This window comes from Malania oleifera, chromosome 13, assembly GCF_029873635.1.
Source record: "Malania oleifera isolate guangnan ecotype guangnan chromosome 13, ASM2987363v1, whole genome shotgun sequence".
NCBI lineage: Eukaryota > Viridiplantae > Streptophyta > Magnoliopsida > Santalales > Ximeniaceae > Malania > Malania oleifera.
Window position 1 is genome coordinate 28,613,922 of NC_080429.1, and position 72,089 is coordinate 28,686,010.

General features: G+C 36.8%; 1 protein-coding gene and 1 long non-coding RNA gene across 3 annotated transcripts; both read right to left on the reverse strand.

The window, feature by feature from the left end:
* Nucleotides 1-7,990: 7,990 nt before the first annotated feature.
* Nucleotides 7,991-23,843, reverse strand: LOC131146318 (uncharacterized). Of its 2 annotated transcripts, XR_009134304.1 has the most exons (4): nt 23,038-23,702; nt 21,178-21,274; nt 19,867-20,214; nt 7,991-8,236 (listed from the first exon to the last, which is right to left on the reverse strand). It is a non-coding gene; the product is annotated as an uncharacterized LOC131146318 (long non-coding RNA). The 2 variants fall into 2 exon arrangements; XR_009134303.1 differs by lacking the exon at nt 21,178-21,274 and having other exon boundaries at nt 23,038-23,843.
* Nucleotides 23,844-24,335: 492 nt separating this feature from the next.
* Nucleotides 24,336-32,579, reverse strand: LOC131146957 (cell division cycle protein 48 homolog). Its single transcript, XM_058096830.1, has 9 exons — nt 32,300-32,579; nt 30,252-30,417; nt 29,950-30,178; nt 29,062-29,828; nt 28,753-28,974; nt 27,141-27,212; nt 26,335-26,616; nt 25,397-25,756; nt 24,336-24,874 (listed from the first exon to the last, which is right to left on the reverse strand). The coding sequence occupies exons 1-9, from the start codon at nt 32,356-32,358 to the stop codon at nt 24,578-24,580; spliced, it is 2,454 nt and encodes an 817-aa protein (XP_057952813.1). The 5' UTR covers nt 32,359-32,579; the 3' UTR covers nt 24,336-24,577.
* Between the last annotated feature and the right edge of the window lie 39,510 nt (nt 32,580-72,089).

Here is a 72,089-nt window from a genome sequence, read left to right on the forward strand (position 1 = left end):
ATAAAATGAATAATTTAATTAAAAAAACTATTTTTGAATATTAAAATTTCTAGAAACAAATTGTCAAAACAACAGTAAACCATAACATATGGATTTTAATTTTTTTGGCAAACAACTGAAAACCAGTAACAAAAACAGAAAACTGATAACAGAAATAAATGCGTTTTTATAATCTGTCTTTTCACTATGGAGAAATAGAAACAAAAAATAGAAAACAACAATGATACCAAATAGACTCTTATGTTATCAGCTTTCTATTTTTGTTGCTAGTTTTCAAATGTTTGCCAAAAAACTGAAAATCAAATTTTATTGTTTTCAGTTGTTTTGATAACCTGTTGTCAGAAATTTTAATAATCAGAAATAATTTTTTAAATTAAGTTATTCATTTTATATACTTTTAAATTACAATCAAAATTAAATAATCATATGAATTTATATATAATAAAAGAAAAAAATATACATAAGTTTCAAAAAATAATAATAAAATCAATTATAAAAATACTTTTACTATTTTTCAATTGTCATGTCCAACAAATTTTTATTGTAAAGTAAATTTTGAAAGCTTAACAATTAAGTAAATAACCATAGTAAGTTTTATAAAAGGTAAGGTTATGTACTATAAATCCATTGTGGTCCACCCCTTCCTTAGACCCTGCATACGTAGGAGCTTTATGCACCAGACTGCCTCTTTTAACTATAGTAAATTTTATTTTTATTATAGTACTTTTTTAATGTGTATTATTTGTAATTTATTATTTTAATTATATTTTTATAGTATTATTTTATTTAAAGACGAAAATGAGTATTTTTAATTAATTTTTTAATTTATACTAGTTTTGTAAATGTTAACTAAATAAATTGTTAATTTCTAATTTTTAGTTTCTGTTCCTAATTTTTGTCTTCCATTTTTCTAATTTTTTACAATGATATCATACCACCACTTAGCAATTTTTCAATTGCTACTATAATAAAACTTGGATGAATTTGGTTAACTAACTTAACTGATATATACACACGCGCATGTATGTATGTGTATATATATATATATTTTATAGAATAGAATTATGTGTGGATTATGATGGTGACTATGACCCTTTTCAGGATTGAAATATTTTGACTAATCCATAATTTACATCAATAAAAAAGGGTTACCGGAGAACAATTTGTTTAAATTTACAAACCAAAATAATCAGATCATAACTCAAGTAACTTTTAATTCAGTATAATAACTTATTCGATCTAACTCGATTAATTAAGATAGCTTAAACTAAACTAAGTCCAAGCTCCTACTCAGGCACTCTGATTTCGTTACGGGTCATTTTCTGTTGCTCCCCTGTTTTGCATGTTGTATCCTGCCTTTCTTTAGTAAAAAATAAATAGAAAAAATCTAAAGATGGTCCTAATCAGATAGAAAGGAGGTTCACTCAGAAGGGCAAAGGCAAACGGCAAATCACATCCAATTAATAGGTCCCCTACCCACTCCAAGTTGGGGAATCACATCCTACTCTCAATTCCCAATCCCACGCCATGACATTCTCAAGTACATCACCAAATCAAAACAGAGCAAAAACAGAGTGTCGGCAAAACCAAATGGTCTCTCTCCGTCCCTCCCTCTCTCTCTTGGAATCACCACACATGGTGACATGCATTTGGTCCCTCAGCCATATGGTAACCATATCTTTTCAATAAAATGGCGGGCCTAGTTTCTTTCACTCCCATCAATGCTGCTTTATCATGCAAGGACATCACACCTTACTCTCAATCCCATTGTTCTCATAACCATAGTCTTCTGATTTACCAAACCATTAGGGCCAGAGAGAGAGAGAGAGAGAGAGAGAGAGAGCCTATGTCATTTCATTTTCATATGTCCTTGCATTTTATGTGTATGGCTCTATCTTGTTGTAATAGGCAGGGCATGCTATTAGGAAAATACGGTATTAGAATAAAATGAAATAAAATAAAATAAATATTATTTCTTTTTTAATAAACAATAACAACAACAACAAAATCAAATCTTCTTAAGTTCCACTAAATGGGATCAATTATATGAATCTTTTTCTATCAATTTATGCAATTATGAACCATTTCTTTTGACAAATTTATAACTATTAAATTCTTATTCAATATCTCATTCTAAGTTATTTTAGGTCTACCTCTACCCCTTCTACTACCTCCGTAACTAACTCGCTCTTCCCCATTGGCACACTATGTGACCTAAGTTGCAAGTACTCAAATTATCTAAATCGTCCCTCCCTTATCTTATCTTCTATAGGAGTTACATCTAACTTATCGCAAATATGTTCATTTCTTAAATTTATCTTTCAATATTATACCACTCATTCATCTAGACATCTCATCTCAGTAACTTTTACATTTTGAATTTTTTGTTTCTTCGTTAATATTTTAATTCATATAGCATAACTAGTTTATAATTGTCCTATAAAACTTTCCTTTTAATTTTAAGGATATTCTACAATCACAAAACACACTTTAAGCACTTTTTCATTTTATCCAACCTACTTTAACTCTATACATCACATCATCTTCAATTTTTCCTTTAACTTGCCTAATAGATCCAAAGTATCGAAATCTACAAGTGTTATTTATTTCTTCATCATCAAATTTAACTTTGTCTCCAATATTCCTCTAACCATTACTGAAATTACATTTTATATGTTCTATCTTATTTTTACATATCCTAAAATCTCCAGATTCCGAAGTTTTTCTCCATAATTCTAACTTAGTCTCTACTCCGCCCCTAGTTTCATCAATTAAACAATATTATCTGCAAATAACATACACCATGAAACCTCATTTTGAATGTTCTTAGTCACTTGATCCATCATTAAAGTAAAAAGATAAGAACTCAAAATAAATCCTTAATGTACACCTATAGTGACTAGAAATTTTCTAATTTCTCCATCTATAGTCCTTACACTAGTCATTACTTCATCGTACAAATCCTTAATAACATCGATGTTCCTACTACATACGTAAAAAAAATAAAAAAATAAAAAACAAACAAACAAACTATCATAGAACTTCCCTAGGTACCCTATCATATGCTTTCTCTAAGTCAATAAATATCATACGCAAGTCCCTCTTCTTTTCCCTAAACATTTCCTTTAATCTTCTTAAAAGATATATAACTTTTATGGTAAATCTCTCAAGCATAAAACCAAATTGATTTTCTGGGACCTTCGTTTCTTACCTTAATCTTTATTCAACTACCTTTTCTCACAATTTTATCGTATGACTCATAAGTTTAATTCCACGATAATTATTATAATTTTGAATATTTCCTTTATTTTTGTATGTTGGTATTAAAGTGTTTTTCCTCCATTCATCTGACATTTTTTTAGTTTTTATAATTGTGTCAAATAAATTAGTTAACCATATAATTTTGTTATCACCTAAGCATTTCCAAACTTCAATTGGGATGTTATCCGGTGCTATACCTTTTCTATTTTTCATTTTTTTAGTACAAACTTAACTTCATTAATTTTAATTTTACAAATAAATCTCATATTTTTAGTCTTTTCCTTATTTGTCAATTTTAAGTTTAAGTTTTCTATTTGGTTTTCATTAAACAACTTACTAAAGTAATTTCATCATCTATCTTTTATGTCTTCATCCTTAACCAAGACAATATCATCCTCACTTTTTATACATTTTACATTTCTTAAGCCCTTACTCTTCCTTTCTCTAACTTTAGCAAGTTTAAATATAACTTTTTCCCCTTCATTTGTATCTAATCTACCGTACAAACTATTAAATGATCCATGTTTAACTTCACTAACAGCATTTTTTGCACTTTTTCTCATCTCTTTATACTTTTCAAAATTCTCTACGTTTCTACATTTTTGCCGCGTTTATACCATTTTTTTTTTTTTTGTCTTTACGACTTTTTGGACATTTTTATCTCACCACCAACTTTCTTTACTATTTAAGAATCTTCTTTTTGATTCACCTAAAACCTCTTTTGTTATCTTTTAAATAGAGCTAACTAATATATTCCAAAAAGTATTCGTATCTACTCATACCCTATAGTCCAATCCTCATCTTTGATCATTTTATTTTTAAATTTTATTATATTTTCTCCCTATAAGTTCCATCACCTAATTCTCTTACACTAGTGTATCTATTATGTGAACCATTATGTAAATACAATTGAAAAAATAATTAAATTTTGTTTATATCATATTGAGCACATGCTCCAGAGTGAGCCATGTACAAAAGACTCCCAAGTCAACTATCCATAATTGGATGCTTGGACACTCCATTCTTGTAAGTACTAGTGTTGTACACATGCGGCTGCACGTGATGACACGTTTTATATGTGACATTCCAATACAAGCAGATGGAAAAAAAAAAAAATTATAATTTTGTTTTACACAGTTTAACTTAATAAAAATCAATTCATACACCAGTTCACTTTGTTGCGTCCCATACATGAAGCCCAAATCTAAATATAGTATGTGTCCCATTTGCACGAATGGCAAATTTTAGCTTTCTGTAAAAGTTTATCAGGTTATAAGACTGCTTTAAGGTCCCCTTTGACTTCAGTTCCAAGCAGGTAGAGGCTCCTATGATTACCACAGAAATTGGTCATCCATATAAAGAGACTGTAAAATCCTTTTCTTTATGGCAGAAAATTACTGAAAAAAAAATTGTTCAAAAATGATTTGTGGACAAAACAAGGTTTTAAAGATGGATGAGGGATCCGAGAGACACCAAGTGGTCCCAATTGATGGATGAGGTATCCAATAGAAACATAAGTTGCTCTATGACATTACAGGGCATTTCTGCCTAGAGTCATTACAATAGTAATTGGTGATAGCAGAGCTGGGAAAACAACTCTTATGGATGTTCTTTGTGAAAGGAAAACTGGATGTGTAATAGAAGATAACAGGGATTGGAGGGAACATGACAGTCCAAAAGACATTTGCTATATAGCAGCTACTACGACCAGACTGGTACATATTCTCCATGAGTTACTGTTAAAGAATCAGTGATATTCTCAGCTTGGTTGCGATTGTCCCTACAGACTGATCAAGGGAAAAAATCTGTATGGCCTCTTCTTCATAAATTTTAATAGTTCTGTTTTTCTCATACGGTTAGCGGGGAGACATTCTAGAAATGATATGGCATAGGGGCAATTTTAATATTTTAACTTCATTTAAGGATGTCCAATACTTCGTAGACATTTAAACAAGCATTTTATATTTTACTTTCTACATGGAATGTTATTGCAGAATGGAAGCATTTTAAAATTTTGTTGGTAGGTACAAAAAGAATTTGGAGTCATTTTGGATGTTCCTGCAGCAGTTGCCTGTATCTTGTGTGTACCTTCCTGTACTAGTGCTTGTTTATTAATAGGTTGAAGCAAGCTTGGATCTCATTGTCACTCAACTATTCTATGACACCAAATTTTCCTCGAATTTTTGAATAACCATAGTCAAATTGGAGTAACTTGTCCAATTGTTCCAAAGGATTATGCCAATTAACAACAGCAGCTTCAAGTTTTCACATTTGCTACTTTATTTTATTTAATTTAGGAAAAAAAATTGAGCTTGACATATGCTACTATTAGTAATCTCTATCCAACTTTTATTGAAAGAAACTGAGATAGGAATGGGTGGCATCCCAGTACTTTAATTGTGCTCTTTAGTGTAAAATATATTTACACTTACGTATGAATGGAGGGTAGGGACCATTGGGTGAAGGGGAGATCTATTTTTGGTTGTTTTACCTTTTCTGTTTTTCCTCCGAAGGCACAAATTTTACTCTTTTTCTTTTGTTGTGCTATGTAGATATAATATGCTAGATACCATGGATGGTTTGTTATGATGCCACTGATATTAAAATGTGGGTTTGCATGACTTATTGTAGATTAACATTTGAGATTACAGCTGCCTTGGAGCCTATGAAGGATAGTGAAGAAGCTATCAAACCGTTCGGACTGAGAAGTGCAAGAAGATTTTGGCTTATGGGATCAAGACATTACATCTGTTCACGCTAAACATGGAGAGATAAACAATGGTTGCTAGTATGGTTGTTTCTTATATCTTATTAACTAGCTATGGATCAAGAATCAAACCTGAAAATTGACCTTTTAAATGTTGATGCTTGTCGGTGGGTGGGTGTGTGTGTGTGTATGAGAGAGAGAGAGAGAGAGAGAGAGAGATAGAGAGAAAGAGAGAGAGTAAGTAGATGGGTGGAATGAGATAAAGCAGAGAACTAGAGACCTATGGGCGGTTAGTCCAGAACAGGGTTGTGAAAAGCAGAAGTATAAACTTTCCAGTTACAAAATGCCCAGCAAACAGAGGAAGAAGAGGAATCCAATAGCTGGTTAGTACCTAAATCAGAATTTTAGCAGCTAATTATTCAACAATCAAGCATTAATTTATTCTCAATAAATGAGAAAAATGCTGAGAAAATGGAATAATACTTGAATTTAAAATATTGGTAACAAAATATAGATCTCTCTAATTGAGACAAAAATCAATTTTTTATTATAAAAGCAAATAAATAGAAAAGAGATAAAAGGTCTTAGACTAATCTAAAATCATATTATTAAGAAAAATCATCTTCTATTTGAAAAAGAGAGTAAACAAATTGAATGAGAAAATATGGAGCAAAAGAAAAGCAATCATCCCATCCCATCTTCATAAATTCAACAAAATATGAGAAGCATGCTCATGAAAAGGGACAATACCTGGAAAGCTCTTTATGCAGTACCTACAAAATATCAATGAATAAAAAGAATGTCTTTTTAAAATTCTTATCTTTTAATTTTTTTTTTTTATTTTATGTCTTTTCTCCAGCTAGGATGTGTACTCTACTGCTAGCAATTAGTTTTATTTGAAAAAATTATACACTTTTTGTTCCACCAACCCTGACCCAACTCTAGAAAAACAAAACAATTTGTTTTGTCTTTGGAGTTACTCAGGTTTTAGAAGCACTCTTTCTTAACTAGCCAGCTGAAAATTTACCACAGTTTACCAACAGAACACTTTCATTGTCATTGAAAGAAATGTAAGCGCAAGCGTTAAGCAATTCAAGAAAGCAAGGGCAAGCAAGCGATAAACATCGAAGCAACAAAATTATACCACCCAACCTATATTAAAAGCATAAAAATAAGCACTAAATAAGCCAAACTTGCAAGTTGCCAAAGCAAGAGACAATTTTACATAAAATGAAACAGCAATTAACCAAATCCAAAGTAAAACAGATTTATATGATCCAATAAAAAAATAAAAAATTAGCAAAAAACCAATCTGATGACACATATTTGAATTTATGGTCAATTTGTTCTATCAAAAGTCAATATAACTATATATTAATCAATTCAGCAAATACCAACAGTGAAAGTTTATAAAAAAAACTAATCTTGAGTCTAGATGCATGGGTATCAGACATTGGAATTGAATTTATACGATTTTGGACAAAACATAACATAAAAATTATATTGAATTTCTTTCAAATTAACAAAAATCCAAATCCAAATCTTGACATCCATTCTCTGCAACACTACCTACGTGAAATGAAGCAAAAAAGTAACCATATCATTCAATTTCAGTATGAGCCTGTCAATTTCGAAACCTTTGAAGCATTTATGATTTTTTCTTACAGAGATTACCAAGCCAATGAATGCATCAAAATTCCTTCAGAAGATCATTAAATAAATTATGTCTAGTTATCAAAAAAAACCAACAGTGGACATTTTTTTACATCAACATTCCTTTTATTTATGTGCTTAATTTACTGTTTTAGATTATTATTTTAATTTTAAAATGGTAGTTGGATTAGCATATATACAATATATAAAGAAACTTAATGAGATAAAACTTTTAACATTAATTGGCATTAAACCACTGCAATTAATAAACAAGTATGAAACCCTATATATCTTATTTTATTTATTAATTAAATAATTATTTGAAAGGGACAATGTTGAAACCTTAGCAAAAGATCACTGCCCAACATATCACTGTTGCAAGTTGATCATATGAGAAATAAATAAATATGTATGAATTTGATGTGGTCACCTAGAGCAGCAAAAGCTCAAAGTAAATATGAGAAAAACACAAATTTAAGTTTTTTTCCAAAAAAAATATAAAAAAAGAAGGTAAAAAATAGGAATAGTACTTTATCCCATAACAGCATCACCATTGAGTGAAAATGCTTGCCGCCTAACATGTCACCACCATTACCACCATTCCATGCCACATCACTGCGAGTTGCACATGTATGAATTACTAAATAATAAGATAAAAAGCGAAAAAACAGAAACTTGAAAGTCGTAATTACAGGATATTTTAATTATTCAACTCAAGCCTAATAATATTTTGAAACCCATCTTCCTTTTTTCTTTTTTCTTTTTTCTTTTTTCTTTTTATTTGGAAGACCTTTTGCATACAATGAATGACAATTTCTCTACATAATTACAGGAATGTCAACAAATAATTTTAACAGGTAGAACCTAACTCACATTCATGCCTAATCATAAGAACAAATATTCCGTTAAAAAAGAAAATAACTCAAATGCATACACCAATCCAATAAGTCAATGGTTGAGTAAGAATACTTGACCCAAATGTAATAGAACTCGTACATGAATGACATTATCTCAAGGAAGAAGCATGTCGGAGATGTGGCTCATATTTGAGTGGAACACATGCACTAAGAAAGCATCGTGAAACAAAGAACAAGAGAGAAGGTTGCAAAAGGATAACCGTCAACGGTTTCAGGATTCAGTCTGCAAGGGAAAAGCTCTCGGCTTCAAACCGTCGATGGTTTCATTCGGCGCAAGCCACAGAATTTGAATCGAAGATCAGTAAATTGGGATATTTTGGAGGATTTTCCTCTAAGGGATAGCTACAGAAGGTTTTTAGATGTAGTCTAAGTCTTTTGTACGCATAGGGTTTGTTTATATACTAATATTTATAACCTTTGATGTAAGTTTCACATGTGATAGTGAAAAACAGCCGCTTGCTCCTATGGACGTAGGCAAATTGCTGAACCACGTAAATTCTTATGTCTTTGAGTTTGTTTGCTTTCCTTATTCTCATTATGAGTGGTTGTTTGTTCTGTATATTCATCCTTGAGTGCTTGCATTACTTGTTCCGGTTTGATTCGAATTTGCGAGATCTTCCGCTGTGCACTCGCATCAACAATTGGTATCAAAGCGTCAATTTCAACAATTGGTATCAGAGCTATTGGTTGCAATGGCTGGGATCTCTTCGGTAAAGTTCGATGTTAGTAAGTTCGATGGAATGGGAAATTTCGGACTTTGGCAGAGGAGGGTTAAGGATTTATTGGTGCAACAAGGTATGGTGAAGGCACTGTACGGAAAGAAGTCAGAAGGCATGGACGACATGAGTTGGAAGGAGTTGGAAGCGAAAGCTATGTCTACTATCAGACATTGTCTAGTTGATGACGTGATATATCACATCATGAATGAGGAATCGCCGGCAGTGGTTTGACTAAAACTAGAGAGCCGGTACATGTCCAAGTCATTGACGAACAAGTTGTTGTTAGTAGGATAGACAACAAACTTACCATAAATTGTTCTACATTTATTTAGGAAACAAATCTATCAAATCAACCATAAATTGTTGTATAGTTATTTAGGAAATGCATCTGTAAATATCTTTCCTGAATTAGGGGTCAATGTTTAATGTTAGGAGATGCTATAATTAGGATGCTTAATGTTAGGAGATGCTGTAACTAGGAGATATTGTAATTAAGGGATACATTGTAATTAGGGAAAATGACTTCTATATAAGAAAAGGATCACTCGATTGAGGGTGATTCATTGAGCAAATCTGACATGGTATCAAAGCCACTCTCTGAATCAACCTTGTCTTTGGCCCAATTTTCGTGGTTCTAGGCTCTGGTTTTCTGGTTTCTTGGGTGCTGGTTCTGGTTTGCAGTTTTTTGGTGAATTTCGAGAGATTCTAGTTATGGCTAACAACTCCAACTTAGAAGTCTTTCAAACTCGGTTTACAGGGAAGAATTATGCTGCCTGGGAGTTTCAGTTTCAACTTTTTGTCATGGGAAAGGAGTTGTGGGGTCATGTTGATGGGAGTGATCTAGCACCTACTGATCCTACGAAGTTGGTTCAATTGAAGGTGAAAGATGCTCGCGTGATGACTTGGATTCTTGGGTGTGTTGATCCACTGCTTATACTCAATTTAAGGCCTCACAAGACAGCTAAATCGATGTGGGAGTACTTGAAAAAGGTCTATCATCAAAGATCATTCCGCCCAGCAATTTCAGTTGGAAACTGATCTTGCTGCCTATTCCTAAGGTACACTCTTTGTTCAGGAATATTTCTGTGGTTTTCAGAATCTCTGGGCTAAGTTTTCTGACATTGTGTAAGCCAACATATCGGCCGAGTCTCTCTCTACTGTTCAAGCAGTCCATGAAGCCAGCAAAAGAGACCAGTTTTTAATGAAACTAAGACCAGTTTTTAATGAAACTATGGCCAGAATTTGAGTCTATTCACTCCAACCTGATGCACAGGGATCCTTCACCCTCTCTTGACTGGTGTTTTGGAGCACTTCAACGAGAGGAATGAAGTCTTCTTACTCAATCTTCGCTTCCGCAAGAGAATGCTGTCGCATATGCTGCTCAAGGCAAGGGGAGGGGTCGAGACATGCGTATGGTTCAGTGCTACAGTTGCAAAGATTATGAGCATATTGCTGCCCATTGTGCTAAAAAATTTTGCAGCTACTGTAAATAGAAGGGGCACATAATCAAAGAATGCCCAACACGTCCTCAAAACCAACCCTTGAATGCTTATCATGCTACTGGTAATGGCCACACTTCGGATGGGGTAACCAGCACTCAAAATCTCGCTCCAGTGTCACCTTCCACTGCTGCTACACCTACCCTTACACCAGAAATGGTGCAGCAAATAATTGTATCGGCATTTTCCGCTTTAGGGCTGCAAGGTAAGGGTACCATACCTTCTCAATCTTGGCTTGTTGATTCCACTGCATCCACTCACATGACCAGTTCTCCTGATATACTTAGCAATGTTCGTAAGTACACTAATTCTTCTAATATTCAAGTTGCTAATGGCCATTTTTACCGATTATTGGGGTTGGTGATATCACACCATCACTTACTAATATTTTTATATCACCTGGGGTTTCTACGAGTCTTATCCCGATTGGACAATTAGTGGATGATAATTATAATGTTCAGTTTTCTAATGATGGTTGTCATGATGATAATTATAATGTTCAGTTTTCTCATGATGGTTGTCATGTGCAAGATCCGGTGTCGGGGAGGACAATAGCAAAGGGGCCTAAAGTTGGGAGACTGCTTCCATTATACTTTTCCATTCCTAGTATCATTTCTTTGGCTTGTACTACTGTTTCCAATAATTGTGAAGTATGGCACAAACGTTTAGGCCATCCAAACAATGTTGTTTTATCTCATTTGTTGAATTCTGGTATGTTGGGAAAAAAAGATTCTTCTTTGCCTTATGCTTTGTCTTTTGATTGTTCTACGTGTAAAATCGGAAAAAGTTAGATTCTTCCCTTCCCTTCTTCCGGGAGTAGGGCAAAGAATTGCTTTGACCTTGTTCATAGTGATGTATGAGGCATTACTCCTGTCATTTCTCATGCTCATTATAAATATTTTATGACATTCATAGATGACTATACTTGGGTATATTTTCTGCGCTATTAATCTGAAGTCTTTGTTGTTCTAAAATCATTTCTAGCATATGTTGAGAATCAATTTACCACTAACATTAAGACTTTACCATCTAATTCGGGTGGAGAATATATGTCTCATGAATTTCTTGAGTTTCTTCATCACAAAGGAATTGTTTCTCACCGCTCGTGTCCTTATAGGCTTATACGCCTCAAAAGAATGGCATGGCTGAGGGCAAAAATTGACATTTGTTAGATGTCGCTAGGACCTTGTTACTTGCATCTTCTGTTCCTCCTAAATTTTGGGTTGAAGCTTTAGCTACAGCAGAATATTTGATTAATAGGTTGCCTTCTAAAGTTCTAAATTTCGACTCTCAAAACTATCGTCTGCATAAACAGCACCCTAGCTTTCTTGACTTACACACTTTTGGTTGTCTGTTTTGTGCATCTACCTCTGCATCAACATCACAAACTCTCTGCGCAATCTGTGAAATGTGCCTTTATGAGATATAACTTATCTCAAAAAGGATTTGTGTTATGATGCTTCTTCTAATAAATTTCATATATATCGTAATGTCGTTTTCTTTGAGCTTCAATGCTTCTTTCCTAGTTCTCTTACATCATCTCCAGCAGTTTCTATTCTTCCTCACTTTGATGATTTGATATGCCCTCCCGAACGCTTCAAGCCTAGTTTTGTGTATAAACGCCGTCGACCAACACTACCCCTTCCTGAGTCTAATCTGCCACCTGATCCTGATCCCATCATCCTCGACGATCTGGCCGTGCTTCTCATCCACCAAATAGGTATGGTTTCCCTCATACCTCCTTCACGGCTACCTTATCAACTGTGTCGATTCCTAATTCCTACTCACAAGCTGATAAACATGAGTGTTGGAGAAAGGCTAAGCAGGAAGAACTTCAAGCTCTTCAAGAAAATCAGACTTGGGAAATGGCCCTTTGTCCTTCTCATATCAAGCTAATGGGGTGTAAGTGGGTTTTTTCTATGAAACTTCAGCCTAATGGGTCTATGGACCGTTATAAGGCTCGTTTGGTTGCCCTTGGTAACCGCCAAGACTATGGGATTGACTATGAGGAGACCTTTGCTCCTATCGCTAAAATGGCCATTGTGTGTACTATTATTTCCATTGCAGCCTCTCAGGGATTGTCTTTGCCAGATGGATGTGAAGAACACATTTCTTCACGGTGATTTACAAAAGATGTTTACATGACACCTCCTCCTGGCCACTGCTCGTCATCGACATCGAATGTGTGTAAGCTGAAGCGCACTCTGTATGGTTTGAACAAGCTCCCCCGGGCCTAGTTTGATAAGTTCCGGGCTACCTTACTTCAGTTTTCTTTCATCCAAAGCTAGTATGATTCCTCATTGTTTCTCTGTATGACTTCTGTTGGTATCATTCTTCTTCTGGTTTATGTCGACGACATTGTCATCACTGGGACTGATTCTGCTCTCATTGATCAACTCAAGCAACATCTTCATGATCCCTTCCATATGAAGGATCTTGGTCCTCTCCGATATTTCCTATGTTTGGAAGTTCAGCCTGATTCATTTGGGGTTTTCTTGCATCAACATAAATACACAGAGGACTTGATTTCCTCGTTTGGTTTGCAAGACTCCTCTTCAGTGGATACCCCTTTGGAAGCGAATGTCAAATATTGACGTGAGGAAGGGGATCTCCTTCCTGATCCAGCGGTGTTTCGACAGTTAGTTGGTAGTCTCAATTATCTCACTATTACACAGCTTGACATCTCTTTCTCTATCCAGACTATTAGTCAATTTATGTAGTCTCCTCACCACCTTCATCTTGCAGCGGTCCGCCAAATTATTCAATATCTCCGAGGTTCCTCTCACCATGGCTTGTTCTTCTCTATTGGTACTCCTCTTCGCCTTGTGGCTTTTAGTGATGCAGACTGGGCAGGATGTCTTGATACTTGCCAATCTGTCACCAAGTGGTGTATGTTTCTTGGTGATTCCCTTATCTCTTGGAAGAGTAAGAAACAGGATTGGTTTCCAAATCTTCGACCAAGTCAGAGTACCATGCCATGTCGGCAGCCAGCTTGGAGATTGTGTGGCTTCATGGTTTACTTGCTGAAATAGGTTTTCCTCGGTCTACTCCCACTCCTCTTCATGCTAATAATACGAGTGATATTCAGATAGCTACAAAACCCGTCTATCACGAGCATACCAAACATATCGAGGTGGACTACTGACTCGTTCTAAGTTGTGCTTCCAAGTGCAGAAGTGTCAAGTTGTATCAAGGATGAGTCCAAGATCATATTCCACAAGGACCACTGAGTATCAAAGTATTTATGCAAGTTCAGTGAAATCCTGTTGCTAAAAAATGGGGTTTGAAAATCTTTTTGGTCTTTTACGATTTTGAAAACAGTAAACAAAGTGAGAGAAGCTTGAGTAAACTATCAAAATGAAACTGAAATTTTATCAATTTTCCGAAAATGTAAATCTAATAACGCAACCAAAACTAAATAGATTAACTGAAACAATTTTACCAAACACTCGGGTTACGGGTTCAACGTCTGTTTGCTTCCACCGTTTACTAATTTCCTAGGCCTTACTCCTCTTCTTGTTAATCCAATCAAGGCATTAATAAGATGAAATTTTATTACTAAAGATCGAGTAAATTGGCCACATCCAAACGGAAGAAAATAAAAACTCTCATTAAGCATCAACCGAATTTTATGTAAAAATTAGTTGATTAAAATCCTAAATTAAATCAAGGTTTTGATGTGCCTATCGTCAACAAGAAATAAGAGCCAGCGATTTATCAACGATGCCTTCAATATTCGGTTTTAACCAAATAAAAGTTTAACAATAATTTCTTAGGAGAACTAATAAACCATGGAAAACAAACGACATTGACCCACAACCCGAGTAACCAAACTTAGCCACTCATGCTCACAATACACAATTTCCGGGTCAAATTAATTCCACGGTGGCTCACTGCATCAATAAAACGAAAAACCATAAGAAAAATACAAACTTTGATAAAACCGAACCTAATCTAAATTGAGTTTCAACAAAAAAATAAAAATAAATCTTGAACAAAAAAACACAACTAATTTAATTTTCCAAAAGCAAGAACAACTTAACAATTATTTAAAATCCAAAATAAACCTTAATACTAATTTAACCATATCCAACTTTCAATACAAAAAAGTAAATAAATAAAAGAAAGAGATAGAAACAAGAGAGAGAGATAGAGAGAGCCATGGGAGTTGCAGTTGGAGTGGTGCTCGGCTAGCCTGGCTGTGCTATGGAGGAGCTTCTGGGGTCTTCAAAGCTCTGCTGCTACTGCTGGTATTGCTGCTGCTGGTGTTTTGCAAAGGATGAGGCAGTGTTGTGGCTGGAGCAGAGAATAGAGAAAAGAGAAAAAAAGAGAGCAAGAACAGAAGGGCAGGAAGAAAACCAAGAAGAAGGAAAAGATAAAGAGAAAGGGAATTGGAAGGGGAGAAGAGGAGGAAAGCCCTCGGGCTGCCTAGGAAAGAAGGGGGAGAAGAAGAAGAATTTCAAAAAGATTGGGGGAAGCCCTAGACCCGGTTTAGCCAACCCGACCCGACAACTTGACCCGACCCGGCCTGCATGGCCAAGTCACATTTTTGCTCTCTGTTCATCGCAATATTTGACCCTTCTGAAGCCAGTTTCTCACAAAACTCAAAACACGAAAGTTGTAGATAATCCTTTCCTCTTTCTCCAGAAATTTGAATTTCCTCAATCGGAGTTCGGACGGAAAAGTTATGCATGAAATACGAACAGGTGTCAGTTTTGGTTCTCGGGGCTTTTCCTGCGATAAAAATTTATCAAAAAACTCGTAAATTGCACAATAAAACTCAAGAATGATAATTTCGGCACTTTATTAAAATATTAGACAAATTTGGACATTTAATTAAAAATATACACCGTAAAGACCGGGTTAAAGTGGCCAATTACGCAGTTTGCACACGTAATCAACTACCATTCTATTCGGGAAGCCGTCGATACTCGGGTTATCTCTCTTCCACATGTCTCAAGCGACCTTCAGATGGCAGACGTCTCCACCAAAGCTATGACACGACTATGTCATCAATTTCTTGTTGGGGGGATGTTAGTAGGATAGACAACAAACTTACCATAAATTGTTCTACATTTATTGAGGAAAAAAATCTGTCAAATCTACCATAAACTGTTGTATAGTTATTTAGGAAACAGATCTGTAAATATCTTTCCTGAATTAGGGGCCAATGCTTAATGTTAGGAGATGCTGTAATTAGGATGCTTAATGTTAGGAGATGTTGTAATTAGGAGATTTTGTAATTAAAGGATATATTGTAATTAGGGAAAATGACTTCTATATAAGAAAAGGACCAGTCAATTGAGGGTGATTCATTGAGCAAATCTGACAGTTGCATCTTAAGAAAAAACTGTATTGGCTTAAGATGGCAAAGGGTTCGGACGTAACTCAGCACATCAACGTATTCAATCAGATCATTAGTGATCTAAAGCGAGTTGATATGAAGTTCGAGGAAGAAGACAAGGTGATGATACTGCTTAATTCCCTACCTACGTCTCCTACATACGAGAATCTGGTTAGGACTCTGACATGAGGGAAAGAAACCCTTGAGTTGGAGGATATCACGAATGCATTGTTGGGGTTCAAGCAAAGGAGTAAGGCCAGCGATGGGAGTTCACAAGGTGAAGGGGTCGTGGCAAAGGGTAATCAGGATTGTGGGAAAGGCAAGTTCTAGAGCGAATCGAGTAATAGTAAAACTCAATTGTAGTCCAGGAGGAGGAAGGAAGTTCGTTATTTTAAGTGCGGGAAAATTGGGCACATAAAATCGAAGTGTCCGGAGTGGAAGAAGGGGAATGCACAAACTCAAGAGGGTTTGTCAAAATCTGCGAATGTAGTGAAACAAAGAGACTCAAGGAGCAGTGATGGTGATATGCTATCTGTTTCATCGGGTTTTCACATGACGTCCAACAAAGCCTAATTCACCACTTACAGATTGGTGAGTTTTGGTTCCGTTCTAATAAGAAACGATGTTGTCTGCAAAGTTGTCGAAATTGGGAATATCATGATCAAGATGTATGATGGTGTGGTAAGGACGTTATGTGGTGTAAGGCATGTACCTAATTTACGAAAAAATGTAATATCATTGGGCACTTTGGATTGTAACAGGTATAGTTACAAGTCTAAAAATGGGACAATGAAGGTGTATAAAGGCGTCTTGATGGTGATGAAGGGACAGAGGTTAACAGGGAATCTCTATGCCTAGCACAGTTGTAGGTGGAGCTGTAGCTGAAAGTTCTGAGTCAGATAATACCGTTTTGTGTAAAACAACCACACACAAAACGGAAGGTATTCTTAACTACATTGTTTTGGATGTTTGGGGACCGGTGAGGGTAGCATCACGGATTGGACATGAGTACTTCATGAGTTTATCACGAAAGGTCTGGGGGTTTTTCATGCGGCACAAGTTGGAGATGTTTGCCACGTTTAACTTGTGGCTGAGGTGGAATACCAGATCGGGAGAAAGTTCCTCAGGTCAGACATTGGAGCTGAGTACGCTGGTGTTCAAGAAGTTTTGTGAGCATGGAAGGTTGTATGCAGGGCTTGCAAAGGACTTCTTGGTAAAGTCAGCAAGTATGGCGTGTTTCTCGATTAACCGATCGCCAAGGATATCATTAGATGAGAGAGTTGCAGGAAAGGTTTGGACGGGTTATGCGGTAGACTTCTCTGGTTTGAGAGAGTTTGAAGGTCTAGCCATGCACATTTCTAATGTGGTGAGATCTAAGCTTGATGTAATGTCCGGCCATTACATCTTTCTAGGGTATAAGAAAGATGGGTTCAAGTTGTATGATCCAATGGAAAATGGGGTGGTGATCGGTGGAGATATCGTCTTTGAGATTAAATCCATGGTGCAGCGTACACAGGTAGATGAAGAGAAACAAGTGCCAGAATGCTGCAGCAGCAACAACCATGTTGTGCTGGTGGAATTGGAGACTCAGGGCAGAAGTGCAGGAAGCTCTGGCTCAAGAAACCAACAATATCAAAGTATAACTGGAGCAGAAAAGAGATAGTGATGTAGGTGGACTTACAGACTCAAGGCAGAGATGACATCGTTCATATTACAGAGAGTTCTAACTCGGGAGACCAGCAGAATCACAATGGGCCAAGGTGCACTATCAAGCCAGCGCCTAGGCATAAGTTTGATGACTTGATGTCTTATGCATTCATCACTACCAGCAAGGTTCCTACTATTTTTCAAGATGCGGTGCAAAACAAAGGGAAAAATAGATGGACAAGTGATATGGTAGAGGAGATGGAGTTACTTCATAAGAATCAGGTGTGGGAGTTGGTGGAGCTTCTAGAGGGGAAGAAAGTGATAGGATGCAAGTAGGTAATAATTATGTTGTTTTATGTGAATGACATGCCAAATGCTGAGAAGATTTCAACTAAGGTTAATCAATCGGAAACTCTGTTGAAAAAGGAATTTGACATAAAGGTTTTGGGTACAGCCAAGAATATTCTTGGGTTGGGGATTCGCAAGGATAAAGCTACAAAGAGATTAGGATTATCTCAGGGTGGCTGTGTGGACAAAATTGTAAGGAGATTGTGGTTATCTCAGGGTGGTTTTTTGGAGCAGGTGTTTGAGAGGTTTAGCATAGTTAATGTTAAACCGGTCACCGATACACCGTTGGCGAATCAATGTAAACTGTCTACCGCTCAGTATTGAAGGATGGACGGTAATGTTAGGGACATGTCAAAGGTTTCTTACGCCAGTGCAATGGGGTGCTTCAGCAGGCAACAGAGCAATCCATCAGTTGTGAGATTCGTGAATGCAGACCACACAAGGGACTTGGATGACAGGAGGTCTACAACAAGGTATGTTGTAGGAAGACCTAATTGTTGGAAGTCCAAGGTACAGTCTCAGGTTACACTTTCAACAACTGAGTCGGAGTACTTGGCAGTAGCTGAGGCTGCCAAGGTAGTATTGTGGTTTAAAGGATCGTTCAAGGAGCTGGGTGTTCAGCTAGGTGAAGTTCCTATTATCAAAAACAAGCTCAAGCATCGCTTGGACTTGGTTTACGTCTCCAGGTGCTTGACGGGAGGCAATCCCAATCTACTGGCCCAGGTGGAGTAGCGGGTTATGCTTTCATATTTCTTCTAAGTGGTGAATATTCGCCAAGGTGGAGATTATTGGAGATGTGGCTTATATTTGAGTGGAACACATGCACCGGGAAAGCATCATAAAGCAAAGAACAAGAGAGAAGGTTGCAGGAGGATAACCATCGACAGTTTCAGGATTCAATCTGCAAGGGAAATAACTTTCGGCTTCAAACCGTTGACGATTTTCCTGAAACCGTCAACGGTTTCGTTAGGAGCAAGTCACAAAATTTGAATCGAAAATCAGTAGATTGGGAGATTTTGGAGGATTTTCCTTCAGGGAATTTTTACAAAAGTGTTTTAGATGTAGTTTAAGTCTTAAGTAGGCATAGGGTTTGTTTATATACTAATATTAGTAACCCTTGATGTAAGCTTCACATGTGATAGTGAAAAACAGTCGCTTGCATGTAAATTCATGTGTCTTTGAGTTTGTTTGCTTTCCTTTTTCTCATTGTGAGTGATTGCTTGCTCCGTATATTCATCGTTGAGTGCTTGCATTACTTGTTCCAATTTTATTCGAGTTTGCAAGGTCTTCCACTGCGCACTCACATCAACAATTGGAATCAGAGCGTCAATTTCAACAAAGCATTTTTTTTTTCTAAAAGAAGAGGACGTTTTGAGCAGGAAGTTTTAAGCATAGATCATATAAAAACATAGGTGTGGACAAACACTTATCTCAGCTACCAAAAAAAAAAAAAAACAGCAAAGAAAAAAAATAGAAGAACTTTGGAATTAAAATAGCAAATGCACAAATTTAGAAATCATAATACTGTACAAAAAGTTTGTGATTTATTTTTGTTTTCTTAATTCAGTTTGAAATTGAAATGCATACAGCAGAATAGGATATTGAATAACATAAGAAAACAAAATCTAAAGCCATTTAAGGAAGAAAAACAAATACTAAAGTAATATATTAGCTTTCGCAGCATGTGTATATATGCATCATAGACATTTCAGCTCCATTTGGAAATTGGAAAATATGAAAGGAAAGAAAATGAAAATACAAGGGAATCTACCTAGTCATGTGAGCTGAAAGACCTTTTTGCTATCCATAAGAAATTCATCAGCAAAACTATTTGGTGTAGTTGATCATTTGGTCTCCCCCTAAAACATACATAACCTGTGTTACAATTCAAGAGGATCAGATCATGACCAGAAAAGAATGTAAATCTCTAAAAAAATCAGGAGAGATAAGAAGAAAAAATGGAGAGAAGAAGAAATAGAGGAGAGGACTTAGATGAAGATCAGGCGGAACAAGGGTATTTGGTATGACTTGGAGATGCCTGCACCAGCCGTACTTGGAGACGAATCACAATAAGCCGCAAGGCTGATACTCGGGAGAATCATTCTTGGGCAAGAAACTCCTAATAAAAGATGAAAAATACAAATATAGCACATTGTTTCATGAAAAAAGTAAGATTCTTCGCACTATGAACTGAGAATAAATGAACCAAGCGTTTCCACATCATCTATTTCTTCAACATAATATTAAACAAGTTTATCATTTCATTCAACATATATTAAACAACTTTACACTTCGTTTAAATTCAAATTCATTTTAGTATTTTTGTTCATAAAGACAAGTGTTTCTACATCATTAATTTCCTTAACATTGCTAAATACAATTTGGATGAGAAACTAATTGATACACATTGGAGAATGCAATATGCAAATTCATATAGTTAAGTATAATATTATTTGATACTTAATAAAAATTATGAAGGCTAAAGAGCATTTAGCTCAAAGAACAGATATACCATTTTTCTCAAAAATCTTATAATTTTTTTAGTGGTTCATTAATACGCATGTTGGATTTAGGCTATAAATGGGGTAATGTTTTTTATTTTCTATAGAAATGTTTAAAAATTGAAAAACAAGGGCATGAAAATTAGGAGTGAAAAATGAAGATTGTTGTGCACGAACAAACATGCTCTTAGATGATCCTCAGCTAAAAAAAAAAAAAGATTTGAAATGATACGGTCCCTTAAGGTGGTACCTTTATTTTCCCTTCAAATCCATTTTGTTTTTTGTGAGTTGAGCTTGCATTGATTAGCACATTCTACTGAAATAAGTTTCAGCTAAGTGGAGATAATTGACCCAATTAAAAATAAAAAATTTCTATTCACGAAAGAATATCTTTTGGTAAGTTATTTTCATTATACAAAACCGAGGACCAGAAGTCCATGAAGAAAAAAAAAATGGCCAATGATTATATCAAACAAAATAAATGAATTGGTGAATTCTAAATCTTAAAAAAAGAAAGCATTTAACCAAACCCATCAAAGGGGCATTTCAAGCATACCTACTTCAGCACTTTAAGATCATACCTATCATTTTTTTGTTTTCCTGGCTCGGCAGTCATCATTCATAGCCCATGCTATCAACTTAGCATCAAAAGAACATAGTAGCATGCAAGGATCTCTCCTATAAAAATAGTAATAATAACAGGATGGAGACAAAATGAAGTAGGCTGTGGAAAAAAAATTGACAAAACAAACAACCAGTTCAAGTTCATAAAAAATGCAAGGGTACTGTTAGTGCTGTAGATAAATAGCAAAACTCCCATGAATCCCAAATTGAAACCCCACATCCAGCAAGCATGGTTTCATATTCATTGAGCCTCTTTTACGAACCCTACATCAAACCAGTTGAAGAGAGAGAGAAGAGCTTCTCTATAGTTGTGTCAAAGAAGCTTAAAGCTTGCTAGATAACTACTAACCTAATTTGTTTTCAAATTCATACATTGAAGGGTAATTTCAAATCCATGAATTCTTTTTTTTTAATGTAACAATAATAATAATATTATTATCTAGAAAATAATAATATTATCATTCTAGATCAATTCCTCAAGCAACAATTTACAACATCTTGACACAGATAATTTTCATTGAAGGAGCAGAAAAAAAATAATGAATTGAATTAAAAAAAAAAGAGTAGCAATTTCGGTTGACTGCTCCAGTTTCAGGCCATGTCTTCACAAGCACTCCTTTGCCTTCTCCTCTGCTCACTCAGAATCATCAGTAGGTAGTTCATAGCGACAGAGTGGGCACGAGTTCCAAATGCTCAACCATTGCAAAAAGCAATCCCCATGGAAATAATGACAAGAAGGAAGTTTCCTTACTTTTTCCTACAGTGAAATCTCGTCAGTACAAACAGCATAAACATTCTCATCACTGTTGCTCCCCAAATCTTCATGTGCCAACACAATCATCTGAAGATTATCCACAACAGATTTGGCAGCTAGTGGGCAATCCCTCCAAGAAATATTATTATCATCTGCCAATAATCTAATAATAGCATCGCATATGTCTACAGCAATATGATCATCCCAAGTTGATGGAAACATCACCGTCATTATGATCAAGAACCTGAATCCTCTCCAAATCATCCTCTTCCATACTTGCATCCAATTCATCACTGCCATCTCACCTGAGTTTTGCCCAGAGGAGGACATTTCAGATGAAGCCAATAACAATTCGTCCACCCCATCAAACACCATCCTCAAATCTTCTCTCCGAGAGTCAGTATCGGCATCGGCATCAACATCAGCTTAAGCTTCAGCCCTGTCATTGACTTCCTCCTACTCAAAATCCTCATTAAAAGGCCCCGAATCCTCCAATGGAAGACAATCCCAACGAAGCCCAAAATCCAAATCATCAAGGGACCCACTATTATTATTATTATTATTATCACCACCACCCAAACCATCAAATCCTCCGACTTCAAATCTGATCCAAACCCAACCATCCCAAGCCCATCAACAAGCATTTCTTACGTGATCCTCTCATCTGATGATTAAAACCCAATCCCAAAAACCATCACCCAACCATAATTATCCTTCCTTCATCAAACTCTCCAAATTTTGATTGATCATATCTAAAAGATGGATTAGGGTTTCAAAACAAGATTTCTATCTCTCCAACTTAGAGAATAGATCCGTTGCAGCAAATCTGAGTATGACTATTGGGGTTTTGAATGACAACCTCTCAGAGGATTCGTCAATTGTGATAAGTAATCCATGTAATTGATATATTCAAAAACACAATGAATTTGATTCAAATCTAAATTCAGCCTTCAAAAATTAAAAAATAGTGTATTTGAATTTAGAACCCCCAAATTCAAATTCAAATTCAAATTCAAATAGTTTATGAATTAAAGAAATGTACCAGAGAATCAAACATCAGTACCTGTTGGGCAAATTATTCATGTGTGTGAGGAGCATTTTGAGCTTTGAAACACCTTAGGAGGGCAAGTCTAGGAACAGCTCTAACGCCATTGCGTCCATCTTCAGCCTATATCAGTGACATGACCACTTTCTTAAATTCCATCAAATCCTTAAGAACCATCAACCACTCCCACCTGCTCTGAGCCCTCTTCACAACAAATATTGTTGCAATCACACTCAATGTTGCTCCACATTCGCAAACCAACCAAAGGTTAATCTACCAATATCTCTAAACACCCGGGTCTATAAGCTATTTCCTCGTTGGTTGCGGCGACATCTAATGGGTTGATGGAGTGGGACTAAAGATTGATGGGCAAAGAATCAATGGAAGAGCAGCAAGGATACAGACGGCCATGGCTAAAATCAAACAGTTCCCTAATATAGTTTCGAAAAATCACCTCCGCAACTTGAGCTTCAAGAAGTGGAAATATAATGACTACGCTTCAAGATTATTTTAACAATTGAGCTTGCAAAAATGTAAACAGCTACGAAGAAGAAAGAATAAGAAGAAGGAACATAGCCAGGTTCCACTGCCGACTAGCCGTCGTTTCGACAAGCCATCTATCGCTGCCCAACCTCAACCTCTCACCCCCTGTGTGTCCCTCCCTCCCTCCCTCCCTCCCTCCCTCCTGCGAAAGCACCCTCTCTCGCCGCCTGCAATCACCTCTCGTCTCACTCTCCATATGCCATTCTGAGCATAATCGCCATTTACAAATGGGAAGATAAAACGGAGAAGCCGTATCGTAATGGGCTCTTCGGTTATGACATGAGTTTTCGAGACATGAGAGCTATTTTTGTTTTATATGAATTAAACATGTAGGGTAAGTATGAAATTGTAATGATTGTAATTCGGAATATCAAATTTTCATTCCTTCATGTTTTTAGGAGGAGTTTAATTTTGAAATTCTAAAAGGGTAAAAAAAAAAGAGAAATTGTAGATACAAAAAATTCGAAGACTAAAACACAATTGAAGCAAATATTGAAACACCCAAATCATACAAGAGGTATTGACATGAATTTTGAGTCTTCAAATTAATTTGTATAAATTTACAAAATTAAGTAATATAATTTGTATTTGTTTAGTTGAAAGTCGTACAAATTCAAATTAAAGTCCGATCTCAAATTTTTAACATCAAGAAATTTCGAGTCGTTCCATGAGAACGGGCAATGGCCATAAATCGATATTTCATCTTCCAACAGATCTAACCTGACCAATGAATAGTCCCAGTAAGAAAAAAATAATAATTAGCCAAATGGACAGATCAGAAAAAGGATTGCTGAAGCCTTTCTGGTTTACAAATTAGAGATAAGATTTTCAACCATTACTGAGCTGAGCTATAGGTACAACTAAACTCTTGCACAGCCAAAAAGGGCAGTGTCAAAAATCAGTAAAAAGGGAAGTGCAGCACATAAGGTATATTATAACATATCATCATGGCATTGGCAGTGGAGGTTGCGCATCAACTAGACTACCAGTATTTCAACCTAGCACCTGCTTTGTTTTAGTTGTACAGGTCATCATCGTCTCCACCAGCAGTGGCAGAAGAAAATGGGTCTGAAGCTTCTGTAGTAACATTCTCCGCACGATCTGAAAACCTAAACTCGGACCCAAAGCCACGAGACTGCTGCAAAGTTTGAGCAAAGAGCTGGTATTTCCGGATGTCCGCATCGCTAACACTTCTGCGGGCATACTTCATCGACTCCTCGAAATGTGCTGCTTTAATCTCGGGGACATCATCAACATCATCCTCTTCCATGGCTTCAGGGTTCTCCCTCTGCTTTCTCTCCCGCTCAATATCCTGTCACCCCAATGCCAAATTAAACAAAGAGCACATCCATGCATAGAAATTAATTCTTTTTTCCTGAAAAGGTTATAGAAGTGCACATGTGCATACATACGAACAAAATCATTAAGCCTAACTTGTCCAAAATATGCGTACACGAATAGTTAAGAAATTTATTTTTTTCAATAATACTTGTGTTTATAAAACTATAAAAATTTCAATGATATACCATGGCACACAACCTGTTTTGTTGCATACTTGCAGCTTAATATCTCTTTATCACAAAAATATAATTTTAATACAGTTTTGTATGGAGTATAAAAGCGAAACTGCTTGATATATAAAATAAGCATCCCTACAGTCTCTGCACAGCTGTGCTCATTACCCAGTGAATAGTGTTATACTCCACTACGCCTCACCTAGTAGCCTATTTGGTTCTAGAACCCCACCCCCAAAGAGAAGAAATATACATATATATATATATGATGTAGCTATGCTGCAAAGACTAGCTGTTTCAAGTTGAGGAAAATCTCTTACCTTCTCAATATTTTCTCTAATGGCATATTTGCAGGCACGCTGACAAATTTCAGTAACATCTGCACCACTAAAACCATTAGTGTAACGTGCAAGAGCTAATAAGTCAACATCTCTAGAGACCGGTGACTTTCGTAGACATGCTTTAAAAATCTGGTGACGGGAAGCCTCATCAGGTAGCGGGATATAGATCAACTGGTCTAGACGTCCAGGCCTGAGCAATGCAGGATCAATAATGTCTGGCCTGTTTGTTGCCCCAATAATAAAAACTGTTTTTTTAGCTGACATCCCATCCATTTCTGTCAGAAGCTGATTCAAGACTCTATCTGCAGCACCACCAGCATCGCCTGCTGAACTTCCACGCTGGATTGATAAAGGGGAGAGACGCATGATAAAATACTAATGTAATGCCATAATAAGTTGATACAGAGCATATTAAAAAGAAAGCATTGAGGATTCATTCAGTATATCCGATGTACCAGAAATACTATGATACATCAAGGTTATATTGATTACTAATAGTTGCGAGTCCACTGTGTATAGCTGGTAAATTTTACTTGGGCACAGTTATTGTAATGCACTGTAGCAACACAATTTCATGATATTGCATTGAGTTTATTCACATTACTGCAGCATGTCACTCTTCATGTAACAGTAACTGTGAACTTGGTGTCTTCTGGGTTCTTCTAAAGTGACTTCTTTGAAGAATAAAAGTTTAATCATGAGCTCTTCTTGAAAATCCTATGAATTACCTAGATACTCTTTTTCTATTCTTCTCCCCTTTTCAACCCTACTTTCCAAGTGGTTTATTTGCACAACCACCTCATCACAACCCTAACCTCAAGGTCTTAAGGGTCATAATGCATCAGGTTGTTACTGAAAATCCAGTTTGTAACACGAACAGGCACATATTTTATATCAAAATTATTAGCAATTGGTACCTGTGTCGCAATGGAATCAAGTTCATCAAAGAAAAGAACACATGGAGCTGATTGGCGTGCCTTGTCAAATATCTCCCGCACATTTGCCTCACTTTCTCCAAACCACATTGTAAGCAATTCAGGTCCTTTAACACTAATGAAATTGGCCTGGCATTCATTAGCTATCGCCTTGGCAAGCAGGGTTTTACCACAGCCAGGAGGCCCATAAAAGAGAACACCTTTAGAAGGTGACATTCCAAATTTTTCAAACTTTTCAGGGTGCTCCACTGGATATTGTACAGTCTGCCAGAAGTCATAAACTTTCCATGTATCATATCCATGTTGAGCAGTAATAAAAACCAAAATAGAAAAAAATCAAGCCATAAAGGCACGAAGGGAAAAAAGAGAGAAAAGTCCAACTAAATGAAGAGCAATCAGACAAACATAAGTTGTTTTGTGTATCTCGCATATGCATATCAACAGTTGCACAAGGTTAACAAGAGTTGATGATCAAACCATGCCTTTGAGCTTCGGTTCATCACCTGGCCTCTCTCGTATGAGGTCCAGGGTTCTATCCCCATGGGTTTTAGTTGGGAGTTGGTGGAGGATGGATGGAGAGGGAATAAGCTTATTATTTGGCTGCCCCTGTGGGGCATCATTGCATACAGCCACCAGTACAACCAGATTCCATGACAATCAGCAGATCAGGTGAACAAATAATCTTATCTATGACCTTACAGATAATAGGTTGTGAACAATCTGCAGAAATATATATATGCATACTCATTATAAAAAAATAAAAAAATTGAATGGGACATAACGCAAACCTCCTGAAGCTCTCTTTTAACATTGTCCAGCCCACCAATATCCTCCCAAGAAACATTAGGAACCTCCACAACCTGCCGACCAAAATGATGTTAGTACTGAAAAAAAAACTATAGGCTTGATGGTGGTTGTACTTCTCCTCACTATAGAAATAGTTGAGAGACAAGCTCATAATAGTTTTACAAGAACATTCAGCTAACTTTATGAAAATTTGCAAATACATATTGAAAAAAACCATTACTTAAATGCCTTTTCAGTAAAATAATTAAATGTATTATAAATTTATAACAATTAAAACCTTAAGAACTGAAAATTTTGTTAGAAAATAATCTCGTTAAGGGTGCGCAGATTCATGATTAAAATCAAAACAAAAATCAATTCAAAATACACTAGAGTCGGTAAAAGAATCACAAATTCCTGCTTCGTGTGTGGTTTGACATGAAATTGGGATTAGAATCAAATTATTATGTGGTATAATTTAACACAGGAATTAGAATCAGTTAGATTTTCTAAGTTTACCCATATGAATAGATTATTTTTTACTAATCTCCAAACATGCAATAAGCATGCTTTGGAAATTTGGTCCAAAAAGAATGTTTATTCCAATTAGAAATATCAATGATCCCACAACCAACCACCAAAATATTACAAAAAGTATAAATATTAAAAAAATCTAACTATGATTCCACAAAAATAAAATAAAATGAAATAATAATCTGTCAGAATAGAGGGCCATCAAAGCTTGAGGGCCAATGGAAGCATAAAAGAAAGATTTTGAAAAATACAGAGGAGCAGGAGTGCAGGAATCTGCATTTTCCTATTGACATCCCCAAGTTGATCCTCAGAGAAAAGCATAACCATCTTTTGTTTGTTGAGTACTCTGATGGCAAAGAAAGCAAGCCAAAGCAAGAGAAAAACCAAAGAAGCATCAGTAAGTTCAGAAAGTTGAAAATGAAACAATGAAGAAAAGATATTCCCAGGAAGTTGAAAGCCCAGAAAGTTGAAAAATACTTGAGTCACGAACAATAGTGGAACAATTAACAGTTATTCGAAGAGTAAGATCAATGAGAGAAGAAAGAAGAAGGGTTTTTGCCATTGATCAATGACTGCTGCAGGCATATGCAACGATTGCATGCAAGCTTCACATCATTGATGATGGTGTTTCTTGTTGATATGGGCTTCAACTGCATCTCATTGAAAAAGATTTGTGAGAGGCAAGGATCTAAGGAAATGAGAAAGATGATTTGATTGATGCTTTCAATAAGGGACATTTTGGAATAAATGAAATGATGAAAAGATGTAGAGATGAAATTAGCTTATGGTCATAGTGGCCTTTCAGTCCACAATGATCTTTACATTCAGGCCTTTCAGTCCAGAATCAAAATACCATTCAGAATGGGAATCTCATCCCCATACAAAACGAAAATTGAAATAAGATTCCTGCAATTCAAAGCATGGAGTAAGAAAATTCCATTTCGATTCTTATTCTCAGGATTGATTCCAGGTATCCAAATGTTGCCTCTAAATGAATGGAGCCCAAGCTGTTTAAACTTCAAAGGAAAAAATAAACATGGTATGCAGAGCACTAATTGGGTATCTAGATTCTAGACTTACTGTTTCACGCAGAGCAGAAGGATTTGAAGACCCCAATGCAGTTTGGAAGTGTTCATTAGTTACAGCCATGGAATTCAACACTTCAGCATCAATTGAATCATCCTCCAAGTCGATTACATCCATTTTCTCCCTTATACACTGAAGAGCAGCCTCTGTACAAAGAGCAGCAAGATCTGCACCAACATAACCATGGGTATCCTTTGCAACCCTTTCAAGATCAACCTGGAAACAATGTCAATTAAAATAAAGTTTTGAATCAATAGCACTGAATGAAAGTAATACATGAGAAGGCAGTAGATAGAATCTCACATCTTCTGCCAGTTTCATATTTTTGGTATGGATCCGAAGAACTTCTAACCTTCCAACTTCATCTGGTACACCAATGTCAATCTCCCGATCAAATCTTCCAAATCTCCTTAGAGCAGAGTCAATGCTGTTGGGCCTGTTTGTAGCTCCAATGACCATTACATGAGCTCGGGACTTAAGACCATCCATTAGAGTTAGAAGTTGGGATACTATACGCCTCTCCACTTCACCATGTGTCTTTTCCCTCTTTGGAGCAATAGAATCTAATTCGTCAATAAAAATGATAGACGGGGCATTCTTTTCAGCTTCCTCAAATGCCTTCCTCAAGTTGCTTTCACTCTCACCAGCCAACTTTGACATTATCTCAGGCCCATTTATCAAGAAAAAGAATGCTCCTGTCTCATTAGCTACAGCCTTTGCAATCAGGGTTTTCCCAGAACCAGGTGGTCCATAAAGCAATATACCTTTTGGGGGCTTCACCCCAATTGATTTGAAGAGCTGTGGATGTCTAAGGGGAAGTTCCACTAGCTCACGGATCTGAGCCATTTGCTTTCTCACACCACCAACATCATCATAGCCAACTTCATTTAGCCTCTCCTCATCCTCGCGCCTTATGGGTTCTCCCTCACAGAAGATATTTGTATCAGGTGCAACAACACAATATTCGCCAGGGTCTGTCTCAATTACTTTGAATTCAACACTTCGCATTCCTCCCCTGACAAGAAAAAGATCACCCTTCCTCACAGGTCGATAAGATTCCAAGAAATATGCTGTTGGAAGAATGAGAAAGTATAATAGATATCAGCAATGCAATTAAGAAAAAACTCACAAACATCCAAGATATACATAATAATATTGAAGACAAATAATTAAAAGATAGCATAAACTTACGCTTCAAATATGCATCAAATAGGTTGCCAGTCACACCCTCAATAGAATCATCAATTGGAAGAATGTGAACCCGCTTTCCATACCTCACATCAGGACACTGATGGACAGATACAACATCTCCGAGGCGTACCCTCAGATTGGCTCGCACAACTTTGTTCATTCTGATTTTAGGCTCCTCGCATTGTTCATCAGCAAGAACAATGCAAATTGTATCTCTTCGTTTTTTACCCTGTATCACGAGCAAGTTACCTTTTTAAAATTCTGTAAATCCAAATCATGCAGTCAATAGAAGGAGATATTACCTTAATAAGCACCGTATCCCCTCTGAAAAACTGAAGCTTTTCCATGGTAACTGGATGCATGGAAACCACAGAATTGTCATCATTTATTGCTTCGTCAACGACAAGACGGTTGGGAGACTTCTTGCGTTCCAAAATTGCAGTGGAATAATCCTTCTTATTACTTTTCCTAGTTGAAACACACACACACACACACACATTTATTAATCAGTAAAAGATTTAACCAGAAGGAGCCTCAAGATCAATCTGGTATGAAACATTTACAACTGCAAATTTAGACATATCCTCAGCATACACAGAAATAATACAATAACAACCAAGTCTCTCTATCAGTTTTTTTTCCAGTATTGGGTCTTTAATCTTATCAGATTTCCATTATTCCCATAATACAACTAATATTCTTTAAAGGTTACAACTCTATGCTTAAATGGAGATCCAGACCAGAAAATGTGATTCAATTAGAAGAAAAAAAAAGGATTGGTGCGGCTATTTCAGATGGATAACTCTGTCGAGTTGGATGTCACCACAATTGCATGAACTTAGGCATGCCTAGCCGCTAATGAGATGGCAAAAGGTAATATTACTTGGTGTGAGCAAGTTTGGACTTAAAGCAGTAAACCGCCTATCAAATTAAGATAGAGCAAGTTTGGGCTTAAGAGGTAAAACTGACTAGGATAATAGGGCTACTGACTGCTCTGCCCTGATCTTCTGTATAATAACAATAAAATATGACAACAAAGGTGACTGACCACTCTGTCTTGATTGTGTGTATGATACGAATTAATCATTCTCCATGCCCTTAAACACACATGCATGCATACTAGGCTTTTGACAAAAAGTTCCTTTTAATTAACATAATACTTGCAATTTAAAGCCTTAATTCTAAACGTCAGCAGTGTCTCCTCTTATTCCTTAGCACCACACCAATGTGCCATATACTCAAAACATGACCACAATGGCTTACTTGCAAATATTTTGAAAAGAAAACTTTTCCCAAATTACAAATCAATACCAAGAAAAAAAAACTTGATGTCCTACCCCTTTAACAAAGAATATTCGATCTACATCAACAAAAGCTAAACAAGTTGAGTTCAGTAAAGATTATTGATTTGTCTTCCACAGACCACCCACGCTATTGAGTTTTTGTGACCTTTTCTTTAGTTGTGTTATTCAACTGTAATGCTTAATTAGTGGTTTGACATCTTGTTTAAGGGAAAGGATGCTCTGTTGGGGTTAATAAGGAAGGTCTCAAATGATTTCTATACTTGTACTATTTTTAAGGTATGGTAAATCCGGCCTTTTATTCATTTCCTTACTGCTCCCTTACCAGAAATACTATGCTCAGCTGTCGAGGAAGAGAAAAGATTGGTCCTTTGGCCCAGTGGTTCACCTCCCCATTCTCGGACATTGGGTTCAAGTACCCTTGTGGGCATATTTAGTTGCCTGGAACATTTGTTGGTATGACTGTGTTGGGTTGATTGCCTTTGGGCATTTTCTGTTGTTCCGGGTGGTTGGTTAAGGTTTATGAACCTGCTCCTATGGGGCCTTGTACAGGCAATCTTTAAAAATAAATAAATAAATAAAATAATGAGATTTTAAAGATTAAAATTGAAATTAGGATTTCTCAAGTGTAGGACTCATATGATGCTACGTCCGGTTGCCAATGATAAATTAGGTCAATAATTAAATAAAATTAAAATTCCAGTTTCTTTCTCCTACAGCTTCTATCTAGTTTCAGCTCAAACTGTCATCCATCCAACTAGCTTGCCCAACTATGAAGGCTTTTTCATTCTGAAAATCAAAAATTGAACAATATTAAAAAAATTTCATCATCTTCCCAGCGAAAACATAGAATTTTCCCTCCAACCAACATGGACACAGCGTTAAGTCCCGCGCACCCTCAAACCGAGGTCAAAAAAAAAAATACTCCTAAACCAGCCCAGAATCATACACACATGCTCCAAAAATAAAAACAATTGTATACAAATGAAATCGAGAGAGAGAGAGAGAGAGAGAGAGAGAGAGAGAGAGGGAGAGAGGGATAGGCTTACGAATCAGTAGAAGAAGAGGGATGGCCTCGATCGGGAGCGGATGAACTAGAATCCGCCATTGAAGCAGCTTAGGGTTTCTGAATGAAGTCGAATTGTACAGAGTGATCTTCTGAATACTGAGCAGCCAAGAATATCATCGCCTGACGTTCGAAAAGAGTCAACGAATTCTGACTTCTGGTCTTTCCAGGGTGCTGTGGTCTCGCCAGGTGGCCTTCTTTGCGTGAGCGAGGACTTGACCACCAATTAAATCTCGCCATGTCATCACAGCTGGGTCGTTACTTTGCCGCCATCTTCCTTTTATTATTATTTTTATTTTTTATTTTGGCTTGCCTGCCAAAGCACCTCATTGGATTTTTATTTTATTTTTTCGGTCAGTTTATTTTGTCTAAGTTTCATAAGGGCAACTAATTTGATAAGCAACAAAAGTAGTAATTTGGGTTTACCATTTATGGTTTAGAGCTCTATTTAATTTTGGATTTGTTGATTAGGAATTTGGGGTGTTTTATTTCATTTTATTTTTATTTTCTTATTTTTCATGAATCAAGATGTAAAAAATATTTTGATTTTGTTAGCAACGACTATCTAATTTTTAGGATGATGATAACTTGTTTGACAGATATGTGAATGATAAGGTTGAGAATGAGCTCTCTTCTATAAGTTATAGACCATAAGTTGTACACAAGTGATGTTGATGGTGTTGAGTATAACTAACTGGCAGTGTGATTCCAAGATAATATATACAATAACAAAACTAAGCTTTAAATCCCATTAGATGGAGTCGATTATATGAATCATTTTCCATCAATGTATGCGATCATGAACCATTTCTTTTGACAGATTCAGGAATATTAAATTATTACTTACTATCTCCTCTCAAGTTATTTTAAGTCTACCCCTATCCATTATATTACGCCCCACAGTAACTAACTCAATCTTCCTCACTAGTGCACTATGTGGCCTGCGTTACAAGTGTCCATACCATCTGAGACGTCCCTCCCTTATCTTATTTTCTATAGGAGTTACACCTAACTTAACGCGAATATATTCATTCCTTAATTTATCTTTCAATTTTATATCACTCATCCATCTAAGCATTCTTATCTCGACAACTTTTACTTTTTGGATATTATATTTCTTCGTCGCCCTATATTTCGATCCATATAATATAACTAGTCTTATACCAAGATAATATATCTAACACAAAATTTGAAATAAGAATGTTGTGTTAAATCATTTAATGAGTTCAACAAGATTGCAAGACAACAAGTTGTCACATATGCGGTTAAGTGAAAAACCAATTAATGACAAAAGAAAAGTGGGGTTTATTGCAGAAAGGATGCTCACAGACAATTTAAGCATCTCACATGCAAAATTAGCATATTATACATGTCAAATAGTATAAATCTACACACTTGTAGGAATGATTTTGACAAAAATCACATTAATTACATATGGTTATCTAAAAAAAATCAATACTAATGTAGAATAGACTCTAATTGGTTCTTAGCGGATTACAAGTAACTATTAGATTTGACTACAACTATAATGAAAATGGTTTTAGGCACAAAACTTTTCTTCCTGAATATTTCAAACTTCCCCAAAACTACTTTAAGGGCAGCTATTGGAGAAACATAGAAAGGAAGTAGGGAAAGGATGGGAAAAAAAACAAAACAAACAAATGGGAGAGGTAATATTGAAAAGCCATTAGAAATTGTAAAAACAAATTAAAATCATGGATGTCTAGGGAAAAAATATAAGTCGTCCCTAATTATACTAGATTAATCAAAGACTAAAAACTTGGTCCCTAAACACATGGGAAATTCATGGGATGCTATTTTCCATCCATAAAACAAATCGAATATAGCTAAGCTCATGAAACCAAAAAAAAAAAAAAATTGTCCTCTATATTTTACTCAAAATTTTGGTGGCAAAATTTTTTATGCCAAATTTTTTGTGATAAAAGTTTTAAATATTTAGGGGGGAAATTTAAATTGTTCCTAAAGCACAACTTTAAGGATGGTTTATAAATTTCATCTCCAATAACTAACCTCCCCTTTATAGCTAGGAACTTGAATTTGTTGTGGTATAATATTTATAAAACAAAAGCATGGAAACACATAAGTAAGGTTTCCCAAAAGTTAAATGGGGATGTAGATAAAATTATGAAGTTAACATTGGTAGCACATTGATTCTAAGTTGGTCCACTTAGTACTTTAAAGTTTCTACATTTGCACTGATGCATCGTAAAAATGTGTCTTAGCTAGTTCCTCGTGTGAATTAGCTTAAATTAATGTTGTTTTCCTAAAAAGGTAAATACAAGGGACAATTTCTATTAGTTGCGTGGAATAGATGCAAAATATGTGGTTGCATCTTTCCAATTGCTTTCAGTGTTGTTGAGGTGGGGTGCAAAAACTCTTAGGTTTAGTTTTCATCTCTATTGTCGGGGGGATTTCGGCATTGAAAATAGACATTCATGGACTTTCATGGGTGATAGGTAGAAGGTATTGTGGATTTTGTTTATATGACTGGTCTGATTTTTTGTATTACTGTTAAACTTGGTTCTTAGTTTTAACTGTTCAATCCTTAGTTTTTATTTTTTTTACAATATTTGGTGCTTAATTTGGAAGAGCTTTTGCTTACCTAATTTGGAAGCACTTTTGTTGGTAAGCATGGATATCGAATGCAACTCAATTGGGTAGTGTCCCTCCTTTACATATGCAATATATCTTTTGCATACAATCATAAGAATTTTTGCTATTGAGAAACTAGTATCATACTCTTTGACTTTCGGCAAACAAGAGAATAATTGCTCAAAAAATAGTTCAAATGATTCAAACAAAATTGACTATTCATTTAGGTGTCAAATGAGGGAAAAAAAATAAACATTGTCAAACATGACTAGTACAAGGACCTCAAAAAGAAAGTCTTTTTTTCATATTATAAAAATTTAAGGTATATGAAGTTTCATTTTGAATTTTTCAACAAAACCAATAAAGACTCAAGCAAGTATCTACACACTTTAGTAATGATCACTTAGGTAATACACTAAAATATTATTATGAAATGCTACAAGAGCTAATGTGTTGTGGAGTTCGAGAAATGGGTTAAAGAGATTAAGGTGTTGTAAATCATTTGTAGTATTGACTCCACTTATCTGCATTCTTAAAGTATGTTATGTTGCTTAATAATTTGCATGAATGTTTTTAGTAAGTACATTCTAGATGTGAGAGAGAAATTTATACAGTTCATCCTAGAAATGAAAATGAATAGATTGACGTGTAAATTACATAAGGATTTAAGAAGAGATATATTACTTGAGTATATGTCCTAAGATCCCAAAAAAAAAGCATAAAAACAAGTGGTAGACTATATATCGTATACTTTTGTAGTTTGGTGGATCAACATTTCAAGTTGTAAGTTCATTTGGGAAATTTATGGTAGACATGCGCATGTAAAGACCTTGATAGGCATACCATGTGTTCATACCATCACTTGTATCTATCACAACAATGAGGAGGATAGGGCTTGTATGTGTGAGTTATACAAAGTTGAAACATACTCAAGAAAACATTGTAATGTTATAAATATTACTATTGGTGACAAGGCTCCTACTTCCAATACCCATTCCCTATAATGACACCAAAAAATAGTCTCATTTAAAACTCAACACAGTGGAATGGTAGACAACAGTAACAATAGTGTAAGGAACTTAAGTAGTACATTTATCGCTCCAATTTCTTATTATCTAGAACATTGATGATTCATGACATGCAACTCTAAAGTAGGTCATATATAATGAGGTATCCACATGCATTGTGTCACTACAAACAAACAAAAATTATCAGCATTTTTGTATGAAAAAAAAACCTTTACATGTAATGAAAAAGGATGACATTGACAATAAAGATTTATAATTCAATCAATTTGCATTATTGATCACTAAACATGAAAAAATATGTTCTGAAATTTAAAGTTGATGACGCAATTTGTAGAAGTAGTCAATTTCATCATCTCGATGCTTTAAAATAACTTTAGAATGTGGTTCAATCATGATTTGCATAGGAAAGTACTAGATACACCAAGTGTATACACTAAAATTAACATGATTTCGTAATAATAGATCCAATATATACACTTGATATATCTAATAATTTATAGATTTGCGCTATTTATCACTAACCATAAAAAGGTTTGTTGCAACGTTCTCGACGCGAACTGGACAAGGTGATAAAAGGTGGTTTTAAAAATATTTTTGTGGAAAGCATAGTGTAATGGAGTCGCCACTAACCTTTTAGTGTGGTTAGAACACTTGATTATTACCCAATTAAGGGTAAAATTGGTCTGCATTACCAGAGTAGGGCTCAGGAGTTCGATTACGCGAGGGGTAGGTATTAGCACCCCCTACGCGCTCATTCTTACAAACGGTACCTAATTAATCAAAAATTATCCCACAAATTAAATTTAATAAGCTTTCGAAATTACTCCCTTTCAAAAAGTGTAAAGAAATGCACAAAATAAATACTCTATAAGTATTCCCTCATAACCGAGGCATACCATACTCCGAAGAGCTCATCCCTCCCTTTTAAATCATCAGAATAGAAAATCGAGAAAATACTTTACAAAATAAGCTCTCAGGGTTGTTGAAATTTGTAGGATTTTTATAAGTATGAAAATAATATTCCATAAGGTTTTCGGACTCATTCGAGGATGAAAAGAGTGCCAAAAAATGATTTTCAAGTCTCAAAATATTTTCCTGATTTTTCTCTATTTTTCTGAGTTTTTTTATAATTTCTTCAAGTTTTCTTGAATTTTAAAATAACAAAAAGACAATTAAAGCAAAATAATGTAAATCAAGTCTCAAAAATATTTTTAAAATTTTCTCCTAAGTTTTCTGAATTTTTTATGATTTTAAGAATTTTCGTGAATTTTTATTCTTTTTCCAAGTACAAAAAGCAATTTCCTAACCTAGAAATATTTTTTAGGATTTTTGTAGCTTTGTTTTCTAATTCTTATGATTTTTTCAAGTCCCAAAAATAATTTTCTAACCTTTAAATATTTTTTAAAATTTTTCTATAATTTTTCTAAATTTTTTATGTATTTTTTCTGATTTTTTGCGAATCTTTGAATTATTAAAAAAATAAAATAAACAAAATAAGAAGGACCGATGGAAACCAGTTCAGGGAGAAAAACTAGTCAAACTTTGACCGGTCTGGGGGGAACTAGTTTAGGGTTTGGTCAAGACCAATGCCACACGTCAATTGCTAAACGGATCACGCTTCGGTAACCTGGATTGTTGACATGATTTTATCATGATTTCCACTGAAGACCACGAATCGAACAACGCTCGGAGTTGCACGTGGCTCGGGTGCATGTAGAGATAGGGACACAACGTGTCGCTGATTAGATGGTGATGATGCTGCCACACGTCAGCGATCAGGCGAGGGTGCACAGGTGGGTGCAAATGGAAGTCGTGGTCCGATCTCAAGCGTCCACTGAGATGATGATCAGACGGCTACGGGGGGGAACACACATCTTTCGGCGTGCGTGGGGGGAAAACGCTCTACGTGTCAACCAGCAAACGAAGAAGCAAAGATTGAAAGGATGTCTATCGCAGTAAGCATTGATGGTGGCTTCTAATTCGAGGAGATCGCATCCATTGGTGGGAGCAGAGATCCAATGGAGCTGGTGAGACACGTCAAAATTGCTGATTTGGCCAAATCTCAACCGTGCAGATAGGCCATGATCGTGTGGTGGGCAACGAGCGACATGTGGATCACTGACATGTCCCGATCTTGGACATCTACATGAAACACAAATTGAACGGCACTGAGAGGGATGCGTGACTTTTTGATCAAACGGACAAGACTGGGCCACGTGTTTGAATCCTACGGTTCCTAAACGGTCATACAAAAGTAAAAGAATTTCCATTTTTCTCTCATTTGGTTCCTTTCTCTCTCCCGAATCACTCTCTCTGTCTTTCGTCTTCCTCTCTCGTCCCTTCTCTACAAAAGTAGCGAACATAAACCCTAGGGTTTTCTGTTCCTCTTTCCTTACCAATTCTCTTTTCTTCTTTCTGCTTTGTTTTGTTATCTCCCACCTCACTTCTTCTTCCATTCAAATCCTTGTTGTCCATGAAACAGAAACCTTAGATCCCCATGTCCTTCCTTTCGAAGCCTCCTTTCTGAAACCCTCAAAACCCTAAGTTGCCTTCAAGTCCCACTATTACCTCAAAGCTCCTGAAATCTCCTTGCCCTCTCAAACCTTACGTCTATCAAAACCTCATCAACTCACTGAATCCCTAGATTTTGAACCCTCTCAGTTCTCCCTGTTCGTAATAGGACAAGACCAAAAGCCTTAATTAGCTCGGACTCTGATCTTGGAAGATCTGAAGTTCGAGCTGAGGGAGCTGTCTAAGCATCCAAAAAGGCTCAGAGGGGGGAATCACCGGGTGCAAAACCCAAATGCAGGTTCAATCCAAGGGTTGTTCGTGTTGTTGTGGACGAAGAAGAAAGCTAAGTCTCCTTTTCAAATCCCATTTTTTACTTTTGAACGCTCAGTGTGTGATTTCTTAGGATTTGGATGTGATGGTTGTTGCCCCCAATTTTGTGATGATTTCAATTATTGATGTTCTAGTTGTGTGGTTTGGGAATTAGGGCTAAGACAGAAGTTGAAGACGAGTGGACTCGTCTTCAAACCTAGTGAGTGAGCACTAGGGTTGACTCACACAAGTCAACCCAATGAGTTATGGGGCCTCGAGCAAGCTTGAGTGGGTTTATTTTGGTACGGGCTTGATGGTTTTTTTTTTTTTAAACGGGCCAAGGGTTAAAAAATCTTTTATGGGCTTTGATGGTTTTTGAAAATGAGCCAGGGGTGTTTTTTAAAAAACAATTGGGCTTGGGTCTTGATTTTGAAAATGGGCCCAAGGGTGAATTTTCAAATGGGCCTGGCCCAAGTTAATTTTTAAAAAAAGTGGTCTAGTTTTTTTTAAAAAAAATCGGTTAGGTTATGGGTTCAGTTGGAATGTAGGGATCCGAATGTGGAAAAGAAAATAAAATAAAATAAGAAAAGAGAAATAGGGGAAAAGAAAAATAGGAAATTGGTTTGGCAGGATCCCAAACCGCCGACAGTTTCACTGAGCTCAGGAAAAATCGTCAACGGCTACAAACAACCGAGAGCATTGAACTGTCAAACCGTCGATGGTTTCAGGAACCCCAAGAAAATCATCGACGATTTTCCTCTAGGCTGGCTTACTTAAGTGCTAAGCAAGCCTTTTGTTTCATAATTCTAATATTTCCTTCTCTCTCTAAAGTGACTTTAGAGACTCTCTCTACTCTCACTCTCTCGTGACTCTCTCTCTCCCATAGGCTCACTCGGAGCCCGTCCTCACATTCTGATCGTCTCTCCCTCCTCTCTCTGCTTTCTAGCTCACTTTCGGCGACCGATTCGAAAGCTAGGGTTTCCCGCTTACCGAACGTAATCGGCTTATTTTCAGGAACAGGTAAGGGGATTAAGTTATGTCAGGTTTTTTATCAAAATTGAATCGATTAAACTGTTCGTAGGTATATATTTTCATGGTATCAATGGAGATTTCGAAATCCAACCGTTCAAAAATGGACTTTATAAATATGGGTATATCATATGGTATTTTGAATGGGATGAACAGTGGAAAGCTTGGTTTTCATCATACGAACTAAATATGCTATGGGGTATTTTATTGTTTGTTTATTTGATTATATTTTAATACTAAAATTGTGTGACATGAGAATAATCTATATGGTTTATTGTATAAATAAACCTGGGTATGGTTGTGAGAATATATTGTGAAATTGTGATCTATACTGGTTTATGGAAAAATTTGGGGTTTTGATATGACGGCTTAATGTAGGGTTTTGAGTTGACGGTTGTATGCTAGGGTGTTGATATGACGGCTATAGGCCAGGTTTTGATATGATGGCAGGTTTTATATGAATGACAAGAATGAGTATGTATTACAGTTTTTATTACTTAAATTGCATGAGATGATTTAAGAACCCTGAGGACTGGTTGTATTGAGAGTACGGTATCGTTGCTAGTGAATTATTTAGTCAGGTGCAACCACACTGTAGTGTAAGTGGTTTCAGCTGGTTGGCTTGCGAAGTGTTGTTGTACCTTCCCAGGGGTCCGGACCAGGAAGTGGTAAGGCTATCGAACTTGCAGCTGAACTTGCAAATGCCTGCAGACGTACTTGCAGATGGTTACTTTAACTTTGTTTGGGTTGATCACTCAAGCTAAGTCTAGCCTTTGGGCCGCACAACCCGTCATAGGGGTTAATCATGTTGTTTGTCCCAGGGGGTGTCTTCTACGCATTTATGTGAATTTATGTAAATTGTGTTATCTATTAATCGAGATGGTTTATACTGTGGGAATGAATGTGTATTTCCAACTATAGAGGTGTGAGTACAATTCTAAAAAATGCTATTTTTGATTAAATGGAGAAATGAATATTTTTTGATACTACTAAAACTCATGTTGGCCACACCCTGAGATTAACTTAATATGTCTTACTAAGAGATGTCTCACCCCAATGATCATTTTACTTTTCAAGAAATACCAGGGATCGTGCTTAGGGTTTGAGTTTAGTTGTCTAGTTTATGTGCATGGTTTGTATGGATGAAGTTGGTTTCTGTCTTTTATTTTTGGGTTGTAATATTAAATGCTTGGAGACCCTTCTGGATAATAGTAGTCTATAACTCTAATAATGTATTTGAGGATGTTTAAATTACTTTCACTGCTTTTATATGATAATTATGGTATCAGGAATACAGATATTACTAAAGTAGCACCTCGACTCCTAGTGGCAGGTTGGGGCGTTACATGGAAAGTTGGGCCGGGGTATTTTAACGGGCCTTGGGTTTTCAAAAACGGGTTGAGTTTAATTTTTAAAAGTTGGTTGGGCTTGTAATAACCCAGGAAAAAAAGTTATTAAATAAAAAAAAATATTATTAATTAATTAAAATTATTAATAAATAAATTAGGTAAATATTATTAAATTAATGTATTAAATAAACAAATAAAGGGAATAGTAAAAAAAAGAACTAAATTAAATTAACATTATTTATTAGTAATTAATTAGTTAAATAATATTAACTTGAATTAATTAAGTTAAGTAAAATGGTGGTTATATATATAAATAAATATAAGTATATGATATAAGTTAAGTTAAAGTAAGTAAAAAAAAAAGGATAAATAAGTTTAAGAACAGATTGAATTGCAGAGAGAGAGAGCTCCTGCGCTCTCTCTCAGTTCGTCACTCTCTTCTATCCTCCTCCTCTCTCTTCTCGATTTCATTGACCTAACGAGCGCCGATCAGAAAACGGAAGGTATTGTTGGGTTCCTAATTCTGCCACCGACATTTCTACTGGAATGGATTTATCGTGGGAGCGGCGTAGGCACCACTCCTTGGGAAAGGTATATTTCCTCTAAATCCTTAATTTCTTCTTAGATCTTCAGTCAAATCGATGATCAAGCACCACCATGAGGTCTTAGTCGCGATCATCGTCATTTTGGCTGGAGTAAATTTCCAATTTTGGTTTTCTAGGTCCCACTCCAAAGCGAGAGTGAGATTTGGGGAATTAGGTGAATTGGTTATATTTGAGGGTATAACCATTTATCTAGAATTTAAGGGGCTAGGAAATATTAAAATAGTATTTTATTTATGGTTGATTTAATGGAATTATGATTTTTTATCCAGGACTCGGGTAAGCGCCGCAGGTATTTTTTGGGGTCCCTGTTGGCGTAGTTCAAGAAATCAAATAAGGGGAAAAATATATATATTAAACTAAAATTTTTATGAAATTAATGAAAAATGAATTGTGTTATATATACGTGTATATGTTTCAGTATGGGTTTAAAATGCTAACCATTTAAATTATATTTTTCCGAGTTTAGGGATGTTTATTAGATACGTATATGCGAAAATGACCTAATGAAAGTGGAAAATATTTTTAAGATAATTATGTAAGAAATGAAAGGTATTTTTAGTATATAAACATTAAATGTTGGTTGGCTTATTTTACAAGCAGTGTATGAATTTTATTGTTAAATTATGTGGCATGAGTAAATGTAAGTTCTGTGCAAATATATGTTAAATGTATGAAATGCAGGTTAAGTAATGCATCAAGAATGAAATATGATGTGAACTATGCTGCTTGTGTGTGTTAATGCAACCATGTAAACAGTTGAAAGATATTGGATAAAACAACTAAAAGATGCTGGGTAAAACAGTTGAAAAATGTTGGGTAAAACAGCTAAAAGATACTGGGTAAAACAATTGAAATATGTTGGGTATGTAATGAAATGAAATGAAAATGGAAATGAATTAAGCGAAAATGAAGTGTGAAATGTGAACAATGTAAAATGGGAAAGAGTCACTTAAAGTGAAATGAAGTGAAATGTTAAAGTTATGAACATGAACATAGGTGAACAGTTGAATAATGACAGAAAGAATAATGTATTACGATATTAGAAGTATCTATGCTCGTAGAACATGTTACAATTGGGGCGGGGCATACTCTTCTCTTGAGGGCTTGCTGAGAAAGGTGAGTGTGCTAGTAAATTCAGGTATGGCAGTAGCTGCATAACGTACTAGGGCAGAGGGAACCTACTTGTATGGGCTGGTAGATTTTCTTATCCTTGGGGCCTTCGCTAGTAAACCATTTTTCTTCCTAGGTTCAACAAATCCAGCAATAGTATTACACAACCTAGGGGCAATCTAAATATGTATGAAATTGCAAAGGTGATATATCTATTAATTTTCAGCACATGCAAAGCAATTTCAGTATCTCTCAACCAAAAACAATAACATGTCAACTAGATATGCAGTATATTCAATAAGGAAATTAAACCAAGCCCAAAGCAGAATACAAAGCAAGTAAAGGTGACATCAAATATGTTATCGAGGTTCGGCCAATACTGCCTACGTCCCCGCCTTGGCTCACAAGCACAAAGATTCCACTACGGCTCACTTAATGAGTGGAGTGGCACCATTTACAATTAGGTCAAATTAAAGCAGGGCTAACCTCAACCTTTACATACTCACCTTGCGGAGCGGAGAAGACCCTAACAACTGATCCTTACGGGTTAGATCAAACCCCCTCAGGCCACGCTTGGAATACAATCAATGAATATGAAATTTTGCATATAATTCAAGCGCTTCTACATAAGCATATATGTACTACAAGACGGTCCAGATAAATGCAATCACAAATGATATGGATTTAATGCTCAGGTGATATCCAATATGTAAACTCTCCAAAATATGTGAGTGTATGTATATGTGAGAGTTCAACCTTTGATTCAAGATATGATATTTAACAAACAATTAATCAAAGGAAGTTAAACACAATCCAAATCAAATATCCCAAAGATTTGTAAATGAAAAGCACAATAGATATTTTGGATTGAGTCATGCAAAACCAATATTAAAGATTATATGCAAGCTTTCAAGTCTTGCAATATGAGTGCCAAGACTAGTTAGCAAAAATTGAGATCTTCCCAATCGAGTATTTATAAATGAAATACTATGGGAAAGATCAAATAAGCAAGAACTCTCAATTTCAAAACCGAATGCTTATATGAGAGTATTTTCCAAGGGAATGATTTGTAAGAATGTATGCAATAACAATAATCACTTCCCTTCAATATGGCACTTGATTTGTAAGAGATGGGAACAAATAAAACCTACCCTCAATTTCAAAGAAATGTTTGCAAGAAAGTATGGATGCGTGTAACTTTAATTACATAAGTATTTATGGCAAAGTAAAATTCTCCACCTAAGGGCTTGCTGAGAAAGGCGAGTGTCTTGGTAATATTCTGATGGTATTAGAGCAGAGGGAAGCTACTTGTATGGGCGGGTAATCTTCCCTATTCTCCGAGACTTTGCTTGGATACATAATCCAAGGGCTTCCTGAGTAAGGTGAGTGCCTTGGTATTAGTACTAGAGCAGAGGGAAGCTACTTGTATGGGTGGGTAATCTTCCCTATTCTCTGGATTTATTATTAAAAATAATTATATATGTGGGTATGATATCAGATGTTAATGATGTCATTAATGATGCGTCTTCTCAGCTTCTATAACATTGAATATCAGATGATTATTTTTGTATGTATTAAACTCTCTACCACACACCATTATAGCTTTTTCTGCATTACTGAGAGGTGTCTCACTTTGCCGATTTATTAATATTTTCAGGTCCTTCAGGTGATCAAGCTTAGAAAGCTCTGGGGCGGGGTTTAGCTTTATGAGTGGTTAGAAGAACGGATATATATATACAGTTCTATGTTTAATTTATTTTCTAGATATGTAATATAAAGAATTTGGTTATACTCTTTTATGGGTTTGTATATAAGTATATAGAACTTTGATATTAAATTTGTGGTTGTTTAAATAGTTCTACTGTGTGAATGGTATCAGAGATGTATGATTGATCTCATAACACTCTGGGCCCCACTTGGCGAGTTCAGGGCCTTACAAGTGGTATTAGAACTTTAGGTTATAGATTCTGTAGACTTTAGGAGGATTAATACCAGAGTATAGGTTTGACCTAGGATGAGGGTAGGAACGGGTAGATCAAGGTATTGATAGGAATTTGAGTTTTGTTTCGTAACATGGAGACAAAAATTTCTTGACGGACTTCTGTGATTTTTTGAATCAGTCGATAGTTTAAGTAAACTACGGTAAATCCATCAACGGTGATGTTTCCAAGTAGAGAGACACTGAAACTTGGAATTAGAACTTGAAACTTAAGATGATTGTGGATAATTGGGTGTTGGATGTTTAATTGAGGATAATATGGTTTCCTATTTTATGATTATGTCAGTTATGTTAAGATGTAGAAATTTTAAACTTGCCTCTGTTATATATATTTAGGATGGATTTCAGAGGTAAAGGTGTAGACGATGGAGGAAGAAACAAGTTGGGAGCTTCCAACGGAGATGAGATTGAAACCTCCCAACAGTTGCGAGGTATAGCTCGTCAAATTAGGGAAGAGATGAGACGAGATTTCTGGGGATCAAGTTATCCACCAGTGAATTAGGGCTTTACGATTGATCAATTCACTCATCTAAAACCCTCTGCTTTTGCAGGTGGCACTGACCCAATTAGGGTCGAGACTTGGATGCAAGAGATGGAGAAGATATTGGCAATGCAGAATTGCACTGAGGATGTAAGGACCTGAAATTTCATACCAATTTTTTTAGAGTAATATATAAAATATACTAATAATCATTTTACTTTAATACCCCTTAAATCACCTATGCAGCGAAAAGTATAAAGTCATATATCTATAATTACAATACCAGAATCCAATATTAACCCAAAGCATACATACATAATTATACATCATCCCAGTACCTTCTACCCAACACTCTTGAATACTACTCAAAATACAATCCCCTGATAACACTTACCCTTGCTTCATTCTGTCACCCTTTATGTATCCTCCTCTCAATTGAGCTATACATGCAGCATTGTCTTCACATAAAAATGTTGGAATATGCTTGATTGATTGAAGACCACAATTTGCTTGGATATGAGAAATCATTGATCAGACATTCTCTACTAGCCTCATGGATAGCTAGTATTTCAGAATGATTGGAGGATATTGTTGTAATCGTCCACTTTACTCTCAAATAGCATTGAATGTGTTTAATTCCATTCTAGTGTCATCGAGTAGGAGCAGAACTATATCTTGCTAGTAGACTTACAACAAATGCAATGTCGAGTTTTGTACAATTTTCCAGATACATCAAAGAGTCTACAATGCTTAAATATAGTTCTTCAGGACCAAGTAATTCCTCCCCCTCATCATGATGTTGAAATTTATCTTTCTTAACATAATCATACCATCATTAGAGATCCCAAATGATGAATTTTATCCATATAAAATTTCCTTAATACCTTTTCAGTATATTTAGATTGATGAACAAAAAATTCGCCATTTACATGTTCAATCTGTAAGCCAAGACAATATTTTGTCTTTCCCAAATCTTTTATTTCAAATTCCTCCATCAACAATTTTAGTGTGTTCTTCAAGAGTCCCAACTAATTTCAAATTATCAAAATAAACAACAATTATAGCAAATCTGGATTCTGATAAAAACGCATGGATAAATTGGATCTTTTATGAATTTTTCTTTTACAATATACTCAATCGATTGTACTACATGCGTCCAAATTGCTTTAATCCATATAAGGAATGTTGGAGTTTAACTGAATATAAATTTCTTGATTTTGCTTCCGGCAATTTAAATCCTTCAAGGATTTTTCATATAAATTTCACTATCCAATGATCCATGTTGTTACTACATTCATAAAATGCATGTTCAGTCGTTCAACGATTGCTAGCCCAATTAGGAATCTAAAAGTGATTCCATCCATTAAGGGAGAATATGTCTCCTTATAATCAATTTCGGATTTTTACGAGAAACCTTGTGCCACAAGCCTTGCTTTATATCGAGTAATTTCATTATTTTCATTTTACTTGTGCACAAATACCCATTTGTATCCAACAGGTTGGACATCTTCTGGTGTCTGGACTATAGGTTCAAAAACTTTTTTTTTTAATAGAAAGTTTAATTATGATGTGATAGTCTCTTTCCATTTTGGTCAATCACTTCTATATCGACATTCATTAACAAATTTAGGTTCAAAATCCTCATTACTTCTAGTAATGTTATCATTACATCTGGTAATGTCATCATTACTTTTGGTAATATCAGTAGCTATTGCATATGCAAATGTGTTGTTGACAATAACTTTATTTCTATCCCACATTTCTCCTGTGGAATGAATTAATATCTCATTATTATTTTCAGGTACCTATCCCTTTTCAAGGGATGTCTCTTCAGGGTATTCCTCTTTAGGAGCAGTTCTCTTCAAGCGATTCCTCTTCAGGAGGAGTTTTCTCTTTAGGAGATTCCTCTTCATGAGGTTTTATAATAAAATTTTCATTTTCAGGAGAAACAAGTTTGTGAATGTCGAATGGATAATCGACCTCTGTAACCTCTTCTGGAGTGTTTACAGATTTCAATTTTCTCCTTCTGGGAGTTTTATCTTTTGCACCAACAGGAATTCCACGCTTAACTTATGGTTTGGGTTCATTAGCCGGCTGTTGTCCTTCAGGGACATCAATACATGCTGGAATATTTGTAGCAGGTATATGAGATTTTAGTATGACCTTGGTATCTGCAAAAAAATCTGGTAATTTATTTGCAATTCCTTGCAAATGGATAATCTTTTGAACTTCAACACTTTGATTTGTGCGAAAATCTAAATGAGATAAACTTATGGCATTCCGTGTGATTTCATGTTATGCTTCAGGCGCTGATTTCTCTCCCCTTAATGTAGAGAATGCTGCTTTATTAAAATAACAATTAATTTTCCTTAAGAACAAGTAGTACAGATGAAATCAATTGATAAAAGAATCTTCTGATTCTTTAGTGGATGACCATGTGAATTTTCAATGATTCTTCGCATCATTACACCTCTAGGATGCACAAGACGATTAGGCCAAAGTGTAAATAACTTTGGGTCATTGTACTTCTGGTGCAAGACATTATATGATTTAACTGCTTTAATCCTTGTATAATACAAACTAGAAAATAAAGTTGACAATTTTTCTAAAATTTGTTTCTTCCAGAAACAACAGATGCAAAGACCCGAAAAAATATAAATAATAAGAAAAACAAAGAAAATAGGAATTTGGTTTGGTAATGACCAAACTGTCGACGGTTTTTTGTAACTGTGGCCTAGTAACAGTAAAACGGTGAAAAATAGAAGGGTTAAAAACCCAAATCGTTGACGGTTTCCCAAACCGTTGACAGTTTCATCTGGTAGTGTTGGATAAAGAAGGATCCTGCAAGCTAATTTCAGGAAACAAAAATTAAATCTCTTTTTTCCTCTCTTTAAGCTGCAAAACCCTACTCTCTCTCTCTCTCTCTCTCTCTCTCTCTCTCTCTCTCTCTCTCTCTCTCTCTCTCTCTCTCTTCATTTTCTCCCCTGAATCTCACCCAAATCGACGATCAGGCGCTACTATAGGATCCTAGGGATGATCCCCATTAGTTTAACCGGGGCAGAATTGCGTTTTGAGGATCCTGGGCACCACTCCAAAGATGAGGTAAGGGAGTTGATTAAATTATTATTATGAGATTTAACTAGTTAATGGAGTGGGTGGGCTTAAGAATGCTAAATAACCATGATTTCAAGGTTGAGCTGATTGAACTTAGGCATGTGAATGCAGGGATTTGTGGGAATGCCGTGGGCATCGGTTTAGAGCAATTGCAGGCACACTCTCAGTAAATTGGTAAAAGGAATAGGTTATGTCAGGGATTTTTTGAAATATTATATAAATACTTTTTTGATTATCTAAGCATATGGAAAATGATATTTTAGCAAAATCTATATTTTTCTAGGTGGATATATTATTATAATTTATCAGACAAAAATTGTGTGGCATGAGGATAATGTTTTTAGGGATTGAATAAATATGATGATTTTACCAGTTACGATATGATGGCAATAATGTCGTTTATGATATGTGATTTATTCTGAAACTGAGAATGATAATTTTATATCAAAAAGTGTTTTAACGGATTGTTGATTTATACTGAAATTGAGATCGGTGGTTTTATACTGAGATATGTTTTACTGGTTGCTGATTTATACTGGAACTGAGAATGATGAATTTTATACGAGATGTGATTTATCTGGCTGTTTATTAATTTATGAAAAATGGGATTATGATACTGTTGTTGTGAAAACCACAATATAACATTGGTAGGATATGAGGAGTTTGTTATATTGTTGGATATGAAAATGGAAATATAACATTGGCAGGAAATGAGGAGTTTGTTATATTGTCTGATTTTGTGAATATTATGGAAAACTGCAATATAACTTTGGCAGGATATGAGAAGTTCGTTATATTGTATGTTTATGATTTTTTTATAGGAACCACAATATAACGTTGGCAGGATATGAGGAGCTCATTATATTGTTGGTTGAATATAATGTTGGTAGAATATGAGGAGTTCGTTATATTCGTCATTATATATATACCAATATAATGTTGGCAGGATATGAGGCATTCGTTATATTGATATTATATAACATTGTGTAAATGACAATATATATGAATTAAGAACCCTCGTGGATGATTGATGTGAAGAGCACGGTGCCCTAGCTACAGTATTAAAGGAGTAAGAGCTACCATACTGACTTGGGATGGTAGTGCAGGTGTTGACAGTCGATTGGGTCTGCGTAGAGTTGTTGACCGCCCTGAGTTCGGACTAGTTGCGGTAGGCCAATCATACTACAGACATATATGGAAGTTGACTTAACGTGGTGGTGGCCATCCTCGATTAAGTCCAGCCTTGTAGAGAATCGGAAAATTAAATTAATGAAATCAATAAAGAAGAGAAATGAAAGAGAAAGGAAAAGGAAAAAGGGGACTAGCAGGGATTCGTCAACGAACCCAGGGTCTTTGTCGATGAATGTCCCTATAGAACTCGTTGACGAAGTACATGTGTTTCATTGACGAGAAGATACTGAGAGTGAGGAAATTTCAGGTTCGTCGACGAACTAGCCTCCTCATCGATGAAGTGCCTTCATGGGCTCATCGACAAATCACTTGAACTCGTCGACGAACGCCGGCCTATAAATAGCGAAACCCTCATTTTTCAATGTGATTTCTTTCTCGTCTTGCTCTCTCTCTCTCTCTCTTCGATTTCAACTTCGTTATTGCCTAGATTAATGATTAGGAACTGCCATGAGGTTCGTGGAGAGATTCTCTGTAGCTTTGTCGGAGCAAGATTTTCAATTTGGAGTTCCAAGGCACCATCCGAAAATCAAGGTAAGGTATTTTAGGGTTTAAGTATTTATTTGGAGTATATAAGGCCTTGGAAGTGTTAAATGATAAATATTCTGGGAAATGAGTTGATTGATTTGAGAAAAATGTGAATGTCAGGGTTTTGAGTTTTGAATGCTACAAGCATGGGATTGGCTTGTTAGCAGGCCTCTCAGTAAGCCAGGTAAGGGGAATAAATTATAGTAGCTATTTTTGGGAAAGGAATTGCTTATGTAAAGTATGTGAAAAATGAAATATGTTATTTTACCTGTGATTAATATGTTATAAATATTAGACGAAAATTGTGTGGCATGAGAAATATGATATAACGGGTTTAGACTGGGAATGTAATTGAAATCGAGATATATGATTTAATTTAAGGAAAATGAGATTATGATATATATATACATATACACATACATACAGTTTTATACAGAAATGAAGTTATGGAAATTTAATTATATTTTATGTACATAATTGTGATGAAATGAGATTGTCATATGGAAATGATGAAAAGTGGTATACAAAATGATTTTATGAAAAAATGAAGAAGTGTGTGTGTGTGTGTGTGTGCAATTTACTGGGAAATAATAAAATGTGGTATTGATATGTTTCTACTGAGAAATGTTGAAATACGAGAATGCAATATTTATTATAAGAATGAAATGTGTACAGAAAATGATGAGAATACCACTAATGTGATGAAATGAATGTGAAAACTGAATGTGAATACTGAATTGTGAATACTGAAATGTGATTACTGAATTGTGAATACTGAACTAAGAATAACGAAATGTGAATTTGAAATGTGAAAATAAGTACTCTAATGGGCTTTTGTTGATAGAGAGCACGGTATCGTTGCTAGCAAGGTGTTAGTGCAACCATACGGTCTCGCGGAGAGTATGGCGTGGCAGTCGATTGGGTCAGTAAGAAGGGTAGTTTTGCCACCTGGCGTCCGAACCAGGAGTAGGCAGATCGTACTATAAACACGTGGTTACATTGTTTTGATCTAACCAGGTAGGCCAACCGCTGTTTAGATCTAACCTTCGAGCCGCACAACCCTGACCATGGGGGGAAGCATGGCGTGGAGAATATCCTTAGGGCAGCCATGAGTTACAGACACGTTGTGGATTTTGTTACTGGCGGATACTCATGTTCTGAATTATGATTACTCATTACAGACGCGATAATGAACATGAAAGTGACGTAGTAATCCCACGAGGGGGGGTGAATAGGGTTATTTAAAAATTTATGGTTCCTTTTAATAATTCTTGAATTTCTTGTTATATTAAACACACAACTTTATTAATTCAAACAACTTTACAAACTAAAACTAAAACACACTACAACTTAAAAAAAACTTAACCAAACAACAATTCAAAATAACCAATCAAACTACAATATTGCATTACTTTGTGCAATTTCAGCTTTTGTTAGCAGCCCTGTAAATAGTATGCAAGCCCTATTTTTGGAATGAATTTTATTACGCTCTCTTAATTAAGATTTCCGCAAATTAACCAACGTACTCCCTTGAGGGTTTCCGCAAAAGGTTAATTGAAACGTACTTTCTTAGTTATTAAGAGTCTTCTATTAATTTAGTGTTGATCCCTGCAGCCCACACTTATCATACACACAAGAATATATAAAGTGCTGAAATTTAGAAGAGTAGGGAAAGAAGAAGACCATGATTTTTACGAGGTTCGACTTATCCCCAGCCTATGTCCTCTCCTTTGCCAATACCACCAAAAGATTCCACTGTGAACGCTCCTTTCTGGGCGGAGCAAACCTTTTACAAATCCCTCTTTTTCAGGAAGAGAAACCTCTCTAAGCAATCAACCCACGCTTGGTTCAACGATCCAAATTAGCCTTGAACCATCAAAGTACAATAAGAAGAGAACAAGAATATGTTTACAAGAACACTCTTAAAATAGAGCAAATTTGTACAAGTCAAAGCACTAAATATACTTCAATTGAATACTAAGATAGAAAGTATAAAGCTCAAGATTAGATATCACCGGAGGTTCTTTAGGGATTAAGAAACTCAGTTGTAGATTAGACTCGTGGACTTATGAATCAGCAACAATTTAGTAGAATTCTCCCAGCAAGAGTGTGAACAAGAGTGAGCTTTGTGAGAGATTGAAAGTAGGATGCTTGATTGCTTGATTGTATGCTTGGTGATTTGATTCCTTGGTTAAAGGAGTATTTATAGACTTTTTAGGGTGAGTTTCCTTGTTTCTCAAGTTACTTGGAGTGTCCACCAAGTTTTTATAACATTTAGATTTGAACAACTAATTTTTAGAATTTTCCCGTTTAAGTTCAAAATTTAAATTCCCGTAGGGTCAGTCAGCTAAGTCACTCGACTAGGTCAGTTTTTGTATAGGTCAATTGGCTGGATAGGCGGTTGACACCATTCTGTCTGTCTAGAAATTAATTCATTTAATGTTAGTCGGCTGACTAAACTCAATTCAATTTTGTCAATCGACTAGACAGTTCAATTTAAAGGTTTTAAAGGTTATGGAAGGTCAGTCGGCTGAGGAACCATAGTGCCATCTGGTCAATCGGCTGAGCAGTTTTTTTTTTTTAACTTTTCAAAAACTTTCAATTTTAAGACTTTGTTTGAAAAACTTAAATGTGACTTTTAAAAATCATTTTCCACGGTTTTCAAAAATTGGTCTCTAAGTCTTTGTTGCATCTTGATGAGCTTCATATATTTATATAATATTGAATTGAAGTACTTGCAAATGACTTTCTAAACATGAACTCATTTAGCACTAAGTCTTCAAGCTCTTTTCCATCTCTTGAGGTTCAACTTTAAGTCCCAATAGGCTTTGAGCTTCTATTTGATTGGCTTTAATTATTAAGCTTCCTCCCGTGATAACCATGTGAGCACTTTGATTGTTCAATCCTGAAACATTATCACTTAACAACACATGTTAAGATATTCTTCATTTTTTATCATCAAAACAAGATTGAAAAGTCATGTAGGCCAACAGAATAGCCATGGGTTACTGACACGTTGAGATATTTATATGAGGATACCCATGGGCTAGAATGTGAAAATGAGAATAAGAAAGAAAAGCTTATAAAAGTTATTGAAATATGAATATGAGAAAGAATAGTCTATGAAAGAAAATGTAAATATGATTTTGAGAAATGAGAAAGTATGTATATGATATGAAAATGATAAGAGAGCTTTGAAAATATGTTTTACAACCATATATGATTATGAGTATACACACACACACACACACACACACACACACACACACATATATATATATATATATATATTCTCCCAACTGTTATATTTATTAAAATGGAATGTGTTATAATGTAATTGAACTCATACTGCCACACACTGTGAATAATTTATTTCGTCTTACTGAGAGTTGTCTCACAAGGAATCATAATAGGCCAAGAGATAGAGCTTCGAAATAAAGGGGAGCTAGTACCCCATTTTGTGTTGGGGAATGTGTTTGTGTAATTCCTTGGGTTAAGTTATGGATTTTTGGAGATGTTTATGGATGTTTAATGCTCTAGTTATTTGTATTCCAAATGGTATGTAAGTATGGACTTCCGCTATTAGGTATGTATTTTATATGATGGACTGATTATCCGGTATCCCACTTCGAGTCGGGTCTTTATGATATATGGTATCAGGGTTTTGATATGATGATTATTATTGTTTATAAAAAAAATTGGTGGAAAAATCGGGTCATGACAGTTTGGTATCAGAGCCAAGGTTGTTAGGTTCTGCAGACTCTAGTAAAATAGCGGAATACAATACCAGAGTATTGGAATGAATTTTAATGGGAGTAAAGGATGGGTAGAATGGGATATGAGTCAGTCATTGTGGAGTATAAGATGGAAATTTAGGGTTCTATCTTGCGACCTGGAGGCAGGAGTTCCGTGGTTGTTTCTATGTTTTTCTTGGGGTGACGAATTCAGGAAAATCATAGTAAGCTATTACTGGTTCTTATTTCTATGGGGTAGGACTGGATCTTAAGTTGGGATGAGGATTTTAAATGGTTATAGTAGGATATTTTACGAATCCTAGTTTGTTAAGGGTATTAACGGTATTATGAGGATAAAATTCCAAGAATGTTTTGTATCATTTTCAGGATGGAGTATGGAAGTAGTAGTGCACATGATGGAGGTGATGATGCAGGGCCTTCCAATATGGGTGACGGAGATCCTGATGCAATGCTATGTAGCGTCACCCAGCAGGTGATAGCAGAGACGGCTAGAGGTTCAAGGGAGTGGAGCTACATGATTAAGCAGTTCACGTGTATGAGACCCTCGACGTTCTCTAGGAGAGCTGACCCACTTGTGACTGAGAATTGAGTCTAGGATATAGAGGGCATGTTGGCAGTTCTCCTATGTATAGATGAGTAGAGGATACTATTTGCAACATTTAAATTGACTAGGGAAGCAAAATACTGGTGGAGATCAGCGAGACTACTAGAGGAGTAGAGACTTGACCCTGTAGCGGTGACATGGAGCCACTTTAGGGAGATCTTTTTTTAGAGATACTTCCCTGCTACTGTTAGAAGTGCGAAGGCAGCAGACTTCTTGCACTTGACTCAGTGGCATGTGATGGTACAACAATATGCAGTCAAATTTATTGAGTTGTCCCGGTTTGCCTCGTACTTAGTGCCAGACAAGGAAAAGAAGGCAAGGAAGTTTAAAGAGGGCATGAACCAAGGATTATATGAGCAGGTTGTGGGTTTCCAGACCTAGACAAAGATTGTTGATAGAGCCATAATGGTTGAGAGTGGCCTGCAGAGGGGCGTTGCGACGCAGAGTCAGGGAAAGAGATCCACGCCACCAAATTTTCAGGCAGGGTCTAGTCGAGGCGTTTAGAGGAGACATGATAGTAGAGGAGGTAGAAGATCGAAAATGGAAGATCAAGAGGTTTAGGGCAGACTGATGCCTCCTTTCTGTATCATATGCTTTAGGAGACACCCCAGAGAGTGTCGAGTTTTAGAGATAGTTTGTTACCGATGTTATCAGCCTGGCCATATGGTGAGAAACTGCTGAACACTGCCTGAAATGCGCCTGCTCCTAGACCATACCGAGGAGGTCACCAGGCACCCCGAGGCAGTCAACAGAGGAATACTGGTCTATGCGTTGACACTGGGAGATGCTGAGGTGGCAGGAGATGTCGTGACATGTACTGTTTCAGTTATGTCATTTATAGCTACTGTTTTGTTTGATTCAGGGGCGACTCACTCCTTTATCGCCCAAGAGTTTGTTAAATATTGTGGGATAGAAACTCAGTCTTTTGATATCATTTTTTTTGTTTCTATGTCGTGTGGGATTGTAATGTTATGTAAGAAGGCACTCATGAATTGTCCAATTTGTATTCAGGGGAGGTCTTTATCAGCTAATTTGGTAGTCTTAGATATGTATATGTTCGAAGTGATACTAGGGATGGACTGGCTAGCAGCTCACTATGCTAGTATTGACCGCCATCAGAGAGATGTGGTATTCAGACCTCCAGGGGGACAGGAGTTCAGATTTGTGGGATCATGTGCGTTGCCTCACCACAGTTGTTATCTACCATATAGGCGAGGAGATTGTTACTGGAAGGCTGTCAGGGATATTTGGCCTATGTGAAGAAGGTATTGGAAGGGGAGTTGAAATTAGAGGATATCCCGATAGTAAGGAATTTTTCAGATGTATTTCCCAAGGATTTACTAGGAATACTTCCTGATTATGAGGTAGAGTTTACAATTGATCTAATTCCGGGGACAACGCCAATTTGAAAAGCGTCGTACAAAATGGCACCAGTGGAATTAAAAGAATTGAAAGAACAGTTGCAGGAACTATTAGACAAGGGGTTTATTTGGCCCAAACTGTCGCCGTAGGGAGCGCTGGTATTATTTATGAAGAAGAAAGATGGGTTAATGAGAATGTGCATCTGCAACGACTTGCTTAACTAATCATATAATAGAACATAATAAATAAGATAGTCAACCTGAACCTGTGGGTAGCGAGGACACCTGTCATACACAACGGAACCTAGGCTGTAGTAAATGTAAATCACATTCATCAACCATTGATTACATAATACCAGAGTCTACTATATTCCCAAAGATACTGTATTTATATATACAATCTCCAAAATATCAAAATAAACCTACGATCTTAAAACAAAAATCTCCTGATCCTAGATTAGAACTACCTTTCTAGCAGGGAAGCTCAACTCACTCAGCGGTGGCCTTGACCCACCGGTCTCTCCGGGTTTCCAGAAATAATTTAAACTTGGGGTGAGACACCTCTTAGTAAGGGTAGATAAATTAAAATTAGTTGTGTGGCAACATGAATATTAATTTTGTAATGCATATACCGTACATTTCACATAGCATAAAACATAAATCGTAATATGGTTAGATAAACATATAATTTCATACTTCCAAGTAACCATACTAATCATGTATTATCTGATATAATCTATAATACTGAAAACTACACAGGATGAATAACTAGCTGATGTCATGTATTACCTCCCATAATGGGTTGTGCAGCTCGAAGGCAGGACCCGACAATGGCTAGCCGACCACTATCGAGTCAAAAATGTCTGTAAGTTCGATGGGCCTGCCACACCTTGGTCCGGACTGTCAGGTGGACGTCTACAACTCTACACTGAAAGCCACATCGACTATCCATCTCCCACCCCCTCGTGGGGTGGTTAGCACCAATCTGATCATAGATATCTGGTCTATAAGCTACGATACCGTGCTCTTGAACTGTTCTAAACTAACATTCGGGTTCTAATAACATATAGTACATAATCATATATTGTTTATCGTAAATCAAATAACAGCATTTTCTGAATCCTACTTTAACATAATAATTACGACCTAGCGCCGAAAATATGAATAAATGCGGCCTTGCGCCAATCATCAATTACGGCCTTGCGCCGAACATATCATATATTTTGAAATCATAATTTACTGTGTTTATCATGTTATTCCTGAAAATATTTGTCAACATGCTCTATCTTGTAAATCTAACTTACCATGGTATAAGATATATATATATATAATAACATTCATGCCACACGAATTGAATGAACATATATTCCCTTCTGAAAACACATTTCCTGTTCAATTGTTGTATTTTCCCAAACTTACATTTTCTCAATTATACTCATATATAATCACATGTTTTCTGAAAATTATTCTACTATTAAATAATAGTAATTTCAATTGAAAATAACTGCTTTAACTTATCCCCTTACCTGGCAACTGAAAAGCCCCTCAATAATACTGGTCTTACACTTGTAGAAAACCCTAAGCAGTACCCTAAAAATGATAATTCCCATAACTAAACTTTAGTATTTATTCGAGTACATCATTTCCTTCAACTGTGGAAAGACCAAATTTTGAATAAAAAGTCTTACCTCATCATACTCAGGGATGAATTTCAACGGAGTTCCACCGACGATCTGCTCTGGCAGATATGTAGAGAACTTCTCTAGGAGCGTCGTGGTGGCTTCAGATCCTCGAACCAGCAAAAATCTGGCCGAAATTGAAAAAAGAAGGGTGGAGAACCGAAGGGAGGGAGAGAGAGAGAGAGAGAGGGAGGGTTTTGCACTGAAAATTATGCTTAAAAATGAAGTTCGGGCTATTTATACACTAGCCTTCGTTGACGAGCCACGTCACCTTGTCGACGAGGTCAAGAAGGCTCATCATCGACGAACTCTCCCCTTCATCGACAAAATTCAGAGTTGCCCAAAAACCCCTCTCGGTATCTTCTCGTCGACAAAGTTCACCCTCGTCAACAAGACCTTATCTTATCCTCATCGACGAATCTCCTGTATTCGTTGACGAATCCTTGATTTAAATTCCTCGGTTATTACTCCCAAAGTGCAATGTCGTCGACGAACGAGGCTGCCTCCTTCTGTTTCTATCTCCATTTCCCTTCCTCTCTATTTAAATTACATTATTATTTTTTGGGCTATTACAACATTGACAAGAGAGAGATTAATAAAGTGACCATCAAGAATAAGTACCCGCTTCCCCGCATCGATGATTTGTTTTATCAGTTATAAGGGACACATATTTTCTCAAAGATAGCTCTGCGGTCTGTGTATCATCAAGTGAAGGTCAGGGCGTAAGATGTTCCGAAGACAACATTCAGGACTCAATATGGCCATTGTGAATTTCTGATTATGCCGTTTAGTTTGACAAATGCTTCTGCAGTGTTTATGGATCTGATGAACATGATCTTCCACCAGTATTTGGATCAGTTTGTGGTGGTATTCATTGACAACATACTGGTGTATTCAAAGAGTCCAGAGGAGCACGAGGAACATCTGAGGATAGTGCTTCAGGTACTGAGAGAAAGAAAGTTGTATGCAAAATTCAAGAAGTGCGGGTTCTAGCTGAGGCAAGTTACCTTCCTTGGACATGTGATATCCAGGGGTGGTATTTCGGTGGATCTAAGTAAGATCGAGGCAGTGGTGGACTGGGTACGACTGAAGTGTGTGCAAGAAATCAGAAGCTTCTTGGGTTTGGCTGGGCACTACTATAGATTTGTTGAGAGCTTCTCTAAATTGTCGGGTCCTTTGACGAGATTGACCAGGAAAGGTGTGAAATTCGAGTGGACCAACGAATGTGAACGGAGCTTTTAGGAGTTAAAGCAGTGGCTCATCACTGCACCAGTGTTGACGATTCCTTCAAGAGAAGAGGGTTTTATAATTTATAGTGATGCGTCACATAAAGGGCTCGAATGTGTGCTAATGCAGTAAGGGAGAGTGGTAGCATATGCCTCATGATAGCTGAAAGAATATGAGAAAAATTACCCTACCCACAATCTAGAGTTAGCAACGGTAGTTTATGCGTTGAATATTTGGAGACACTGTCTATATGGGGGTAGGTGTGAGATTTTCACTGATCATAAGAGTCTGAAATACTTTTTCACACAGAAAGAATTAAACATGAGGCAGAGGAGGTAACCGAAGTTGATAAAAGATAGTGACTACACCATCAGTTACCACCCGGGAAAGGCTAACGTGGTAGCTGATGCTCTGAGCCGGAATTCAGTGAGAGCAGCAGTGTTAGTAGGGATGACTCAGCATCCGATTCAGATAGTTTTGGAAAGACTTGGGGTGGAACTTGTAGAGGGTGATGTTGGCTTTTTGAGGCCGATCCCTGGTTTTGATAATAACAAACCACAAGTTTCTTATGTGTGTGTTTTAGTGCGTGAACAGGTATTATTCAGGTCACACATAAGATCAAGAGAACATGGAAGCCAATGTAGGTCTTAAAGCACAAATCTAGCATATTCCATGGAGTTAAAGAGCAAAGAAGACATTTTTTTTACTTGTATATGCATTTATTTTTATATTTGGTCGGTAATAATGCATACATCTCAATGATATGTCTTGTATGCTCAGATAGACCTTAGATTGACCATAGGGAACCAAATGACCATAAGGCACCCTTCGGTAGAGCGAAGGTCGACCAACGCCAGATTTCTGGGGTTATTTCTCAAAGGCTTTACACTAACCTTAGGACCCATAATTCTACATGAAAAAGTCTTCTATTGTCTTAAAGTTAATCATCATATGATTAGAGACATTGCATAAGAAGAGAAGGATAGAAATGCCCAAAATTGGCATGTTCAGTCGACTGAACCCTAGTACTCAGGGCCCTTTGGTCAACCGAACCTCCCTGGGGTCAACAATTTGACCCTTCGGCCGACCGACCAGAAATGTGCAACGCCTTGGTCGACCGAACGGACGCGTGGGAAGTCCCAACGCCCTGGTCAACCGAACCACCAAGTTCAAAAGGACTTAGTCAAACGAAGTTCATAAAGTTCGGTCAACCAAACTCAAACTAGTCGACCGAACGTCAGAGGGTTCAGAATCGCTTTTGGATGGTCAACCGAACTTGTAGTTAAAAAATCCCTAGGTCGACCGAACCTTAAAATTGGTCGACCGATTCTCTCAAGTTGGAAATATTTTGAAGCAATAAAACGTCATTAAAATTTAATTAATCTTTTCAAAAATGCCGAGCATGTCCCCAACGGTCATATTTTCTTGAAAATCTATAAATACCCCCTCCATAACTCAAATTAGCAACTTTGAATAACTCCAAATTTCTCAATAATCCTTTGTTAATCAAAGTTCCCCCAAATCATTTTTATTGCAAAAAAATCATTTCTTTAAGGAAAATGTTTTAAACAAAACTCTTCAACTCTCTTTCCATTTACTTATTTCAAAATCATTTTGGAAGAGAACATATTCATTTTGGGCATTTATTTTTTATATATACATGCTTACACTCTCACATATTATTCATCTTTAAAAATCATTTTCTTGAGAGTAAAGTTTTGGTTTTCTTCCAGATTATTTATTTGATAAATATTTTTGGGTTCATTCCACAAATATTTCCTTGAACTTAAATTCCTAAATTCTCCAAATATTCTTTATTTGCAAAAATTTTTATAGGAGAACAATAATATTCATTTTTCATACATGTATTTTATTTGTGCAAAATTATTTGATAGCACCCTTACTCTACTGAGCATATTTCATATCATATTATAGTGCATGTATTTTGAGCTTCAATGTATGCATTTCTGCTTGTGTTTAGAAGCATTGTACTATATACAAAAAATGTTTTCATGTATTGGTTGGGTTCAACCTAGAATTGAACTGGGGAGTCTCAGCCCCGTAAGTGAGACCGGCTCGGTTCAGCCCAAAAATTGAACAGGGGAGTCTCAGCCCCGTAAGTGAGACATGTCATGCCTCAAACATCGAAATGGAACCCAGGGGTGAGATTGTAACCTACCCTGTCCCTGTATCTGATAAAACATCTCAAAGATACAGTACAATGGATGAGAGTTCGACCCCGTGGGGTTCCTAGGCACCCTAAACACATCCAAACACAATCATATACGCAACGGAAAAGTCATTCTATATAAACATATACAATACCATACCAAAGTCTATACAAGAGTAGACACAATACTCTATCAAAACATACAAACGGGTGCCCAAATACATCTCAAAATGGTAACCCACCAAAATTACAATCCTAGCACTTACCTAGCGCTAAATGTGGTACACCGACCACTACGCTTCCTACACCAGGACGCTAGTTCCGGTTACCCGAAGGACCTGTAAAAATGTATGTACAGTAGGGGTGAGACACCTCTTAGTAAGGAAGAACACAGGTTATATCAGTGTGTGGCATTTGAGTGTTATCATGATACAACATACATGTAGTTAAATGCATTCCAGTACTAATTCACACAGTGCATACACGCACACATGCGACGGCCATTTATACGCAGCCCCATCGCAATACATACACATGATCAGTTATTCTGGTGTCATTACACCCTTTGGCCCAAAGCCAGCCCGCGACATACGGCGTTGGCCCGTAGCCAACCTGCGAACACGGCGCCATCGACACATGGCTAGTCCCCAACTCCCATGGCATCGTATCGGCGCTAAACTGGTGGATCCACACCCTTCGGTCTGATCTGCCGGAATAGGCTTACACCCTCGGATATAGAGCCTGACACTCTTGCCTACGTGGCAGGTGATAAACACACGCCCTCGGATATAGAGCCGGACACTCTCAATACCTAGTAAAATTCGGAACCAGTTCCTACTAGCATTTCAACATATCACATGCACATGCATGCTCATATAACCAAACAAACCACACCCATTTGGTAATCTAAATCATGGTTTTTAAAACAAATACAGTTTACACAAGTCAAGGCATGACCATCCCAATATCGCAGTATAAATCACACATATACTCGATTTTTAACAAAACCCGGGATTTAGCCCGTCGCTCCCTTTTTTCCAAAACTGTAATAATGAAAAATCCATAGTTTTCCCTGTTAGATCCCCCCAAATGAGTAGCCAAAACATACACAGGACCGTGGACCACAGTTCCACCGAGTCTGATTTCAAAAATAACCAATATAAACATAGTTCCCCTTACCTTAACCCCATATAACAAATCCCAAACTCCAAGGCCCCTAAACAGCGAACCGAGTTATAAAACCTACAAATAACAGTATAGAATATACTCACAAGACTGATACCTACAAAACTACCGAATCAGAATTAAAAACTGAGCCTTACCTCAATTTTTGCTAAAACCCGAAAATCTCCAAAACGAAATTCTGATCCATAGAAGTTGTAGAGAATCCTTCCATGATCCTCGTGGTAACTTTAGATTTCCGATTCCATCAACTATCGGCGAAAAAATCTAGAGAGAGAGAGAAAGTAGAGAGAGTTTTAGAGAGAGAGAGAGACATTTAAAAAAACTTAGTGAAGAAGTAATGAGAATTTCCTTTTATAGCCCTTTGACCTAGGGCAATTTTGTCAACAAAATGGTGTTCTCGTCGGCGAATCTTTCATAGAATTCGTCGATGAATTGGTGGCCTCGTCGACGAATCTGCCATTGCCGATTTTTTCAAGACTCCTCGTCGACGAGTCTCTGAATTTCGTCGATGAGAAGAACAAAGGCTTCGTCAACGAATTTTGGCTTCGTCGACGAAATCTGCTCTTTTACCATAATGTCCCTCTCTTAAATATTTAACCCATTTATCACGATTTGGGTTCTTACAATCTCCCCTCCTTACAAAAATTTCGTCCTCGAAATTTGCCATCTCTCATTCCCAGATTCATACATACAATCGAACACATAGACACAACTCAAGAGCGAACTGGCGATCACTACAGCGCAGTCCCATCATACACTTATACATACACATACATACCCTCACTTATTGCGGAGGAATACCATGGTTACATATACAACGGTCTCAGGAGTTCACAATACACACACACTCCCGACGACTAACCACCTATCCCAACCCACAGTAGGATCATGTACAAGTGCTCAAAATAACTGTGGATACTTTCGGCGTATTTCCGTTTCCAGTTCCTAAGAAGCTTCCTCAACCTTGTGGTTTCGCCACAATACCTTCACTAACGATATCTCTCTAGTACGAAGCTTCTGAACTTTACGGTTCAGAACCTGAACAGTTATCTCCTTATACGCTAAAGTATCCCTAATTTCCAACTCATCATAACTAATAACATGTGAAGGATCCAACACGTACCTCTTCAACATAGAGACGTGAAACACATCATGGACCCTCGAAAGTGCTGGAGGTAATAGGCTACTGGACCCACTCACTCAAGTACCTCGAATGGTCTGATATACCTCGACCTTAGCTTGCCCTTCCTCCCAAATCTCATCACCCCTTTCATCAGAGCAATACGTAGAAATACCTTACCGCCTACCTCGAACTCTAACTCACGGTGGCAAATATTTGTGTAACTTTTCTGCCGACTCTAAGCTGATCTAATCCTCTCCCGGATCAAACCCACCTTCTTAGACGCCTGCTGCGCAAGTTCAGGTCTTAACACCTGACGTTCACCAATCTCATCCCAATACAAAGGAGATCGACACCTCTGACCATACAAAGCCTCAAACGGTGCCATCCCGATACTAGATTGGAAGTTGTTGTTATAAGTGAACTCCACAAGTGGCATAAATTGTATCTAGCTACCACTGAAGTCTAACACACAAGATCACAACATATCTTCCAATATCTGTATCGTCCTCTCCGACTGTCCATCAGTTTGGGGGTGGAACGTTGTACTGAAAGTAAGATTCATCCCCAATGCCTCCTACAAGCTCATCCAAAATCGAGAAGTAAACCTCGGATCTTGATCTGACACAATGGACACCGGTACTCCGTGCATTCTCACAATCTCATGCACGTACAAACCTGCTAGCCTACTTAAAAGATAGCCAACTTCCATTAATATAAAATGGGTAGATTTCGTCAATCTATCTACAATCACCTAGATAGCATTCTGCCCATGAAGCGTTGGTGGCAATCCGGTCACAAAATCCATGGAAATATGCTCCCATTTCCATAAAGGAATAGGAAAAGGCTGCAACAGCCCCGTCGGCCTCTGATGCTCAGCTTTCACCTGCTGACACGTTAGACATTGCTCCCCGAACTGAGCAATCTGCCTCTTCATAGTAGACCACCAGAAGGTCTCGCGCAAGTCCCAATACATCTTCGTACTACCAAGATGTACCGTATACATAGAACGATGCGCCTCCTCTAGAATCGTCCTTCTAATCTCATCATCGTTTGAAACACCCAGTCTAGTCCCAAACCTCAACACACCTTCCTCAGAGATGTTAAACTCTCTAGTCAGTCCCTGCTGTACCTTTTCCCTAACCTCTGTCAACTCTGCATCACTAGCCTGTGTGGCTTTTATACGCTCAAATAAGGTCGGTTGGACCACCAAACCAGCAAGAAAAGCCTGATGATCACCAACCACCAACTCTATACCTAAGCTCTCCAAATCTCGTCTGATATGACACTGAGTTACAATCGCAGATATAGCCATAGGCCTTGACTTCCGACTCAACGCATCAGCCACCACATTAGCCTTCCCCGGGTGATAACTGATCGTGCAATCGTAGTCCTTAATCAACTTTAGCCACCACCTCTGCCTCATATTCAACTCCTTCTATATGAAGAAATATCTAAGGCTTTTATGATCAGTGAAGATCTCACAATGCACCCCGTACAGATAGTGTCGCCAGATCTTCAATGCATACACAACAGCAGCCAACTCCAAATCGTGCATAGGGTAGTTCTTCTCATATTCCTTTAGTTGCCGAGAGGCATAAGCTACTACCTTACCCTGGTGCATAAGCACACATCCTAGGCCTTTTAGAGACGCATTGCTATAAATCACAAACCCACAATCCCCCGAAGGAATAGTCAACACTGGAGCAGTAACTAGTCGGTGCTTCAACTCCTGAAAACACTGCTAGCAATCACTAGTCCACTCAAACTGGACTCCTTTCCTGGTCAACCATGTTAGAGGTCCAGATAGTTTAGAGAATCCCTCTATGAACTGACGATAGTAACCCTCTAGTCCCAGAAAACTCCAAACCTCATGTACATTCTTTGGCCTTACCCAGTTGACCATAACTTCAATCTTGCTAGGATCAACTGATATACCATCCCGAGTAACCACATGGCCTAAGAATGCAATCTGACTCAACTAGGATTCACACTTCTTCAACTTAGCATACAACTTCTTCTGTAGCAGAATTTGTAACACTAACCTCAAATGTTCCACGTGCTCTTTCGTACTCCTCGAGTATACTAGAATGTCATCAATGAACACCACCACGAACCGATCCAGGTACTAATGGAAAACCCGGTTCATCAGATCCATGAATCGCACCGGAGCATTTGTTAACCCAAATGGCATGACCAAGAACTCGTAGTGGCCATATCTGGTTCGGAAAGCAGTCTTCACTACATCCTCCGATTTGACCCTCACCTGATGATATCTTGACCGCAAGTCGATCTTCGAAAAGACCCGCGTCCCCTGCAACTAGTCAAAAAGATCATCTATACGAGGTAAAGGATAGCGTTTTTCATAGTTACCTGGTTAATCTCACGGTAATCAATGCACATCCGCATCGACCCATCCTTCTTCTTCACAAACAATACTGGAGCTCCCCAAGGTAAAACACTAGGTCGAATGAATCCCCTATCCAATAATTCCTGTAACTACTCCTTCAACTCCCGACATTTCGCTGGAGCCATCCGGTACGGAGCTTTAGAGATCGTTGCCTTACCAGGTAGCAACTCTATCGCAAACTCCACCTCACGATCTGGAGGTAAACTAGGCAAATTATCTAGAAACACATCTGGGAACTCGCTAACTACCTGAATGTCCTCGAGTCTCAACTCATCTCGCGGCGATTCCTTCATTCATGCTAGGTACCCCTGACATTCGTCCAAGAGTAACCTCCTCGCCTGTAGTGCCGACAGAATTTTTGGCGTTGGATGCACACACGATCCCACAAATTCATACTCCTGCTCCCTAGGAGGTCTGAAAACTACCACCTTCCTACGACAGTCTATCACAACATAACTGGAGAATAACCAATCCATCCCCAGAATGATATCGAACCCCGATATGTCGTATACCATAAGATTCGCCAATAGCAGCTTTCCCTGAATTTCCACTGGGCAGACTATCAACATCTTCCTACAGAAAGATACACTCCATGATGGTGTAGTAACAAAAAACACCTCATTCATGTCTTGGGTCTTAACCCCACACCATCCCACAAAATTCACAGATACAAAGGAATGGTTTGCACCCGAATCAAACAAAACAGAAGCTCTATTCGAAAGCAATAATAAGGTACCTGTCACCACGTTACCTGCATGCTCAGCGTCCGCTGGAGTAAGAGAGTATACTCTGGCCGGAGCTGTGTCTGAATGGCTCCCCGAGGTATTTGGTTGCTCCCTCGGTTCCCACTAATTGCAGGCACGTCTCGCCTCGGTGTATGACAATCATGAGACATGTGGCCTAGCTGGCCACAATTGTAGCAGTTACCCCCAAATGAAAGGCACTCACCCTCGTGCTACCTGTGACATCTGGTACAATGACCACCAGTCTGGCTCCCCTGATGTAGTAACCCGGATAATTATGGGAATTAAATAATAAAGAAAAGAGAGGGAAACAGAATTTTCAAAGGGGGATGCAGTAGGGCCTCATCGAAGAATAATCTTCTTGGGCTCGTTAATGTGGACGCGTGTCTCGTCAACGAGAATTAACCGAGGGGCTGTTTTCAAGGCCTGAAACTCATCGACGAGGGGTTGGTGCTCGTTGATTAACTTCCTTCTTTAACTCATCGACGAGGTGACGTGGCTCGTCGATGAGGCCACATGGAAAAAGGTATATAAATAGTAGAAAATTGGGATTTAGCGAGAGGAAATCATTTTTTCTCATTTTTCTCTTTCTCATGCTCGGTTCCTCTCACTTCTCTCTACATGTATCGCTCCTTCTCTCCCTGTTTCGATGATCTGAAGTCGCCACGTTGATCCTAGGGAGATTCTTTACAAATCTGCTAGAACATATTGTTGGATTGACCAACTTGGGCACCATCCCAAAATCAGGGTAAGTAGATTATTTGGGTAATTTTAGTATTAGCAGGCTTATCTGAATTGAGATTTGGTATTCTATGAGAACATACTGGTGTTTTGTTAAATAAAATTAAGGTGTGATGTTTTCAGGGATAGGCTGTTTTAGGACCCTATAGGCATGGGGTGAGGACCCCTAGAAAATATTTCCAGGAGCCCAGGTAAATTATAGTTCACTAAATTATGAATATGTAGGTTCGGGGAAATATAGTGATTTATTGGAAATATGGATTATTTCAGGATATTGGGAATAGTATGTCGTGAGCATGAGGATAAGTTGGAGGCGAGCCTCTCAGCCAGCTAGGTAAGGGAAATATGCTATGCTAGTAAATTCAGAAATATTATCAGTAAATTATATTATTTGTTTATTAAGGTACAAGGTATAAGTATTTAGTTTTACAAATTTCAGAACATGAGATATATTAATTGTGTGGCCTGAGTAGATATTTGTTAAGTACATAATTTATATAATTTTTCAAAATATCATGATTTACAGTGTATATATATAGACAGATATATTTTACAGACAGATATTTATCAGACAAATATTTTACATATATTATACAAACAAGTATTTTACTATATTTACAAAATGTCATGTTTTCCAAAACCATAACACTTAGACAGTCATATAACACATATATTACAGTCAGACATTTTAGTTATTTTAGTCCGATAGTATAGTATTTTCAGATCAGATTTATAGTGTTATGGTTATTTTAGAAACATGATGAAAACAGTAGGATATCTATAGAAATAACATATACAGTATTAGACCCTGATGAATCAAGTTATGATTAGTTAGCAGAGCACGGTATCGTTCCTAGTATAGTTCAGAGTGCAACCACACATCTTAGATAGTGTGTGGATGGTCTCCATCAACTGTGCCAGGAGGGTTTGCAGACTCCCCAAAAGACTGGGTTGAGGTGGCCGGTTTGACGAGGTAGTTATCAGTTTCGTGCCTAGGAGAGGGCGCAGTTTGGCTAGGCTGAGGATTGATAGAGTTACAATTGATTTACCTGATGGGCCAACCAGGATTAAGTCCCGCCTACGGGCCACACAACCCTGTCATGAGGGGTTAAATCATTACACATAGTTTTTCCAAGGTAAACATGTCAGTTATGTATATGTATACAAATTTACAGAATATCAGCAGATATAGTATGATACCTGAGGTATGAAAAGTAGAAAACTTAAAAATTACAGTTATATCTTAAACTATGATAAATGCAAATTATATTGTATATTAATTTACCAGTTTTTATAGTTTCTGATATTATCAATATAGTATTTACGAAACTCAATCGTCACACACTAGTAATAGCATATTTCCTCTTACTGAGCATTGTCTTATCCCAGTGATTTAACATTTTTCAGGTGATTCAGTTAGGCGAGTAGATTAGGCCACCAGATAAAGAGACCTTGTGTACTGCCCTATTTTAAGGGTAAGTGTATTCAGGGGATTGTATTTTTGGGTAGATGATACTGGGATGACATGTAGATGTGTATGTATGGTTTGGAAACACTGAATTTTGGTATTATAAATTTGGGTGTATAATTTTATGTTTTTCGCTTCGTAGGTATGTTATTTTGAGTGCAGGGATGCCTCAATGCCCATCTGGGGCCTAAGATGTTATAGCAGACATTACAGGGGTATCAGAAAAATTTACATTATTTCTTTTTAAATAAAAAAAATTGGTGAAATTTTTGGGTTGTTACACACGATTTACGTCTCAATTTTGGAGGGGTTTGCAGAAGGCCATGGGTTCTTAGTTAATATTCAGCACAACATTTCATCCTCAGATAGATAGGCAGATGGAGAGGACAATACAGATACTGGAGGATATGCTACGAGCTTGTGTGCTGGACTTTGGGGGTAGTTGTGTACAGTTCATGCCGCTGGTCGAATTTACGTATAATAACAACTAACAGACCAGCATTGGGTTGACACCATATAAGGCGTTATATGGCAGGAGATGCCGATCCCCATTGTACTAGGATGATATTGGGGAAAAATAGATTTTGGGGCCAGAGTTGATACAACAGACTCATGATAAGGTCAAACTCATCAAAAATAGGATCAGAACAGGATAGAGTTGGAAGAAGAGTCATGTAGATACTTGTTGGCGTGAGTTGGAGTTTGACGCAGGAGATCATGTATTTCTAAAAGTGGTACCAATGAAAAGAGTTATGAGATTTGGGAGGAAGGGTAAACTGAACTCTAGGTATATTGGACCATTCGAGATTCTTAAAAGAGTGGGTCCAGTTGGCTATAAATTGACGTTATCACAGGTTTTGTCTAGAATTCAAGACATATTTCACATCTCCATGTTAAGCAAATATGTCCTCAATCCCTCTCATGTGATCAGTTATGAGGCACTAGAACTTGATGATGCCTTATCTTATGAGGAGGTGCCAGTACAAATTTTAGAGTAGAAGGAACAAAAGCTGCGAACAAAGAAGGTTCCACTTGTAAAAGTGTTATGGTGCAATCATGCAATAGAGGAAGCTTCGTGTGAATTAGAGGAACAGATGCACCAGAAAAACCCACACTTGTTCTGTGAAACCCATGATTAAACTAGGAAAAAGAAAGTGAATTATAAGGTATGTATTTTGATTTGATTAGTATAAGATAGGTAGTGTTTTGGTTTTGATTATGAATGGTTTTGGGGGAGTTTTCTTTTGAATGTAGTATAGTACATGATTGTAATCTCCTAGAACCCTTTTTTTGTAACCATGATATTCCTCCGCTATAAGTGAGGGTAATTAATAAAATTAGGATGTTTTCTGTAAGGATGAAAATGTGATGAATAGCAATTTCAAAGACGAAATTTTATAAGGAGGGGAGAATGTAGAGACCCGAAAAATTAAATTAATGAAATTAATAAAAAAGAGAAATGAAAGAGAAGGGAAAGGGAAAAATGGGACCAGTAAGGATTCGTCGACGAACCCAGGGTCTTCGTCGACGAATGTCCCTCTAGAACTCATCGACAAAGTACACGTGTCTTGTAGAGCCTGGTAAACTATATTTATTAAATAATAGGAGGAGGAAAGAAAAGAAATTGTAATTGGAATTCAACAGGGTCAGCATTTGTTGACAAACATGCTTGATGGAATCGTCGACGTGGACATGCGTCTCGTCAACGAGAAGTTACCGAGGGGCTATTTTTCAGCTCGAATTTCATCAATGAGAAATAAGCGTTCGTTGACGAACTCCCTTCATGTCCTCGTTGATGAAGTGACGTGTCTCGTCGATGAGGGTAGGTGTATAAAAGTCTAAAACTTGAGTTTTAGTGTAGAATTTACAGGCAAAAATAGAGTTTCTCTCTCCTCTTCGATTTTTCCTCCTTCTCTCTAAGATTCTAGGTCGGTCTCTTGCCGGTTCGACAATCCGAGGCCGCCACGACACTCCTAGGAAGTTTTTCTTCAAGTCTGCTGGAGTGGATCGTTGGTTGGCCTAACTTGGACTCTATCCCAAGTTCAGGGTAAGACTTTTTGTTGAGTATTTGACTTTCCTACAATTGTAAAAAATGTCGCATTTGAAAAAATACTAAAGTTTTGTTTGGGACAATGTTGTTTTTAGGGGCGTTGAACGGGGAACTTTGGGGGTGCATGACTAGTTGTTTTAGGGGCTTTCTAGTAGTCAGGTAAGGGAGTAAACTAAAGCAGTAACTTTTCATGAAAATAATAATTATTTAATAGCATATTAATTTTCAGAAAGCATGTATTATGTATGAGTATATTTGGGAAAACATATATGTATTTGGGAAAATACTGCTGTTACATAAGAATATGTTTTTAGTGTAAAATGTTAGGAAATGTAATTATAGAACAGATTTCATGTTTTTATTCATTTTGTGTGGCATGAATATCATTTCACGTATATTGTATTATGTTAAGTCAAATTTACAGAAAAAACATGTTTACAGTTATTTTCAGGAATAACATGATAATATAGGAAATTATGGTTTTAGAATATATAATAAATAGTACATATGCTCAGTTCAGTATTTATGATATGATCGGTGCAAGGCCGTGATTGATAGCTGGTGTAAGGCCGCAGTTATGTATGTTATCTGGCGCAAGGCCATAGTTATGTATGTTATCCAGCGCTAGGCCGTGATTATTTATGTTATGACAGAATTCAGAAAATGCTATCAAATTTATTTATGTTAAAACAGTATATGATTATGTACTATATGTTATCATAACCCGGATGATAGTTTAGATCAGTTTTCAGGAGCACGGTACCATAGTTATACAGTTCAGTTCAGTTTAGACTTATGCTAACTACCCCTATCAGTAGAGGGGGTGGGAGATGGATAGTCGATGTTGCTTTTAGTGTAGAGTTGTAGACGTCCACTTGGCATTCCGGAGCAGGGTGTGGCAAGCCCATCGTACTTACATACATTTTTGACTCGACAGTCGTCGGCCAGCCATTGTCGGGTCTCGCCTTCGGGCTGCACAACCCGTTATGGGGGGTAATACATGACATCAGCTAGCTATTTATCTTGGGTATATTTCAGTACTACTAGTTATATTAGATGATTTTATGAACAGTGAGATACAATATGATTTAGTATAACTATGAAACTGTATGTTTATTCAGTTATGATATTATCAGTGTTTTCAAACATGTATATGTACTGTATATTTATTATAGTACACAAATATTCATGTTGCTATACAACTGTATTTAGTTTATTTACCTTACTGAGAGGTGTCTCACCCTAGCTTAAACCATTTCAAGGAACCCAAAAAGACAGGTGGACTGATCCCCACGCCGTTGAGGTAGTTGTTTTACCCTGCTAAAGGGGTGAGTTTTGAACTGGGATCAGTAGGTTTTTGATGTAAGATCCTAGTTTTATATTTTGGTGTTTTCGG

Excerpts from the sequence above, each read along its gene's own strand:
- LOC131146957 (XM_058096830.1), bottom strand. The coding sequence starts at position 32,358 with ATGGCGGATTCTAGTTCATCCGCTCCCGATCGAGGCCATCCCTCTTCT. Across the intron at positions 28,975-29,061 it reads ATATGAAACTGGCAGAAGAT|GTTGATCTTGAAAGGGTTGC; the intron begins GTGAGATTCTAT and ends CATTGTTTCCAG. Across the intron at positions 27,213-28,752 it reads CTTCTGCTCTGCGTGAAACA|GTTGTGGAGGTTCCTAATGT; the intron begins GTAAGTCTAGAA and ends TTTGGTCGGCAG.